This window comes from Apostichopus japonicus, chromosome 13 (assembly GCF_037975245.1).
Source record: "Apostichopus japonicus isolate 1M-3 chromosome 13, ASM3797524v1, whole genome shotgun sequence".
Lineage (NCBI taxonomy): Eukaryota > Metazoa > Echinodermata > Holothuroidea > Aspidochirotida > Stichopodidae > Apostichopus > Apostichopus japonicus.
Window position 1 is genome coordinate 11247721 of NC_092573.1, and position 67280 is coordinate 11315000.

Here is a 67280-nt window from a genome sequence, read left to right on the forward strand (position 1 = left end):
CAATTTTCTTGATGAACGAGAATGGTCATTTAGCACTGGAGAAGGAATATGAAAATCAAAACTAAAAACATAGTAGATATCACATCAGCTTGCGGCTTTCACAAGCCGATGAGGCTTCTTCCCGAGTTCGGGCTTGCAAGAGGATCTAAAATACATACATACATGAAGTTATGGATAAGTGCATCCAGGTATCTTGTCATCTGAAAAATTGTACCCAAGGACCAGCTTACAGAATCCTTTTTAGTGTATATTACTGACCACTGACCACTAAGGTTTGTATATATAGTGTATATTACTGACCACTGATTACTGACCACTGACCACTGATTATTAGTGTATATTACTGACCACAAACCACCAAGGTTTGTATATATAGGCCTATTTTACCTTTCACTATATTTGAATGAAATGTTGTATTATATATCCTTTTTTCAAGTGAGAAAGTAAAGAGAATACCAATAAGAAATTAGATTCCGTTATAGATAAATGCGACGGGACGTACTGTCGCCTTGATTTTATCTCTTTGTGGCATATAAAGACAAACGAATTTCCTCCAGGTCGGATGTATGTATGTATTTGTGCGTGTGGGGGTATGCATGTGTGTGTGCGGACGTGACATTTTCGAATCTCTGTAAACATACAAATCTATGGTGGTAAAGTGATGCTGTAAATACATCTATGGATAAGTTATTATCATAACATAGGTACCTCCTTAAAACAAGGAACCAATGTGATTAAATAACTTTATTGTATTAATTTACAACATCGCCTTTTCCCAGAAGTATTGCAGTAATAGTTTGTGACATTCTTTTCAAGCAATAATTTCAATGTAACAAATACTGAGCTATAGCAGTCATTGTTTAAATTTCGGTACCGTTTACTGACTTTGCTGTCCATCCGAATAACGTTTCAATATCTTACACACCTGTTTGGCCACTTTTATAAGATCTTGTTCAAGAATATGTTTTCAAAGGTTCTTGAAGAATTATGGCATCCAGTGGCTGGCCAAACCCCCAATCGGGTTTAGCGAGCAAAAAACATTATCTTAGGAGCAAACAAATATGCCATCGGTCACCAGAATATGTATTTGTAAGTTTTTTTGTGGGGGTGGGGGGGGGGGGGAAGCATATATACCAGTTTTATCATTTGTTTAAACTCTTCATTTGTTTGGAAGTGGTTCATCTGTTACTAGATTCTTGACAAGATCAATTTCCCCTCGGATGTGAATTTTGCTTCATTTTTATCACTGTTAACGGAATTGGGCATGCCCTTACTTGATAGTTTGTATTCATTTCGACTCTGTTTATGTTGGTAGTGTCAAAATATTTATAAGTACCTCCTGGTCCTTTTTATTGTGTTCTTTATGAAATCACATCAGATAAGCTTCGAAAAATTCATATCTGTGTACTTCGTTTGTCATTTGATTTAATATTCTTACCTTTTACTCCGTGAACTTCTACATGGGATACTAAATAATTCCATGCAAGGCTTTCTTCAAGTTGTTGTAGTAAGTATTTAAATATTGAGTGTTCTCATTGGTCAAAATGTAGTCACCATGTGGGTGGTTACTACCAGCTTTAACCAATCACAAGTCGAAAAATAGCAGGGTCACAGTTTCCTTGTGTGGTTTAGTTTCACGGAGACCACCTGCTCCGCTGGTGGTGAAGTTCTGTACCTCACAAACAGTTCCAATGGTTCAATCAACTCAATAAGTCGATATATTTTACTTTTGGATAGTTCTTGAGTGAATATATGAAAGAAACATGTCGGGGAAGCCAACTTTGTGCCTTTTAATTTTGTTTCTCGGTTGTCGAGCTTCAAATTCTTATTACAAAGGAGACACTGAATTTGTTGAAAAAGTAAGTTATTATTTTTCAATTTCTTTCTTTGCTTTGGCTTGCTCAGATAGTAAATGCCAAATTTGTTTCGATGTTGATTTTGTTAAGGGTTGTGTATGCTTCAGGTTTCTTTTCAAGAAATGTTTAAAACAAGTCAAATAATCTGGGCAACAGATTAAGGAAGTGTAAATCTAATAAAATATATTTCGTGAAAAGTTTGTTTATAATGTCCCACTCGTTTTAAGATATTTCATTTAACTTGTTCATATGCATTAAAAGGCTGAATTTCTCTTGAAATCCATAATATCCTTCCACTTTTTGAGTTATATCAAAGGAAATTGGAGTATAATATCTGGTTACTCGGTATGCGAGGTACTGTGGCTTCTGACTGCGGACCAGCAAAGAATTGGCTGCATAAGGATCGCAACAAACTAAGTACTGGACAGCTCAGTTGGTCAAGCCTGGGCAGTGGCTTGCACAATGGGAAGGGGCGGAGAGAACATGGCACCCCACTTACACCTAAAACAATACGTTCAGTTGCAGGATTGTTAAAACTGCACGACATTTATCAGCACAGCCTTTCGTGTAGACCTAATTAAACACCTCATTTATAGTCTAAATATGCATCAGAATTACTATCTGATATCTAAACCCCCTACATGGTAGCCGCATACATCCACCCCTAGGCAACATCCTTCATTCGTAACATTTTTGATCTGTCAAGGTTCGAGCCTACCAAAAAGGGCGGGAGAAATTGGTAATTTCATTTCATTTCATTTTTTTGTTGTTCTATCAAAACAAAAGTATGACGTATAACATAGAAGCAGATAAGAAACAAAACTTGTGAAAGGAAGTGTACTAAAAAAACCTATAGAGCTTGTCGGGTAGTGACACCCCCTGAAAAAAACAGAAAAATACAGAACCACCCCTTCCTCTCCCTTCCCTCACCTACCCCTCCCACCATCCAATAGCCTCCCTCCCCATTTTTGAAATCCGGTGCATGGCACTGAGTGCAGGGCATAAACCATTAGATTAATTGTTGAGATCCTATTTTAGCCAAACTTTCTTGGCACTTTCCAAGTTTCCTTGTAATTTTTACCAGTCAGTTTTCTGTTGTTCATTTACTAATATATATTTGGTGTAAAATTCTATGAAGAGGTCTTAAGTTTCATCCAATGCAATCTTACTTAGTGTAATCCTTGGAAGGTTTCGAAAATTGTTTAAAAAATGAGATAACCAAGTATAAAATGGCTGCTTGAAAATATTTCCTGGAGTTTCGATAATTCCATTTTACTAATGTATATTTCATGTTTACTTTAGATAATTTTGTTTGGGAACTTTTAATTGTGTTTTTAATATTCAATTCTAGCCTATCACATATTGTATTTGCGATACAGGTATATACATACACCTCAGGAATAGCAAATTAATTGTGGTTTTAAAACACATTGAGTATAGAATCTGCATGTAAATATTATACTTACATAGAAAATGTAATAATGTTTTAACATATAAGGCTGATTTCTGTTTGAAAACAATAACGTTCACATGTAGTTTTTTAAATTTTGGTTTCTTGTGTTAGGAAGATGATAACAGGAGAGTAAGAAGAAGTCTCGGAACAGAAGGCAGTCAATTACCTCCGCAAGCCAATGCAGGTAGGATTCCTATAAATAGACGTTATGTTATCGTAATTATCTCTGGGATTGTGACAAACCAAAGAGTTGACAGAATTAGATGTACTGCATGTGTTGTTAGTAGTTTCAGTATTCTATGAGAGCAAGATAATTCACTAACCTCAAAACTTTATAACATAATATATCAATAAATTAATACTAAAGCTGCAGAAGAACAGATGACCTACTGTGATCCGTTTTAAAAAGTTTATTAAGTAATTCTTTATCTTTAAATGGGGACACAAACTATTTTGTGAATAACAACTCCCCAAAGAACTAAGAAATACTTTGTTCCGTTTGGGAGATATGATAAAGTTCAAAGGGGAGCCTGGGGCTGCCATTTTGTAAACCTGTGATGTCATATTGCCAAAAGGATCGAAAGCATTTGAATTTCTGTTCTATTTCTTTTCATATTATCAAGGTAGATCATAATAATAATAATAATAATCATAATAATACTAATAATAATAATACTAATAATAATAATAATAATGATAATAATAATAATAATAATGATAAAAATTATAATAATAATAATAATAATCATCATCATCATCATAATCATAATAATAATCATAATCATAATCATAATTTTGACATTGAAACCAATGCCATCATAAGGTCATATTAAAAGTCTCAATATTTTAAGTCAACATTGATAAAACCCATGTCAAAGGCAGAAAGTAAACATTGTGATATATTTATAACACCTTTAAAATTTGAAGCACGTGTGGCTCGATCATGTGATATTTAGACTTGATCAAGTCTTCAGGTATGTGTGTAAAGAAATAAAAACTGAACCTGTGGAATCTCCCCCAAATGAAATGAGGTTGTCTTGCTGTTTTGGGAAGATGTCCATGACAGTTATATCTATCATGAAGTAGACCAATAATAATGGTTGGGGTTTTGTCTCATTTTGACGTTTCATCCTAATAATAGTAAGACATTCTAGCAGTAGATTATATGACAATCAAGATAGGTTAGATAGTAAATAGTATAAAAAACACATTCATTTTTCAGCCATATATACTTGCTTCTATCCGTGAATTTGTGCACATAGTGTGATATTTTATGTAGCCTTTATTCCTGTGTAATACCAAGATGGAAAGGACAGAAAAAATACAAAATCTATGAACATATGAATAACATATTTATAAAGCCTGTGTAGGTAATTACCTTGATCTTAGTGGTATCTTCTTAAGTGATATTAAATCTTCTTAAGTAATTTACCCCTCTCATACCTCCCCATATCTTCTCTACCCCCATGCCTCCTCCCCGTCTTGATAAATGTCAGGCTATCTAACATTTAGAGGTCAGTTATTGATGTAGGGAGTTGTTATGGAACAACTCCCTGATTGATGTAACTTTAACTTCTGTCTGTTTAACAATTCCTCCTCCTCCCTCCTTCCTTCTTTTTATTTTTATTTTATAAAATCAGGCTAACTAACGTTAATTTCTGTTTGCTCCAAAATTCGTCTTTACCATTAAATATGGACATGCGGCTGTTGCTTGGAAAACTCACATCATTTGCGGCACTGGGAATGGTTGCTGTACGTAGGCTTACGATATGTAGTCAAGCTGTCATTCAGACCTGATGTTAATTTATCTGTTGAATAGGTGATATCATGTAGGCAGGTGAACCCTTAGTAACAAGGGGCATGCGTAGAATGTTTTCTACATGTGGTTTTATCATGAGGGGTTTTGGGCAATGTATTTTAACCGCCATCTTTTGTACTGAATTTGGAATAAAACAGAGGGCGAATGAGTGACAACTGCAGCAGATTGGCAAGTAAAACAACGTACGATAATATTACATCTTGGCGAAAATCATCACATTGTCGACTTGCGGCATCACCTGAACTTGACAAAAATGACAGTTTTGATGCTCATGTTCACTATTGGATGATATATAATATATATTGTAGTATCTTACGTGTTGTCAAGTAACGAGCAACGTAAACAACTCAACAATTTGATCATTTTCGTCAAGTGTAACTAGCCAATTCGACAATATATAAAAAAAAAATCGTCGAGGTGTTGCGTTATGCTAAGACGCTAAGTCAGCAACTCACATGTCCATTTAGAACCACCGTACATTCCATAGGTTGTACTGGTTATTATTGTAGAGTTGATGTTATATGTTTTGCCTGATATGGCATCTTGCTTTCCTTCCAGGGTCGCCTTTCCTCATGAGCTCAAACATGCAAGCTTCTTATTTTCTGGGTCAATGTGTGATGTGTCCTCCTGGGGATCCAGGACCCAGGGGAACTCCTGGTCCTCAAGGGATGCCTGGTCGTGATGGCCGTGACCAGATCATACTCGGTCCCATTGCAGGTATTTGTCATTATTACGTTATGTATAGCCTTTCAAAGTAGTCTTGCGTCTTAATTTTTGCTTGTTTCAAATATCATCGCAAACTTGCTTGGGTGTTGCTTCCTTCTGAACAAGAAATATGTCTTTTGGTTACTCGCTGAACATTTTTCTTTAATATTGTTAATAAATGCCACTCAATATGGAGCATCGGGAAGCGTTGATTAAAGCGTTGATTGGTTAAAGATAGCATACTTTTATCTTCAAAGGGACACTTTTCTTGCTAAGCTTATAGTTTTAAATACACACTTTTTTGGGATACCATTTTTTCAGTGGTCATTAGTTTGTTAATTGTATTATTGCTTTAAGAGATGTTTAAAGTCTTGAGATAGGTACAAAGGTTTCCAATCATTAAACGTTTAAGTTAAAAGACCTACCATGTAATCATTGCAGATGTACCCAGCCTAGTCTACTTTGCATATAGGAATCGGGGAACTGTTAAGATTAATAATTATACAACACCTAATTGTATTCTGGTCATTTGATTGGTCAATTGCTCGTTGATTGCATGCAAAATCCGCTCTATTCCACTCTATGAAATAGAACCATGGGTTATACTTTTTTGGTAGTACTTTTTTCAATGGTAAGAGAGCAGAGAAACCTGTCTGTTCAAAAAAATCTGTTGCATGAGTGCATTTTACCCATCTTAATATACTATGTTGTATAAAACAAATAATGAATGGTTTCCATTCGTGCAATAGTGCAAATATTTCATTCGTTGAAAGATGTAATTTGTTCCATTCAACGAGGCGCAGCCGAGTTGAATGTAACATTCCATCTTTCAACTCATGAAATATTTGCACTATTGCACTCATAACCATTCATTCTTTGTATACTAGCTAACTGTACCATTTTGGATGTGAAAATTTACTTCGTTGCACTAGTTATAACTACTGCAACGAAGTAAATTTTCACATCCAAAATGGTATAGGTGAAATAGTCTGTTTGAATATGAAATATTGTCATGGAATGCGAACCAGCTAATATTGATGTGGTATGTTTCTAATGTTCCAATGTTTCTTAGGCAATACAGCAGTCTGCGTTATATGAGAATTAACAAGCCCATACTGCCTTGAAAGTAATCTTTCATCTTCCAATGAAGAAAATACATGGTACAGTTCTCCCCTAAAAAATAAAAACACTCTCTGGCCTTTCCTTCCCTTACAATTTGTTCACTACAACACATACGTATTTGATAGTACAACGCTTTTCACTTTACTCCCTATCACGAAGCATTAGTAAAATATATATTAAATAAATATCATTACTTTTCATAGATTTCAGGCGGATAGCTCAAGGGTTCACCAATGGAAATGTATGCAGAACTACGAATGACTATTGCCCCGTAGAATTCAAACATATATTTCGATAATGTTATTCATTAATTGTTTGTTTTACTAAAACTCGAGTAACATGAACACCACCATACCATTTGATAATAATATTGATTGATTTGTTATTATCTGTAGATCATGTTCTTCAGAGTCCTCCAGAAACACCTGTCCCTCCTGCCGAATCGAGTACATCCTCTGCGACTGGAGTTATTTACACTCGTTGGGGAGAAACATCTTGTCCCAGCACATCTCAACTGGTATATCAAGGTGAGCCTGGATATCTAGGCAATGCTATGTGACAAAATGTGATGTAATAATAAAACCTGTACTTTTGAAGGACGACATGACAATATCGACTGATTGGTTTATATAAAAGAAATGTTATAAACCAGTAATCCAAGAAGCAAGCTCTATCTGCGAAATGTTCATCCAACAGAGTTTATGTGATTATTTGGTCAAATGTGAAAATAGCGGAGGTAAGCGCTGAAATTGTTATTAAATTAGTTGTGTGATCGTGAGTAATTGACACAATCTGTATGATTGTGACTGATTGGACCAATCTGTATGGTTGTGACTGATTGGACCAATCTGTATGATTGTGACTGATTGGACCACTAAGTATGGTTGTATCTGAATGGAGAATTGTGAATGATTTTGACTGATTGGACCAATCTGTAGGATTGTGACTGATTGGACCAATCTGTATGATTGTGATTGCATGGACCATTTTGTATGATTGTGACGGATTGGACCAATCTGTATGATTGTGTCTGAATGGACAATTGTGTATGATTTTGACTGATTGGACCAATCTGTATGATTGTGACTGATTGGACCAATCTGTATGATTGTGACTGATTGGACCACTTAGTATGGTTGTATCTGAATGGACAATTGTGAATGATTTTGACTGATTGGACCAATCTGTAGGATTGTGACTGATTGGACCAATCTGTATGATTGTGATTGCATGGACCATTTTGTATGATTGTGACGGATTGGACCAATCTGTATGATTGTGTCTGAATGGACAATTGTGTATGATTTTGACTGATTGGACCAATCTGTATGATTGTGACTGATTGGACCAATCTGTATGATTGTAACTGATTGGACCATTCTGTATGATTGTGTTTCTGAATGTACAAGTTTGTATGGTTTGACTGATTGGACCAATCTGTAGGATGGTGACTGATTTCAACAATATGTCTGATTAAGATTGCATGGACCATTTTGTATGATTGTGACGGATTGGACCAATCTGTATGATTGTGTCTGTATGGAAATTTTGCATGATTTTGACTGGTTGGGCCAATCTGTATGATTTTGACTGATTTGAACAGTCCGTATGATTCTGATTAAATAGACCATTTTGTATGGTTGTGACGGATTGGACCAATCTCTATGATCATGATAATTGTACCAATCTGTATGATTGTTACTGATTGGACCAATCTGTACAGTTGTGTCTGTATGGAAATTTTGCATGATTTTGACTGGTTGGGCCAATCTGTATGATTTTGACTGATTTGAACAGTCCGTATGATTCTGATTAAATAGACCATTTTGTATGGTTGTGACGGATTGGACCAATCTCTATGATCATGATAATTGTACCAATCTGTATGATTCTTACTGATTGGACCAATCTGTATGATTGTTACTGATTGGACCAATCTGTACAGTTGTGTCTGATTGGAAATTTTGTATGATTTTGACTGATTGAACCATTCTGTATGATTTTGACTGATTTGAACAGTCTGTATGATTTTGATTGGATGGATCATTTCTTTTATGGCTTTGGCTGATTAGACCAATCATTTTGATTGTTCATGTATAACATATATTTTCTTTTTATAGGCCTATGTGTCTCAAGACAGATTCCAACTCTACTCAGTCATACTTAGGTTGTGTTAAAACTAAATGGTTCTGATAGTTGAACAAAATCCATATTTTTCTAGCTTCACCCAAAGTGATTGTATAGGTTTTACGGTTCTTGCACTCATATCCTAATTGGATTTGCTTACTTAAATGAATTCACTCATTTTCAATACTGATTGATGCCATTAATGTACAACTTAAAATAACGTATGGCGGTTCTTCAGCATTTGATTCTTTAGTCCTTGTGTATGAAGACTGGTGAGGACTGTCCATTATGCTAGATAGAGTAAATTTTACTCTCTTCTCTCTACAACTACAACCTATTGCAAACTTCTTCAATATATATTTGAAGGCTTTCTGAAACCATGTTTTTTTTAATGATTTTTTGGTATTTTTATAGGTGTAATGGGTAGTGGTAATAACTATAACCAAAAAGGATCTGGAGTGGACTTTCTTTGCTTACCCCTGGAACCAACTTTCGCTGACCCTCCAAGCCATGGTACTGGAGGTGCTAATATATATGGTGTTGAATATGAGCAAACCCTTCCAACATCTCCGAATATCCATCAAAGTGAAGCTCCTTGTGCTGTGTGTCTATCTCCAGGCAAGCATTCTGTTGTAACAATCCCTGGAACCAACACCTGCTTAGGAAGCCAAGGTAAGAATGATGTTATTACCTTTGCAATTGATGTTCCAGTCTCCATTGCACAGATATACAACATCGATACTTTCTGGGAACAATGTTTAGGCACTTGGGCAGATATATACATGGTGCTACGTAATTGCACATTGAAAAATTATGTTTCTGTGCAGTATGAAATTTAAACTTTTTCAACCAAAAGTAAGTGTTGAACAAAGTAAAACATGTCACAGAATCATGAATAAGCAGCTAGGCCTACTTTAGTGTCTCAAACAAATAAAAATAAAACACCTGTAAAATACCTATGAAGATAGCTTAGCTTCTGATACATTAGGGCTCTTCTATAACTAGGCATGTAATATACAGTAGCTAGGTGTGCGCGAGTCCTAGGCATATACAGTACCTCACTGCTACTTTGAACTGTACTCAGCCGATTAAAGCGACTTCGTAGCGACAATTCATAATCATGGACGTTAAATATGAATCTAAGAGACAGACGTCGGTCTGATTGCGGCTTTGATAAGCCAATCATGGCTTCTTCGCGAGTTCCTACTTGCAGGAGGATCTAAAATAGATATATAAATACACAAATCCTAGCAGCAATAACAACAAACTTGTCTCAAAACTCCTTAAATTGTTGTATACTTTGCGAATTATGACTGATTGCATGTAGGAAACGACTTAAGAAATAATTTAGGAGATGTTTGGCCAGCTAAATTATTGGTTTTCTGACACGAAACATTTTTAATTATGCTTATTGTTAGTATACTAAATGTACTCTACTGTGCAGGGGTTGCCTGCGCATAACCAAGCCGTCGTGATATCGACGTTTAATAAGTTTTTAATTGGTTGAGGAATTAATATATGAACATACCACATTATTGAATGCCTTTAAAACACCTTACGTACTTCGTAAGCTCGAACCGTTCCCTCTAATAAATTGTTATTTTAGAGTTTAAATTATGCTTTTGCTGATGTTTGTTAATGCTCCACGAATTTTGTGAACAATCTCCGCACATAAAAACTTCCCGTACGGTTAGCATCATGTTTGATCTCTAGAGTAAGGCAAATATGCCACCAAATCAGAAATAGTATTGTTCGATACAGGTGACAAACGCCTACAGTGGAATTACGACCTTCCTTACCGGATCGAACCTCTGGACATACAATCAGCGTCCATAGCCTATAGTGGTTAAGGTGTCCGCATATAAAGTGGGAGGCCCGGGTTCGAATCCCGGTGGTATATATATATATATATATATACATATATATATATACATATATATATATATATATATATATATATATATATATAGGTATGTATGTATTAATCCGTAATTTGATTTGTTATAGAGTGGACTTTGGAATACCAAGGATACATGATGTCATCTCATTATACTACCAACAAATCTCAGTTTGTTTGCATCGATCAAAATGCCGAGGGGATTCCCCGTACAAACCACAACAACAATGAACCATTACTCTATAATGTTGATGCTAAGTGCAGTGCTGGAGGAGGTGGTCTACCCTGTCCTCCTTATGTAGATGGTTATGATATTCTCTGTGCTGTTTGTACGTTATGAGTTATCAGAAAACACCATGAAAGGACAGTATCTTGAAAGATGCATTCTATTGTTACACGCTTAGGGTTACATATAGTACCCACCTTCAGCAACCCTTCACATTTTCTTTCCATGTGTTATAGTAATTAAAATAAGTTAAAGGAACATGAAAACTAAAAGAAACATGCACTCATGTCTGTAACGTTTATTTTGGTATCCTTATTGTTGCTTGAATCTATTGTTTATCTTTAAGTCATTTTGGTTTGTTTGGAAGGGGGAGGTGGGGGGGGGGGGTTGGCATTGCTTTCAAGTGGTATTGATATAGATTTGTGATTCAAGAAATGATGGTCATTGAAAGTATTGATCCGACCATTCCATTTTGTCCTGGGGTATGACACTTCATGCCAAATGCTCTCCTCACTCAAGTGTATTAATGAGGACCTGCGAGGTACTTTGTAAATATAGCTGTGTTCTCCAGGGGACGTGTAAAAATGTAGCACTTTAAAAAAAAATCTGTTTTATCTTGCTTGCTTTATCTGTACCCATATGATATTGATGAAGAATTCGTTTTGCAGATGTTTCCTATTTTAACTTTGAATAAGACTGAGTGATCAATTAGTTAAATGTTCATTATCATTGATTGGTATATGACCCAATTTAAACCTCCTGAGAGAAGCAGCTGTAATTTGTCTGTATTTATTACTTTGTCCGCAGATACTGCTGCAGTTTGTTATGATCATGATATCATGACATTCCTTTAAAGAAATATATCTTGTCTCATTTCTTTATCAAGTTGATCTTGTATGTAGTACGTATTTTAGATCCTCATGCAAGCAGGAACTCGCGAAGAAGCCATCATTGGCTTATCAAAGTCGCAAGCTGACCGAAGTCAGTCTCTTAGATTCATATTTAATCGTCCATGATTATGAATTGTCAATTGTCAACAACTCTTTAACTGGACGACATACATTAATCTTGGATTGACTCGAACTCGGGACCTTATGATTGAAAGGAGGCACCGGTGTTAACCACTGAGCTAACACTTCTATATTGTGATCCTGTGGTCCTGTCAAGGTAATTCTGTAAAAAAGTGATCCTGTAATAAATCTTGAAACCCTATCAAACTGGATTCTCAACAGTGGTTGATTGTATCTCATAGGTTCGTAACATAACAAAGTAAAAACTTGAGTGTCTCATTCAATATGGTAAGTAACCAACTATGGGAGATCAACTGTTGTTAACTATTGTTACTTCTTTGTGAGATACAAAGGAAAAGCATAGTTATCAACCTCTGTCGGTTTAAATTGACAGCTTCTATACTTGGTATAAGTATGTTGAAAATGTAAAGAATGAGTATTCTCATTGGTTGAAATTCTTGGTCTTGGACCATTGATAGTGGATTTCCACCAATCACAAACAAAGTATTTGAATTGCTGAATGATTATTGGCTATATCCGTGAGGGAAGTGCTTTGTTTGGTGAGGGGTCGGTGTTCTTCATGGTTGTAGTATTTTGAATGAAGAATAAAATTACAGTTTGCTCTTTTTCAATGCAACCATCGTAAATTTGGATAAAGTAGAGATACTGTATACTTCTTAGCAGTTGCCTTTGGTCCATGCATTTAATCGAGATCTCACCTTTCTCTTCATATGAAAGGTAATGACTTCCTTTACATGGGAATATCTCAGCAAAGTCACGTAACTCTGCAGAGAGACAGAAAGAATGGAATCATGAAGTTTTTACTCTTTATTACAGTAGAATTTGCAGAGATAACAGTTAAGTTTTAATGGACGTAATCATCTATTAAGAGCTGTAGATTTATCAAATTTCAATGAGCTTTTAGTACTACCTTGATATCTTAGGGAGGTTTGGAGCTGCTGAAAAAAACCCTTTGTTTTCTTTAATTAAAAACTTTAGTTAGAGGGCGAGCAACATTCAATTGAATTGAATAAGTCACAAGCATCTGACTAGGATTGCCCAAAATTGGTGATGACGTCAGAAGTTCTCACATTGTGGCTAGTTGGCAAATGGTAGGTTAAAATGGCGTCATGAAAAATGTATTTTCTTTTGTTTCCTTTGTTTTTGAAGACATATTATTCGATAATATAATAATATTTACATTGTATTTTATTGTCCTTTTTTTGTATTAACGTATGTGGTATATTCTTGTTGATTTTATTTACTAAACAATACTGATGCAAAAAAATGACTAAATATTACCTAATTTGCCAAATAAATTACCTAATTAAAGAAATTGATTGTCTTTATTGCAAAACACTAGTAAATAAACTATGGACAGCTCTGTTTGCTTACTTTTACCTGAAAAAAAAATAAAACTGAAATATATACTCCTTTTGTCTACTTTCATATACTTTATAATCTTTATTTTGAAAGGAAAATTCCTCTGGAGTGACTTGAAAAAGAATGACAGTGTGCGACAGAATACTACATATTTCTGGTCAGTTACTCTTAGTATAATTAGATCTTTGAATGCAGCCACTTAATATGGATGGCTTGATGAATATACTAAGCATTAGCGCCTTCATAAGTGAAGCCAACTGTTCAAGTCGTGTGGAAGCTTTTTATATTGTTGGTGATGACATATTAAACAGTATGTAGCAGAATGCAAAATAAGAAATATTTGAATAATTCAAACATGTTTCTATTCGTTTCATACATTTGCAATTTCTTCCTTCATTTCAACACACTTGGCAAGAAAACTCACCAATAGATTATCAACTTGGCTCTGTATATCAAAGAAGTGAGCGGTATGATAATTTATACATATCGCCGTCGATTTGGTAGTCTTAATTCAGCTTGAAGGAAATTTGGAAAGAAATACATTTTGAAAAGATTCTATAAGCGTTAAGTAAGCACATATTTACTTCTAAATTATGGATTGTAACAAAATATGACGAGAAAAACAGAGGACCGAGTGACTTAGACAATTTATAAGGAGTCTTAATTCTCATGTACATCTATACATCTTCATAGAATTTCGTCAGTTGTTTAGGTTTGAGAACTGCTCGATTGCTCTTGTCCATATGACAGTGTCATATTCATCGTGTGGAATAGGCCTATAAACACTTCACGTAGGGTCAAACATGTGTTACTATATCGAGAGAAAAAAGATATTTAACTTAACAAGCAGAGATAAGGCAATAGTTTGGAAATGTGGTGTCATCACGGCTGATATTCACCAAGAGCTTCACTTAATTCCTATCATTATAACATTGTTCACTTGTCCAAGTTGACATACATGTGACACGTTCGGAAAGTTGGCTTCACCGTCCATCGTCTCTTCAATCAGAATTTTTGACACTGTTCGACTTGAAGGAGAGAATACTATTTTCCTCAGTCTACAGATAAATGATTTGTACATTTTGTTAGAACAAAACAGGCCCCCTCTTCATAGCATGTTTCTCTGTCTTTACTCACTGTTTTGTCTACCTCTTTGAAAGCAACAAGACAGTTTGCCATTTCAGGAAATTGAAACGATACTTAAACTTGCCACTAATTTTACAAGCAATCACCAAGATATAATAGATCTCACTCTTTATATATAGATATATATTGTTTGGAGTGTTCGCATGTAAAGCAGGAGGCCCGGGTTCGAATCCCAGTGGAGGCTGAATGTTTTTACACTGTTCTGGAGTTTCCAACTCACTTCAATTTCAATTATATACATAACGTTTGTTACAAAATTGAGTGCAGAAGGTGTATTTCCAGCTATATCTAACAGACAATTCGGGTAAATTCTTTACCTGCTGGATGAGACGAAGCCAGCTGAATTATTTGTCGCTTTTCTATTCACAGTAGATTAGAGATTTATCTCTGATTGCATGCATGTACAGACTGCGTAAAATAATTACAAATTTAACTTGCACAAATGCTCCTTTGTTCTGTCTTTATACATACATATCTACACAAACAGAAATTGGCTTATTAGGCAGTGAATAAAAGGTATATTAGATCTCACTAATTAATACTCACCGAACTAACGGCATTATAAGGGAAAAGACTTGGTGAATACGGAGTCTTTTCAGAGGTTTCCATTTCTCTGGGAACTTATGATCCAGGTTGACCTTGAAGCCATAGGCTGGTACCCCATATTCCTCAGATCCATCGGAGAAATCGCTCGGTGCTGTGCTGTTGCCATCTAATGTTTGGTAAGATGCCATAGCCTCAAGAGGTCTGGCAGATTTGCAATTTTTGACTTCTCCTTTCTGTGAGCCTGTTATTGAAGTACATTTAAAGAATACAAGCATAGTTTGTCTAATTATAATTGTTCTATAAAGTTTAGGTTATCTTAATGTTTGGCAATTGGCATACTGCTGCACTAAACAAACTGCTTATTGTCTTGCCTCAACAATTCTTCAGAGTCAAATAGCTAGCTAGTTGAAATGGTATAAGCATATTTCTATTAAGCAAAATAATCAATACATACTCACAAACTGCAGATAATTAAAGCAATAAAATCAACACTATCCACCATTGTGCTGAAAAGCCCTTGCACATATGAATGCATATGGCTATGTAACTAGTACTACTAAAGAAGTGGTCGCAGTTGTAAAAGAGCAGCCTGAAACCGTACATGTGCTGAACAGTACTTAGTGATTACAGTTACCGTTAGCATTGTAAGTAGTGTCCATAACAAGGTGATACAGAAATAACATCAGCTCAATTGCAGCTCTTTGATTAATAAAATAATGTTCATATAAATTAGAAAGGAATATGAACATCATTAATCATGAACAGTAAAATGTTCGCAACTGAAAATGTGACAAATGGTAATTACAATAGAATCAGAGTTAGAATCTAGTAATGTTAACTTGGTAAATTTTGCACTTTGCTATAAACTTTCTGAATATAGTCTCCATAATTACAAAGTGCTTTATAAAACAGATATGTATATATATATATATATAAATATAACAAGCCTTAGCCTTCCCTGGTATGGCTAATTATGAATTTTGTTGAGTAGTTCCTATTACACTACCAAAACTACCACTAAATTTACTAGTGGGACAGGCAGTTAATTTAGGTGAAGGTCAAACTTTTCTGACCGCAGTAAGGCGCTTTAATTTAGACAACCCTAATGAAATTATATTTGTCTGAAGCCAAACTATGATAAGTTCCCTTATAGTCTGATCTGCTTTTAATCATAACACTAGCAGTGTGGCCATCCTTTGTCTCTTGGTCTTAGGCCAGGCCAAACTTAAGAATCTAGGCCTAGTCTAACTCTAACTTCTCATTTTTAATCTAAGCTAGCCTAGGCCCGCAACTAACTATTGAAATGCTTCTTCATATCGCCAATTACGCTAGCCTCAGTCTAGGTCTACTAAATTCATGTGAAATATTATTTTAAGAAATTCCCATTGCCGAGAGAGAGCAACACATACCAAAACGAACTCGTAGTTAGCGTTGGAACACAATAACCACAGATTAACTTATTACTGGAACTGGTTTTGTTTATACAACAGTATATTACTACTACTACTAGTCCTAAGCCTAGTGTTATGTTCTTCCGGTGTACACCGGTGAGTTTATTGTTTCCATCCGTAAGTCTACAATTGATTACAAATCCAATAGTTATGTGTGTGGTTAAGTTAGGCTGATCGTTCTCTCACCTGGTGTGATCGGTCTTCTGTCCACAAAGTAGCACCGACGAAGGAGTAAATTGAGCAGAAATCGCCGAATAAAGAATGACAATTATGTCACGATAATCGAAAGAAGATCCAAATCTAATTCTTCATTTTATTAATTTTTAAATGTGGACATCAGTGCTTTCCTCATGTAGTCTCAATTCAGGGAATTCTAATGACGTATGCTTGACTAATGTGTATCGAACAAAAACAGCATACACCTTGACCGGATGAGAATGCACATGTACCATAGACAATACCCCTTAAGAAGAAGAGCTTCAGAGTTGGTACTATTATTTGCTAGTGGATTATAGCGCCCTCACATTGACTGACTCAATGAATGTGTGTGCGTCAAATTTAAGATAGATAAATCTATTACAATACCATTTGCCGTTCTTTAGGAGATTTACCTCTCTTTCAATAAATAGTTTAGTTTTTTAATATACGGACCACATCATGCGCCTACTGACCGAAACGTAGGCACGAACATTTTCCAGATTATTAAGCTAGTCCAACCCTAGCACTGTCGTTTGGTATTCTAACCCTGTCGACCGAAAAACGTATTTTAATTATTACCTTCCTTCTGTTTGTATTTGGGGGTCTTATTATACAAACAGTGGCTTGCGCATGGTTTAGATAGGGGAAAGGGGTCAGATGGGGATTCAAATTTCCTCTACTGATTGCATGTAGGGTTATGAATGTTAATGGAAGGGCCAATGGCGAAAGAAGGGATTTTGAAAGGAGGGGCGAGGTAGTGGTGTCGCTGGAGCCGACACCCATAGTATGGAATCTGGGGGTCCTACCCAGAAAAAAAAGTTTATCGGTTAAGTTGTGCATTCTGAGCCATTTTTAAACTATAGATTTGGTCTATAAGTAGATCTAAATGCAACTGAGTGATAATCATACTATTCAAGTTATGTTTGAGGTTGAAAGTTGTTTTTTTTATATCCTATACAGCTGGGGCTCGTTCACTAATAGAACCTAAAAAGAGTTTCATTTTGAGGAGGTGACTTTATCAACGACGAACCTTTTCAAAAAAAAACAGGGAAAATAAAACAGAGAAAAATCATGGATGCATGCACTTACCTGCACTTTCTTCGGAAGTATATTATGTAAATGTAAGAACAAAATAGCAATTGCCTGGCGTTTGCAGCTTGCAAGACTTATAATAAGAGCCAACGTTCTGTAAGTACTGAAACATAAAATAATCTTGGTATTTATTATATCAACGAAATGTAAAAAGAAAACCTATCAAAGTAGAGAGTTTGAGCAATGCGTTACTAAAAAAAATATTGTATTTTGGTAGAAACGTTTTTTCAACAACTGGGGCAGATTCCTCATCCCCATGCATGCAGAAAGTCAGCCTTTTCTAGATCTTACGACGTTTGTTTTTGTTCCATTCTTTTTTCTTTCTTCCGGAATTACCTGCATTTTTATTTGACTTTGTAACCATCTGCTTGTTTCATTGGTGAATTAATGGTGAAGAATCTGAAACTATAATCTGTTAAATACGGCGTAGTCCATCAATGGTCGCATTACGGAACAATGGCTGTCAGGCAATAGTTTGCAATTGGAAAAAAAAAAAGTTTTAGTAGTCTTTTCAGACTTATGACATTTATCATCATCATCGGAATACTGAATTTTAAACTACCAAATTTTAAAAGAATTTATTTCTCAAAATATGATGTTTGTCAATAACTAAATATTCATGTCTTGGTTTCATTGCAAGACTACTACAAACTTCCGACACGGATAGTAGAAATATCATTGAAATTGAGGGCGCATGTTACTAATAGTATAAACAGAGCCGCATATATACGGCTCTGATAGTAAATAGCGTCATTTTATACTGATATCTGTGTAAAGGAACTCTAATAGTGTAGACTGTATGTTATTCGTGTAACGAGTTTGTCTGTATGAAAATTAATTCCTACTTTGACGTCATATAGTTTCCTTCTATGAAATGACACAGAGACTTTAAATTCGACTCGTATCTCCTTATCATCGCGGAACCGAGGGAGGGCCGGGAGAGTTGGGGTCTTTGCTAATATGCTCTGCCTGTCATTCAACATGCATATTTCAATGTTCTGTAACTTTGTTCCTTTAAGGTAGCATACGCACATTAAAAGCCCCATTGACTTACTAAATCACATAAGTAATGTGGCCTCTAAGTCTAGATAGAAGTTCTCATTAGCTAAGTGCGACCCATCACTGGATAGCTGACAAGTTGGCCTTTCATGGCACCATCTATTTTTTGTATCATGACCGCGCAGATATTTTGCTATCAGAGCCTGAAGTTTTCGTCACTTGTAAACAAACCTCTGCACTCAGTAGTAAACAATTTTCTTACGCTGCTCCTGGGAGGCCTAAAGGGGCCTAAAATTGCCTCAAATGAGCCAATTTTGGCACCACATTTACTTTTATTCATGCTCTTTAACATGCAAGCCACCAAAAAAAAAAAACAGATCCTGATTGATAACATATCGAAAATTATGTTCTCCTACTGATTTGGGGCACTTTTCCTGAAGGAGAACATTCAGGCGGATTGATATAGACGCTAATAGGACTACGCCACTTTGCAAGTTATGGTTCAACCAACTGCAGGGAGCTACAACCGTGGAAATTGACACTCAACCGTCCAATGATCAAGTTTTTGTTTCACGTTTTCCATAATCCGTCGACGTTTGATTTTTCCCCTCAAAATTTCAATAGAAAGTATATTAATTTTCTGAAACCTCGAAACCATTCAACAGTCTGTTTGGACCTTTCATATTACTCTTAAACATGCCTTTATACACTACCTAATATTTTTTTTTTTGGGGGGGGGGGAGTTGGTTGTTCCCTAGTGTATGTATATAATTTCACTAGCGTATCTATGTCGAATAAATTAAAGGGTCCTGGAGACCCCTTTACTATCACCATAGGCGTAGGAGGCGGGGAGGGGGCCGGGGGCTGGAGCTGCAGCCCCCAAACCAAATATTATTGTGAAAATTTGGGCAATATGATGAGAATTTTTCGGGCACCTACTGACAAAAATAATTTGCAATGTGTTTTTCAATGGTTAAACTTATATTATTATGATCATAATTATTGTAACGACTTCCCCAATAATTATAACCAATATGGAAGGGTAATAACAAGTAAAACAATTGTATGTTATTGGCATGTGATGTAGAAACCGATGCAAGCCTATATAATATGCCTATATGATGTTGAACGTGTGCGGAGCGCGCGAAAAAAAATTGTGATATTTTTCGGGCAAGTCGTTACAGCCCCCCAAATCAAATTGGGCTCTTACGCCTATGGCTATCACGTGACAGTTTAATTGCTTTTACGTGGCCAACAATAAGCAATGCTTTTCACTTGAATTTAGTCCGGTACAGTGTTTCAACTAAGTTGTAACCAACGAACTTGCGAGAACAGAAAGAATAACTGATGGCGCTAGTTTAAAACACAGCGCTATTTAATACAGAATAACTAACATATCTTGCATTTAGGAACATACTTTATTCTGATGAGAACAGCTGGAGGAGACTCTAAATTTAAACGAACAGTTCATTTTAAGCAAAGGTACGAGAAAATCTTTGCAGGGGCAAACTCGTAAAAATAGTGCAGGAGACTGTTTATGGACCTAAACGACTCATTTTAAGATTAAAAAGAAATTTGAGCAGTTGACACAAAATGTCAAAAGGCTACATCAAGGAATAAGTCGAAATGTCTTTATCATAATATTGGAGGGATACAGTGGAAGATTTTGGGTAAAGTAGTAGCTATTTTGAGATGAGAAACCAAGATGACGAGATAAAAAGTCGTCAATTTTGAGGAACGAATCAAAGAGTCGAGATGATTTGGAATCCTGTGCACGGCACTGTGTGGAACTGAAAATCACAATGTAAAGTACCGATAAAATAATTACGGAATAGCGTCCTCGTTTACCTACACGGACTCACTTCGAAATAAATCGTTTTGTGAAATACTCGAGATGAGAATATAGAAATTTGACATGCATATCCGTATAGAACCGGAAGTGTACAGTTCTGTAACATATACAGAGATGGACGAGCTATATGTTGTACAGGACAAGGACTAGTTGGACGCATAACGTATTGAAGAGTAGCCTAATAAGAAAACTTTTAAATAACTTAAAATGTAGTTATATTATTGACTGAGTGTATACGAAATAAGAACCTTTGACGTTTAATTTTTGCTCAAACCGCGGTCAGCAAATCAAAGCGTTTCTCTGTGTGTGGCTGAACTGGAGGTGTGATACTTAATGTTAGCGATGTGTCTACTTATGTTATCACTCGCTTATACAACGCAATGACTTCTATTTGGGTGCTTTAAAAAAATATGAGGCGTGCCGTACCAGGGCCTGCGAAAGAGGGTGCTTATCTCCGGGTGGCTGGTGGCAGGATGGGGGGGGGGACACAAACGTCGAGGTGCAATTTGACTTAACCTACATGGGAGAGGGCACCATCAAATCACCCCAAAACTTCCCAAAGACTGGATCCTATGTGGCTTCTGTACAACAAATTCCAGGAGAGGATACTTCGTAATTACTGTACTATTGTTTCCATGATTCAACAAAAGTGTACTTTTTAATTATAACAATGAAAACGTGGTACTTTTCATTAACCTAAAGGACACCAATAATTTTCATGCATAATGTGTTCGGTTTCCCACAAAGCTGAGGTGGTGAGGACGGGGGGGGGGTGGGGGGGGGGGGGTTGGGGTTGGGGTGGTGGTGAGTCACTCCCCTCATGTACCCTCGTCTCTGCCGCCTTTAATAAATAGTTATTGTATCAACAGTTAGGTCCGTGTTAGCTTCTTGCTTCTATAGGAGCGGGGAAGGACGGATGGAGGAAAGACTGGAGTTGAGCTCAACAATCCTTCACAGCATGTGTAGACAATAATACAGCCAGGACGAATCTCCAGGCATCCTTGCGACAGATCTAAAAGTTACGTCTTTATCATGACATTGACAGGGTGAGTAAAGTGTGTGTGTGTGGTGGGGGGGGGGGTTGAAAGGGAGGGGGGTGTTTTTTATGCCATTAATCCATTAAATGCATGGCGAGTAAGTTGAAATTCAATTAAACAAATGCTTAACGAAGTATGATGTAATACTTGTTTATTACTAGTTCTTTTGTTGATTCCCCCTAATTCAATTCGTCATTTGTTCCAAGTGACATTAACTTAGAGGGCGGGTAATCCAATTATTAAGCTGTATAACTATAGTTACGGCAAATACCAAGGTAACCAGACATTGTGGTAGACTTAACTATATATATATATATATAGTATGCAGCCTACTAATTTGATTACCCGCGCTCTAAGTTACATAGAAAATAATTGAATTACTGAAATCAACGGTAATCTTGGGAATTAATTAACCTTTCTGTGCGTAGGAGCTTAATTGATTGCGAACGATGAGCCTATCGACATTCACGAGGTAAAAAGTTCCGTTTAACTACCTAACACAAGATTGGTAGAAAAGAAACACATGTTATGCATGTTAAATTTTCGCATTTCTCTGGTAAAACAGCCTCGTTTCAGAAACAGTCTTCTTCGATGAAATAAAAAAGAAGAAAAACCTTGTTAGAGTGTTGAGGAGAAAGTGGCATAGAATGGAATAAAAATTAATGAGAAACCAAAAATGTTAACCAATTACTGGGTAACGAAATTTTGGTGAAACCGTTTTTGACTCAAATTGTATACGGTACCTCCAAACGAACGAGTATGGATAAAAGTATTTTTCATTCCTTAGTGTGTCGAGAGATTTCCTTGAATTATATTGAATACATTTTTGAAAGATTCTCTTGCATAATTGCCAAAGATCGTTTCACTTTATCATTAAAATAATATTTAACGTTTTTGAATATTTTAAGAATACTTTTAAAAAGACCCTTTTTTGGAAAAAAACCATGATGAATTAATTTGTTTCATAGTCGACGCAGTGATTTTTTTATCACATTATTTTTATTACATACTTATATCATAAACTTTATGTTTTGAAATCCCTAAAGTAGCTAAGACAATTAATTTATAACCGAATGTGAACCTAGTTTGTAAATAATCTTGTTTAGTTTGAAGAAAATTCCTCGATCGATGACAGAGTTTCCTTGACCTAACTGGAAATGGTTACATGTCATTTAACCTAATTCTAAGACAAGATTAAGTGTAGTAATTTAATAATCGAATACACCTCACATGCTTTAATCCGTAGTTTCTGATTCAAACGTTCAAAGAACTCACCATCAATAAGAATTCGACATATTTGCAATGAAATATTGATTACGTGAGGTGACAAGCTTTGGAAGAAATTGCCAAAAGAATATTCACACCGATTATTGATACTTTTTTGTGGGGTGGGGGGGGGGGGGATATGAATTTACTTTAAGTTCCCTATTTCTTTCTTAGACTAATCTTTTTTATTGTTATTTAGCCGTTATATTCTTTTGTAAGTTTTGAATTTCTCCTCGTTCCTTTTTTTGATGTACAATTATTCTTATTTTTACTACTAGCATGTAAGTACTTTTTATGGATATAATAAATTTGAAATCAAATCAAAGCAATGTGTGAAAGGGTAAATGTATTTCAACAGATGGGACAAAATAGCAGCGTGTTAACATTCCGTTTTTAAGTCAAGGACAAATGATGTTGAATACCATCAAATACATATTTAAACGAAATGCTTGAAATAATCTTGCATGGAGAATTCTTAAAGCAATGAACGACGAAAAAAGTTATTATACAAGAATATGTCATTTAGAGAAAATAGCGCTTTGAAATTCTGTCTATACGCTAATCTAGAATTTAGCTATCAATGTTTAACTGACAGTCGTATAAAGTAACATGAATACCAAGTAACTTTATATGGCTCCCAAACAACAAACGTTTCCCGATACAAGCCGGGAAAGTGGCTTTGGGATCTCAAGAGAAGTTTGTGTAAGTTCTTTGTTTAAATTCGTTTGTATATATAGGCCTATTTTACCTTTCACTATAATTAAATGAAATTTTGTATTATATATCCTTTTTTTCAAGTGAGAAAGTAAAGAGAATACCAAGAAGAAATTAGATTCCGTTATAGATAAATGTGACGGGACGTACTCTCTCCTTGATTTTATCCTTTTTGTGGCATATAAAGACAAACGAATTTCCTCCAGGTCGGATGTATGTATGTATTTGTGCGTGTGGGTGTATGCATGTGTGTGTGCGGACGTGACATTTTCGAATCTCTGTAAACATACAAATCTAATGGTGGTAAAGTGATGCTGTAAATACATCTATGGATAAGTTATTATCATAACATAGGTACCTCCTTAAAACAAGGAACCAATGTGATTAAATAACTTTATTGTATTAATTTACAACATCGCCTTTTCCCAGAAGTATTGCAGTAATAGTTTGTGACATTCTTTTCAAGCAATAATTTCAATGTAACAAATACTGAGCTATAGCAGTCATTGTTTAAATTTCGGTACCGTTTACTGACTTTGCTGTCCATCCGAATAACTTTTCAATATCTTACACACCTGTTTGGCCACTTTTATAAGATCTTGTTCAAGAATATGTTTTCAAAGGTTCTTGAAGAATTATGGCATCCAGTGGCTGGCCAAACCCCCAATCGGGTTTAGCGAGCAAAAAACATATAGGAGCAAACAAATATGCCATCGGTCACCAGAATATGTATTTGTAAGTTTTTTTGTGGGGTGGGGGGGGGGGAAGCATATATACCAGTTTTATCATTTGTTTAAACTCTTCATTTGTTTGGAAGTGGTTCATCTGTTACTAGATTCTTGACAAGATCAATTTCCCCTCGGATGTGAATTTTGCTTCATTTTTATCACTGTTAATGGAATTGGGCATCCCCTTACTTGATAGTTTGTATTCATTTCGACTCTGTTTATGTTGGTAGTGTCAAAATATTTATAAGTACCTCCTGGTCCTTTTTATTGTATTCTTTATGAAATCACATCAGATAAGCTTCGAAAATTTTATATTTGTGTATTTCGTTTGTCATTTGATTTAATATTCTTACCTTTTACTCCGTGAACTTCTACATGGGATACTAAATAATTCCATGCAAGGCTTTCTTCAAGTTGATGTATTAAGTATTAAAATATTGAGTGTTCTCATTGGTCAAAATGTAGTCACCATGTGGGTGGTTACTACCAGCTTTAACCAATCACAAGTCGAAAAATAGCAGGGTCACAGTTTCCTTGTGTGGTTTAGTTTCACGGAGACCACCTGCTCCACTGGTGGTGAAGTTCTGTACCTCACAAACAGTTCCAATGGTTCAGTCAACTCAATAAGTCGATATATTTTACTTTTGGATACTTCTTGAGTGAATATATGAAAGAAACATGTCGGGGAAGCCAACTTTGTGCCTTTTAATTTTGTTTCTCGGTTGTCGAGCTTCAAATTCTTATTACAAAGGAGACACTGAATTTGTTGAAAAAGTAAGTTATCAGTTTTCAATTTTTTCTTTGCTTTGGCTTCTCAGATTAAAAAGAAGATATTTTAGGCAGATTTGTTTTTTGGATGTTGATTTTGTTAAGGATTGTGTATGCTTCTGGTTTCTTTTCGAGAAATGATTATAGCAAGAAAAATAATTTGGACAACAGATTAAGGAAGTGTAAATCTAATAAAATATATTTCGTGAAAAGTTTGTTTATAATGTCCCACTCGTTTTAAGATAATCATTTAACTTGCTTATATGCATAAAAGGCTGAATTTCTCTTGAAGTCCCAAATACTCTGCCAATTTCATATCAAATGATATTGGAGTATGATATCTGATTACACGGTATGCGAGGTACTGTGGCTTCTGCCTGCGGGCCAGCAAAGAAACGGCTACATAAGGATCGCAACAAACTAAGTACTGGACAGCTCAGTTGGTCAAGCCTGGGCAGTGGCTTGCACAATGGGAAGGGGCGGAGAGAACATGGCACCCCACTTACACCTAACAAAATACGTTCAGTTGCAGGATTTTTAAAACTGCATGATATTTATCAGCACAGCCTGTCGTTTACACCTAATAATAAACCTCATGTTTAGTCTAAATATGCATCAGAATTACTATCTGATATCTAAACCCCCTACGTGGCAGCCGCATACATCCACCCCTAGGCATTCCTTCATTCGTGACATTTTTGATCTGTCAAGGTTCGAGCCTACCAAAAAGGGCTGGAGAAATTGGTAATTTCATTTCATTTCATTTTTTTTTGTTCTATCACAACATAAGTATGACATATAACATAGAAGGAGATAAGAAACAAAACTTGTGAAAGGAAGTGTACTAAAAAACCCTATAGGGCTTGTCGGGTAGTGACACTCCCTGAAAAAAATACAGAAAAATACAGAACCACCCCTTCCTCTCCCTTCCCTCACCTACCCCTCCCACCATCCAATAGCCTCCCTCCCCATTTTTGAAATCCGGTGCATAGCACTGAGTGCAGGAGATAACAGGCGCGGCGGAACGGGAAAATTATTGGGGGGAGGCTAATGTGTGGAGACTATCTAAGCGGAGCGCCACCATCAGTTGGCGCGGAGCGTACAAGAAAATTTTTGGGTTTTTCAAACCCACAGATGGCCGGAAACGGCACTTCCCGAGTGTTTTATGCTGCGAATACCTAGCCCTAAAATATGGGTCTCAGGCCTGCAATTTCTCAGACAGGTAAAATTCTGTAAAAATATTGTAATTTGTATATTCGATGGTGGTTTAAGAGAGAAGCTATTACTCGTAGTGTACTCGCAAAGACGTTTTTGAGTGTAGTAAATTACTACTTGCAATTAAATGCAATAATTAAATAAATGTCATAAGAAAAAACAGAAAGCATTTCTTAACGTCAACAAATGGGTAATTCCAAAACCATGTGCAGTGTCCAACAAATTTTTAACAACCAAGCACTGATATATCCTTCAGGGGATGTTGGAGAACTGGCTGAAATTAGGCAAGTCAATGGCCTAAGACGAAGTTGTGTTGCGCTTACCGGTACTCACACTCACTGCTTCCACTTTTCACGGGGCGTGGAGACGCGGTTGGGGTGACAGTGTGGTCTATAGCCAGGGGACGGATCGAGGGTCCCCCAGCATTTACTAAAATTATTACACCTATATAGTATACGTGTGCATCGGACAGATCGACAAGTATGCATTGAAAAATGGGCAGATGCACGTTTCGGAGCCTTGGTAAATATTGGGGGGCTTATCATGCATTTGCCCCCTCAACTTTTTCATTGGGGGGGCTCAGCCCCCCTCCCCAAGCCCCCCCCGGTTCCGCCCCCACTGGGGCATAAACCATTAGATTAATGGTTGAAATCCTATTTTAGCCAAAACGTTCTTGGCTTTTTCCCAGTTTCCTTGTTATTTTACTAGTCAGTTGTTCATTTACTAATATGTATTTGGTGTAAATTTCTATGAAGAGGTTTTAAGTTTCATCCATCCAATGCAGTCTTACTTTGTGTAATCCTTGGAAGGTTTCGAAAATTGTTCAAAAATGAGATAACCAAGTATAAAATGGCTTCTTTAAAATCTTTCCTGGAGTTTCGATAATTCCATTTTACTAATGTATATTTCATGTTTACTTTAAATAATTTTGTTTGGTAACTTTCAATTGTGTTTTTAATATTCAATTCTAGCCTTTCACATATTATATTTGCGATACAGGTATATACATACACCTCAAGAATAGCAAATTAATTGTGGTTTTAAAACACATTGAGTATAGAATCTGCATGTAAATATTAGACTTACATAGAAAATGTAATAATGTTTTAACTTATAAGGCTGATTTCTGTTTGAAAACAGTAACGTTCACATGTAGTTTTTTAAATTTTGGTTTCTTGTTTTAGGAAGATGATAACAGGAGAGTAAGAAGAAGTCTCGGAACAGAAGGCAGTCAATTACCTCCGCAAGCCAATGCAGGTAGGATTCCTATAAATAGACGTTATGTTATCGTAATTATCTCTGGAATTGTGACCAACCAAAGAGTTGACAGACTTAGATGTACTGCAGGTGTTGTTAGTAGTTTCAGTATTCTATGAGAGCAAGATAATTCACTAACCTCAAAACTTTATAACATAATATATCAATAAATGAAAACTAAAGCTGCAGAAGAGCAGATGACCTACTGTGATCCGTTTTAAAAAGTTTATTAAGCAATTCTTTATCTTTAAATGGGGACACAAACTATTTTGTGAAGAAGAACTCCCCAAAGAACTAAGAAATACTTTGTTCCGTTTGGGAGATATGATAAAGTTCAAAGGGGGAGCCTGGGTCTGCCATTTTGTAAACCTGTGATGTCATATTGCCAATAGGACCTGAAACATTTGAATTTCTGTTTTATTTTTGTTTATATTATCAAGGTATATACCAATAATAATAATAATAATAATAATAATAATAATAATAATAATAATAATAATAATAATAATAATAATAATAATAATAATAATAATAATAATAATAATAATAATAATAATAACAATAATAATAATAATAACAATGATAATAATATAAATAACAATAATAATAATAATAATAATAATAATAATAATAATAATAATAATAATAATAATAATAATAATAATAATAATAATAATAATAATAATAATAATATTAATCATAATCATAATCATAATCATAATTTTGTCATTGAAACCAATGCCATCATAAGGTCATATTAAAAGTCTCAATATTTTAAGTCAACATTTATAAAACCCATGTCAAAGGCAGAAAGTAAACCTTGTGATATATTTATAACACCTTTAAAATTTGAAGCACGTGTGGCTCGATCATGTGATATTTAGACTTGATCAAGTCTTCAGCTATGTGTGTAAAGAAATAAGAACCGAGCCTGTGGAATCTCCCAAAATGAAATAAGATTGTCTTGCTGTTTGGGGAAGTTATCTCTATCATAAAGTAGGCCAATATACAATGGTTGGGGTTTTGTCTCCTTTTAACGTTTCATCCTAATAATATTAAAGACATTCTAGCAGTAGATTATGTGACAATCAAGATAGGTTAGATAGTAAATAGTATAAAATCCACTTTCCTTTTTTCAGCCATATATACTTGCTTCTATCCGTGAATTTGTACACATACTTGATATTTTATGTAGCCTTTATTCCTGTGTAATACCAAGATGGAAAGGACAGATAAAATACAAAATATATTAACATATGTATACCATTTTTCAAGAGCCTGTGTAGGTAATTACCTTGATCTTAGTGGTATCTTCTTAAGTGATATTAAATCTTCTTAAGTAATTCACCCCTCTCATACCTCCCCAAATCTCCTCTACCCCCATACCTCCTCCCCGCTTTGATAAATGTCAGGCTATCTAACATTTAGAGGTCAGTTATTGATGCAGGTAGTTGTTATGGAACAACTCCCTGATTGATGTAACTTTAACTTCTGTCTGTTTAACAATTTTCTCCTCCCCCCTCCTTCCTCTTTGTAAAATCAGGCTAACTAACGTTTAGAGAAACATACATTGGTCAGTTATTCGTGCAAATTTACTTTCTGTTTGCTTAAAAAATTCGTCTTTACCATTAAATATGGACATGCGACTGTTGCTTGGAAAACTCACATCATTTGCGGCACTTGGAATGGTTGCTGTACATAGGCTTACGATATGTAGTCAAGCTGTCATTCAGACCTGATGTTAATTTATCTGTTGAATAGGTGATATCATGTAGGCAGGTGAACCCTTAGTAACAAGGGGCATGCGTAGAATGTTTTCTACATGTGGTTTATCATGAGGGGTTTTGGGCAATGTATTTTAACCGCCATTTTTTTTACTGAATTTTGATTAAAGCAAAGGGCGAATGAGTGACAACTGCAGCAGATTAGCAAGTAAACCAACGTACGATAATATTATACATCTTGGCGAAAATGATCAAATTGTCGACTTGCTGCATCATACGTAACTTGACAAAAATGACAAACATGTCAGTTTTGATGTTCATTTTCACTATTGGATGATATATCATATAGATCGTAGTTTCTTACGTGTTGTCAAGTAACGAGCAACGTAACAACTCAACAATTTGATTATTTTCGTCAAGATGCCACGTCATCGTAAATCGCCAACTCAACAATAAATAAAATAAAACAAAATCGTCGAGGTGTTGCGTTAACAATTCACATGTCTATTTAGAACCACCGTACATGCCATAGGTTGTACTGGTTATTATTGTAGAATTGATGTTATATGTTTTGCCTGAAATGGCATCTTGCTTTCCTTCCAGGGTCGCCTTTCCTCATGAGCTCAAACATGCAAGCTTCTTATTTTCTGGGTCAATGTGTGATGTGTCCTCCTGGGGATCCAGGACCCAGGGGAACTCCTGGTCCTCAAGGGATGCCTGGTCGTGATGGCCGTGACCAGATCATACTCGGTCCCATTGCAGGTATTTGCCATTATTACGTTATGTATAGCCTTTCAAAGTAGTCTTGCGTCTTAATTTTTGCTTGTTTCAAATATCATCGCAAACTTGCTTGGGTGTTGCTTCCTTCTGAACAAGAAATATGTCTTTTGGTTACTCGCTCAACATTTTTCTTTAATATTGTTAATAAATGCCACTCAATATGGAGCATCGGGAAGCGTTGATTAAAGCGTTGATTGGTTAAAGATAGCATACTTTTATCTTCAAAGGGACACTTTTCTTGCTAAGCTTATAGTTTTAAATACACACTTTTTTGGGATACCATTTTTTCAGTGGTCATTAGTTTGTTAATTGTATTATTGCTTTAAGAGATGTTTAAAGTCTTGAGATAGGCACAAAGGTTTCCAATCATTAAACGTTTAAGTTAAAAGACCTACCATGTAATCATTGCAGATGTACCCAGCCTAGTCTACTTTGCATATAGGAATCGGGGAACTGTTAAGATTAATAATTATACAACACCTAATTGTATTCTGGTCATTTGATTGGTCAATTGCTCGTAGATTGCATGCAAAATCCGCTCTATTCCACTCTATGAAATAGAACCATGGGTTATACTTTTTTGGTAGCACTTTTTTCAATGGTAAGAGAGCAGAGAAACCTGTTTGTTCAAAAAAAAATCTGTTGCATGAGTGCATTTTACCCATCTTAATATAATATGTTGTATAAAACAAATAATGAATGGTTTCCATTCGTGCAATAGTGCAAATATTTCATTCGTTGAAAGATGTAATTTGTTCCATTCAACGAGGCGCAGCCGAGTTGAATGGAACAAATTATCGTTCGATAATGTTATTCATTAATTGTTTGTTTTACTAAAACTCGAGTAACATGAACACCACCATATCATTTTACAATATTATTAATTGATTTGTTATTATTTGTAGATCATGTTCTTCAGAGTCCTCCAGAAACACCTGTCCCTCCTGCCGAATCGAGTACATCCTCTGCGACTGGAGTTATTTACACTCGTTGGGGAAAAACATCTTGTCCCAGCACATCTCAACTGGTATATCATGGTGAGCCTGCATATCTAGGCAATGATATGTGACAAAATGTGATGTAATAAAAAAAACCTGTACTTTTGAAGGACGACATGACAATATCGACTGATTGGTTTATATAAAAGAAATGTTGTAAACCAGTAATCCAAGAAGCAAGCTCTATCTGCGAAATGTTCATCCAACAGAGTTTATGTGATTATTTGGTCAAATGTGAAAGTAGCGGAGGTAAGCGCTGAAATTGTTATTAAATTAGTTGTGTGATCGTGAAGTGATTGACACCATCTGTATGGTTGTGACTAATTGGACCAATCTGTATGGTTGTGACTGATTGGACCAATCTGTATGATTGTGACTGATTGGACCACTTAGTATGGTTGTATCTGAATGGACAATTGTGAATGATTTTGACTGATTGGACCATTTTGTATGATTGTGACGGAATGGACCAATCTCTATGATTGTAACTGATTGGACCAATCTGTATGATGGTGACTGATTGGACCAATCTGTATGATTGTGATTGCATGGACCATTTTGTATGATTGTGACGGATTGGACCAATCTCTATGATTGTGACTGATTGGACCAATCTGTATGATTGTGACTGATTGGACCAATCTGTACAGTTGTGTCTGAATGGAAATTTTGTATGATTGTGACGGATTGAACCATTCTGTATGATTTTGACTGATTTGAACAGTCTGTATGATTTTGCATAATTGGACCAATCTGTACGACTATGACTGATTTGGACAATCTGTATGATTTTGATTGGATGGACCATTTCTTTTATGGCTTTGGCTGATTAGACCAATCTCTTTGATTGTTCATGTATAACACATACTTTCTTTTCATAGGCCTATGTGTCTCAAGACAGATTCCAACTCTACTCAGTCATACTTAGGTTGTGTTAAAATTAAATCGTTCTGATAGTTGAACAAAATCCATATTTTTCTAGCTTCACCCAAAGTGATTGTATAGATTTTACGGTTCTTGCACTCAAATCCTAATTGGATTTGCTTACTTAAATGAGTTCACTAATTTTCAATACTGATTGATGCCATTAATTGTACAACTTAAAAGAACGGATGGCGGTTCTTCAGCATTGATTCTTTAGTTCTTGTGTATGAAGACTGCATGGTGAGGACTGTCCATAATGTTAGACCTAGTAAATTTACTCTCTTCTCTCTACAACTACAACCTATTGCAAACTTCTTCAATACATTTTCAAAGCTTTCTGAAACCATGTTTTTTATGATTTTTTTGTATTTTTAAAGGTGTAATGGGTAGTGGTAATAACTATAACCAAAAAGGATCTGGTGTGGACTTTCTTTGCTTACCCCTGGAACCAACTTTCGCTGACCCTCCAAACCATGGTAATGGTGCTAATATATATGGTGTTGAATATGAGAGTACCCTTCCAACCTCTCCGAATATCCAACAAAGTGAAGCTCCTTGTGCTGTGTGTCTGTCTCCAGGCAAGCATTCTGTTGTAACAATCCCTGGAACCAACACCTGCTTAGGAAGTCAAGGTAAGGATGATGTTATTAACTTTGCAATTGATGTTCAAGACTCCATTGCATAGATCTACAACATCAATACTTTCTACGGGAAAAGTTTAGGCACTTGGGCAGATATATACATGGTGCTACGTAATTGCACATTGAAAAATTATGTTTCTGTGCAGTATGAAATTTAAAATTTTTCAACCAAAAGTAAGTGTTGAACAAAGTAAAACATGTCGAAGAATCATAAATAAGCATCTAGGCCTATTGTAGTGTCTCAAACAGATCAAAATAAAACATCTGCAAAATACCTATGAAGATAGCTTAGCTTCGTACTTCGTAAGCTCGAACCGTTCCCTCTAATAAATTGTTATTTTAGAGTTTAAATTATGCTTTTGCTGATGTTTGTAAATGCTCCACGAATTTTGTGAACAATATCCGCACATGAAAACTTCCCGTACGGTCAGCATCATGTTTGATCTCTAGAGTAAGGCAAATATGTCACCAAATCAGAAATAGTATTGTTCGATACAGGTGACAAACGCCTACAGTGGAATTACGACCTTCCTTACCGCTTCGAACCTCTGGACATACAATCAGCGTCCATAGTCTAGTGGTTAAGGTGTACGCATATAAAGCGGGGGCCCGGGTTCGAATCCCGGTGGTGTATATTTATAAGTATGTATTTATCCGAAATTTGCTTTGTTACAGAGTGGACTTTGGAATACCAAGGCTACATGATGTCATCTCATTATACTTACTACAAATCTCAGTTTGTTTGCATCGATCAAAATGCCGAGGGGATTCCCCGTACAAACCACAACAACAATGAACCATTACTCTATATTGCTGATGCAAAGTGCAGTGCTGGGGGAGGTGGTCTACCCTGTCCTCCTTATGTAGATGGTTATGATATTCTCTGTGCTGTTTGTACGTTATGAGTTATCAGAAAACACCATGAATGGACAGTATCTTTAAAGATGCCTTTTATTGTTACACTCTTAGGGTTACATAGTACCCTCCTTCGGCAACCCTTAACATTTTCCTTCATGTGTTATAATACTTAAAATAAGTAATGGGACATGAAATTATAAATGAAACATGCACTCATGTCTGTAACGTTTATTTGGTATCCTTATTGTTGCTTGAATCTATTGTTTTTCTTCAAGTCATTTTGGTTTGCTTGGAAGGGGGAGGGCGGAGGGGGGGGGGTTGGCATTGCTTTCAAGTGGTATTGATATAGATTTGTGATTCAAGAAATGATGGTCATTGAAAGTATTGATCCGACCATTCCATTTTGTCCAGGGGTATGACACTTCATGCCAAATGCTCTCCTCACTCAAGTGTATTAATGAGGACCTGCGAGGTAATTTGTAAATATAGCTGCAGTGTTCTCCAGGGGACGTTTAAAAATGTGGCACTTTAAAAAAAAATCTGTTTTATCTTGCTTGCTTTATCTGTACCCATATGATATTGATGAAGAATTCATTTTGCAGATGTTCCCTATTTTAACTTTGCATAAGACTGAGTGATCAATTAGTTAAATGTTCATTATCATTGATTGGTATATGACCCAATTTAAACCCCCTGAGAGAGGCAGCTGTAATTTGTCTGTATTTATTACTTTGTCCGCAGATACTGCTGCAGTTTGTTATGATCATGATATCATGACATTCCTTTAAAGAAATAAATCTTGTCTCATTTCTTTATCAAGTTGATCTTGTATGTAGTACGTATTTTAGATCCTCCTGCAAGCAGGAACTCACGAAGAAGCCATCATTGGCTTATCAAAGCCGCAAGCTGACCGAAGTCAGTCTCTTAGATTCATATTTAATCGTCCATGATAATGAATTGTCAATTGTCAACAACTCTGTAACTGGACGACATACATTAATCTTGGATTGACTCGAACTCGGGACCTTATGATTGAAAGGAGGCACCGGTGTTAACCACTGAGCTAACACTTCTATATTGTGATCCTGTGGTCCTGTCAAGGTAATTCTGTAAAAAAAGTGATCCTGTAATAAATCTTGAAACCCTATCAAACTGGATTCTCAACAGTGGTTGATTGTATCTCATAGGTTCGTAACATAACAAAGTAAAAACTTGAGTGTCTCATTCAATATGGTAAGTAACCAACTATGGGAGATCAACTGTTGTTAACTATTGTTACTTCTTTGTGAGATACAAAGGAAAAGCATAGTTATCAACCTCTGTCGGTTTAAATTGACAGCTTCTATACTTGGTATAAGTATGTTGAAAATGTAAAGAATGAGTATTCTCATTGGTTGAAATTCTTGGTCTTGACCATAGATACTGGATTTCCATCAATCACAAACAAAGTACTTGAATTACTGAATGATTAGTGGCTATATCCGTGATGGTGTCTACAGCATTTTGTCAGGTAGAAGTGACTCTACATATATGTATCGTCAGATACTTCAAAGAAATTCAATACAAGCCAAGAATAGTACCTGCTTCCCTCGATGCTGATTTAAATATGTTCTTCGTGGATGTAAACAAGTTTTTGCTGAAATAAAATGCTCGATAATACAACATTATTATTGTCTGTGGTAATTCTTGGCTACAGAGGATTTTCGACTGGCGGTGAGAGGCATGACAATGGAGTCATTGTTGGGGTAAGTTCATCATCTGTGTGCAGTTGATGTGGATGCGTTTATGTTTTAATGTAATAAACGAAGGAGGTTGCTGAATAACATAGGTTCGGGATTAACTTGTAAAATCAGATAAATACTATTTTCATAAAGGTCGCTTAGGGGAACTGGTATTCTCTTAAATTTGAAACATTCCCTAGATCAGCTGATAACCTAAAGAAACATTGGGGGATGCTGATAGAGTGGTGTCGATAGGGAAAGACGAGGCGTCCGAAGAGACTGTGGTGCCAGACAAGGAGGAAAGTGCTTTGTTTGGTGAGGGGTTGGTGACGTAATCATCTATTAAAAGCTGTAGATTTATCAAATTTCAATTAACTTTTAGTAAAACTTTTATATCTTAGGGAGGTTTGGAGCTGCTGAAAAAAAACCCTTTGTTTTCTTTAATTAAAAACTTTAGTTAGATGGCGAACAATATTGAATTGAATTGAATATGTACAAGCATCTGACTACGATTGCCCAAAATTGGTGATGACGTCAGAAGTTCTCACATTGTGGCTAGTTGGCAAATGGTAGGTTAAAATGGCCTCATGAAAAATGTATTTTCTTTGTTTCCTTTGTTTTTGAAGACATATTATTCGATAATATAATAATATTTGCATTGTATTTTATTTTCCTTGTTTTTGTATTAACGTATGTGGTATATTCTTGTTGATTTTTTTACTAAACAAATATTGATGCAAAAAAAAGACTAAATATTACCTAATTTGCCTAATAAATTACCTAATTAAGTAAATTAATTATCTTTATTGCAAAACACTAGAATGTGAACTGTGGACAGCTCTGTTTAATTACTTTTACCTGAAAAAATAAAACTGAAATATATACTCCTTTTGTCTACTTTCATATACTTTATTATCTTTATTTTGAAAGGAAATTCTCTCAGAAGTGACTTGAGAGAGAACGACAATGTGCGACAGAATACTACATATTTCTGGTCAGTTACTCTTAGTCTAATTAAATCTTTGAATGCAGCCACTTAGTATAAATAACTTGATGAATATACTGAGCATTAGCGCCTTCATAAGTTAAACCAACTGTTCAAGTCGTGTGGAAGCATTTTATATCGTGGGTGATGACACATTAAACAGTATGTAGCAGAATGCAAATAAGAAATATTGGAATAATTCAAAGATTTTTCTTTGTTTCATACATTTGCAATTTCTTCCTTCATTTCAACACACTTGGCAAGAAAACTCACCAATAGATTATCAACTTGGCTCTGTATATCAAAGAAGTGAGCGGTATGATAATTTATACATATCGCCGTCGATTTGGTAGTCTTAATTCAGCTTGAAGGAAATTTGGAAAGAAATACATTTTGAAAAGATTCTATAAGCGTCCAATGAGCGCATATTTACTTCTAAATTATGGATTGTAACTAAATATGACAAGTGAAACGGTAATACGAGTGACTTAGACAATTTATAAGGAGTATTAATTCTCATGAACGTCTATACATCTTGATAGAATTTCGTCAGTTGTGTAAGTTTGAGATCTGCTGGATTGCTCTTGTCGATATGACAGTGTCATATTCATCGTGTGGAATAGGCCTATAAACACTTCACGTAGGGTCAAACATGCGTTACTATATCGAGAGAGAAAAAAGATACATAACTTAACAAGCAGAGATAGGGCAATAGTTTGGAAATGGTTCACGTACCAATTATAACTCAATGGACCAAGAGTTAATATCTATATGTAAATCAGTTTAATTTACTTCCTGTTGTATAACATCTACAAATATCACCAGCAACAAAACTCGCAGCTTTTTTTGCTTCGTCATTTCTTCTTATAATTACAATTCCTCCGTAAAACGTTCCTGGTAGACAAGCGATTGCACATTCAATGACATCGAAAGTCCTATTTGTATGTACTTATTGTATTCTAACAATAGTAATGGATTATTTACCACTAATTGACTCCTTGCCAAGACAGAACAAAATATTGTAAGCTCTAGCAAAAAATCGTTCGAAACAGACACTTTCTGTTAATAGCAACTTCGTAATTGGTAGCTGTGTGAATCTTCTGCTGTCATTATATAATCCTTTTCCATTTGGATATCGGTAATAATTGATGCAAATATTACATATTACATATTATATATATATATATATATATGTATAATATTTATATATATGTATATATATATATATATATATATATATATATATATATATGCAAATGTGTACAAGTGGTATGGCAGATATACAGATGTACATTACATTACATTAATAACGCTACACATCAGATAGATGGAGGGATGGATGGACGGACGGATGGATTGGACGGATGGATTGGACAGACGGACGGATGGATGGAATGATGGATGAATGGATGGATAGATGGATGGATGGATGGATGGATGGATGGATGGAATGATGGATGAATGGATGGATAGATGGATGGATGGATGAATTGGTTTACTGGTTAAGTAAGTGTTACTTCACATTTGCTTTTAGCATACGAATAAAAAGAAACAAAGGATATGGGGGTGGTTTGTATAGGAGTGAATAGGGTTGTTGTTTACCCTACACCCAACTCGTTATAGATCGAAGATACGAACATTTACGATATGTGACCATAATTTACCTATCTTTTGTGTAACTTTGCTTAGAAAGGAGACTGATTGACTTTCGGCGAGCTCGTGAATGCTATTTAAATAGTAATTTTGTTGCGTCATGAATAGTCTAAACAAGCATTTCATGTATAGGTGATGTGAACATTCCCTCTTAGGAACAGCAATAGTTGAACGGGTTTAGGCAAGCACGTTATACCTACAATAAAAGTCTTCCCTTTAAGCTTTCTGCAATACATGATAATAATATCATTAACAACCAAGTATAATGTATATAAGCAAATTTGAAAACCTAAATTTTCTAGTTAAATCCATCAAACTAACATATGGATTAATTCATTAGTTTCTCTAAATTGGAGGGACACAAACTGGCAGATGAAATGGGAAATATCAGACTCTCTTAAAGATAAATGAACAATTTATCCATCCAGCTAAGATAAACTAATTCACTCTCAAAGCCAGTAAACTAACATCGAGATTGTGACCATTACGTCATTATTAGTATCACGAGTATACCCCTGGGAAGGGATCGATACTAAACATGATCTTAGACAAAAGACCGAGAAGCGATCCGTAGTAGACGTGTTCAGCCAATACTCATAACTAGTACAGTAATAAGGGGTTAATCAACGGTCTAGCGTGCGTTACTCACAGGATTAATGCACGATCGGGGGATAATGCAGGCGATGCACGAGGGCGGAGCCCGAGTGCATCCAGCGATAGCATTAACACCCGGAGTGCCTTAATCATGTGAGTAACGCACGCTAGACCGTTGATTAACCCCGTTCATTCATACACTACCATTTGTGTGGGGGAAAAAACATAAAACAAAACATTTTTGGTTACATATAACCAAAGATTTATTAAAGTGATGCCCCGTAATTTTACCGTGCGTTACTCACAGGATTAACCACGGTCAGCTCACCTGAATGGACCAATAGGATTTAGGAATCTTTACTAAGTATGAATGAACTACTGTTCATGTTCCACAACCGTGCACCAGTAACTACTGCGCTGTGTTCGTAACACGGTAACATGTGTTACAGGAATTACTGCAAGTTTTTTCTTACTGCAAATTAAAACATTTAAAAATTTAATTTTTTTTTTTTTTTAATTTTAAAAAACTATTTTTTTTTTAATTACTGCAAATGTTCACCTGTCGGACTCTTAGTTCAACGTGTAACAGCTTTCCAGTAATTACTATGCCAACTGTACCACATGTTACCGTGTTTGCGAACACAGCGCAGTAGTTGATGCACGGTTGAGGAACATGAACAGTAGTTACTGTACTAGCTATGAGTATCGGATGACGTGATAATAGTAGTAGCACACCTCCGTGTTATGTGCCCATCTACTCATGTACTTTTCTATCAATTACATTCAATGAGTACATTTTCATTTTCTCAAATAAAAATGTTTTCTATCATGAGGTTTTCATTATTTGCATTTAACTAAAATCAGACAACAACCAAAAACGAAGCACAAAAGAATAATAATATTCGGGAAGTACTTTTCCAAACCTTAAGAGCATTAATTGGGCTTTTTCTTTTCAATAGTTTTCTAGTCAGTTATTTTGTTATTTTTTTTATAAAAGTATAACAATAATCCAAGGTTACAAACGAACCACAAAATAATAATCAATGGGCATCTACTTAAGACAGTTTTGTCATAGAAACCAGGAAAATGTTTTTCTGATTCACTGATTTTCAGATACATAGTTTCTAAAATAAAAGGAAAGATCAATTTCTAATTCATATGCTAATGTTCCATTCACGTATTGCGTTAATTGTATGTAGTTACATTTATAGATACTGTAGTTACGGTGTGTGAGAGTCAAATCGTTTCCACGTTGTTGTTTGTTTTAAATTCAATTTTAATTTACAATATCTTAACGAAAACGGCTTAATTTGCTACCGTGAAACAAGGAAATATTTAATATTATACTCTTTCAAATACAACATTTCATGACTGCCAATCCCCCCCCCCCTCAATCCCCACCCCTTCCTCCTTCTCGTACTTAAAGTAATTACCTTCATCGCATGCGCAAAGTTAATGGAATTATTATTTAATACGAGTATAGTCGGACTCAAGACCTATAGTATCGGAAATAAACAACGGTGTGATTTCAATCGACTGTTCTTAAAAGTTAACTTTGTGCTCTTAGATATAATCACATCAAAGCTCCAATTCAGACTTCTATGTTATTTCTGTTTTGATTTGTGTAGCACGGAAACTCTCATAAGCAGTATTCATTTATTTATTTGTACAAAGTTACTTTCTTTTGATCATGCAGAAATATAGACGAGTATCTTATTTTCATCATTTTCTATCTAATTCTGAGTTATTCTCTCTCCTGTCCTGGTAAAGCCCACAGTGTTTTAAAGTTCTCTATTCTCTATCAGTGAGATGTTATTTTAAAGCATTACATATAGTTGCTCTTCTACAACCAGATAATGCATGTCAAACTATTTCATTTCATTTTTGTCGAATAATATTAAAACTATTTAAATTTCCACGAGGTTGTTCCATTTCCTATAATGAAAACTATTGGTGTGGATTTCAATTTAACTAGCCGTTATTATCGTTCCCTATTACGCAAGAAATACTTGACAAAATGTCAAGCTGTGTAACAGCGCCCTCACTTTTGGTGTCTACTGACGATAATATCCTCTGGTGTATATTTTCTATTCGACTCAAACGACTTATATTACCGCAGCGTCGCTAACGTCTACTTATTATTGAGCGTTCGGTATTGAACACGAAGATAAGATATCATCATATGAACTCTTTTAAGACTCATGGTTAATAAGGACGCGTGTCTCTTATTTTCAAACTAATCGAGTCAAACAGCTGAGAACAATATTTCAGTCTACGATATATATATATACAAGAGTAAATAAGTTCGGAAACGTTGCTGCTGTGTAACAGACAGAATTAGGGAAATTTCCTCATCATTTCCCGAAATGGCATTCGACAGTATAGGGGAGATTCTGGAGATCATTGTGGGTTTTGCTGGACTTTTTGGAAATTCTTTGGTACTTTTCGTATTTTTTCGGACCAGATCCTTGCGGAGTCTCATTAACTTGCTCATCATGAACCAGTCATTAATTGACGTCACAACTTCTATTGTTTTTCTTGCGCTGCATTTGAGCCCGCCAATTCTGCTCGATTCCGAATCGAAGTGGCATCGAATATTTTGCAGCGTTTGGTTGTCCGAGTACCCTCTCTGGGCTCTGTTAATCAGTTCAGCGATAAACCTCTGCTGTATAACACTCGATCGATTCTTTGCCGTCATGTTTCCCATCAGTTACAAGAAGACGGCCGGTAGGAAAGGTATCATTCTTGCCGCCACGGTCGTTTTTACTTGGACCGCTGGTTTTATATTCGACTCTTATTGGGCCTTTATCCAAGTCATCACACCGGAGGGATTTTGTTATCCCTCGTGGAGGTCCAAAGTCCTTCAAGGTGTCGTCGGTTTCTTCATCTTCACCATCACTTACCTCGCTCCTCTTGGCATCATGGCTTTTAGTTACATGTGCATCCTGTGGAAATTGAAGAAGCAGGCTAGTCTGACATCGGGAACGGTAGAGGTTAGCACGTTACAAAACGACCCAGCAGGACAACGACGACCACAACTTACGCAAGCCTTACAAGATGATACACAAACCAAGAAAACATCGAAGAAGATATCGAAAGCTAAGAGCAGCGTCTTAAAGACCATGCTGTCTGTATCGTTAGTCTACGCCATCTGTTGGGCACCGATAGCCATTAGTTACCTTCTGTACAACTTCGGTGGATATCTCGACTTCACCAGTAGGTTTTACGTGGTCACAAAATTGTTCGTTGATTCTAACATGGCAGTGAATCCATTCATTTATACTTTTCAATACAGACAATTCCAAGAGGCACTTGCAAGAACTTTTGGCATCCGACTTGGCTGGGGTACACGAGTAACTCCAGCTACAACGAGAGGGTAGACTATTACATCTGGGGTTTTATCACCTTTTAAATCCGTCATAAACTGTTACGGTTTCTAAATGAAGATATAAACTTATGATGTATAATTGAAACTTGATATCAAGTCTTATAGAAACTGGGAAGATTCAAAATGGCGACTACTTTTGTTTACAATCCTCATTTGTTTCTTTATCATACTTGTTATTACCAGGCCTTGAAGTCGTATGCACTTATTGAACGTGGTCAATTAGTTGGCCACTTTTAGGCGGGTGTTATATCTAATCATTTCATTTATGTAAGATATGGTATAAAGCAACACCAAGTGACTTTCCATTTCCTGATATACATTCATCAACAAATTCCAGGGACACAATTTATATTAATCATGGGTTATGTGTCGATATCTAAACAGCGCATGTTTACATGGTTAACCAGCAAACAAACAAAATCGTGACAGAGTTGGGAAGTTGTCGCTGTTTCATCGAGGACAAGCCAAAGACGGAAGAAAGTTTACGTGAGATCATTAGACGGTATTCTATCAGTTTGTTCACAATTTCGAATTACGTTAAAGAGACGCAACAAGGTTTAAAGATCGCAGTTGTCCAAAGGCTGATATGCTTTGCTACGTTATTCAAGTGAGCATATGTATATATTTATATATATATATATATATATATATATATATATATATATATATATATATATATATATATATATATATATATATATATATATATGTTAGTGCTGTCCTCGCTTCGATGGATCTGTTATCGCAGAATCATCCTTGCTCGTCCATATAAAACATATCAAATTGTGGAAATGTAAACAACGAAAATGAAAGGTGGAAATTACATTATCTAAATATCAAATCTGCGTTTCATGGGCATTGGAAGGAGATACAAAGTTCAATTTTTTTTTTATTATGTAATAGTTTTAAGAAATGTTATGTTTTTAATGGTATTAATTTAGATATTATATCGAAGGGCTTGATCTGAATCGACGAAGGACATCAAACCTTCCTAAAAATATAAAGAAAACAGTAACATATCAGAGTGAACATCAACAAAATATTGATCGAAACATTTACATAACGTGTCTGTTAGTAATTTATTTTTGCAGGGAGTTGAGAGGATTGCATGATTTGATGAAAGATACGAACTCGCATAAACGAAGGCCAATAGTGGTAACTATGCGTCTTTTTTGTTTTCGTATATCGTTTATTCCCCGATGACGTCACTGCCATCCGCGTACCACATGTAAAGTTCATGCAGCTTTTACTATTTAAGTTACCTTGTTTACAACCTTGACCTTCTACTGTATCAGATCAGGTGTTCTATTGCCGTATTGGAGAGAAAAAAACAAACATTTATGGTTGAAGCTTTAATTGGCATCTTCAATAAACTTATTAAATACTAACGCTCTCCTTGGGTAGTCTGGTAAAGGGATTTATTCTAATAACGCGATCTCATACTTTAGCATATACTTTCTCACGTAATTTAAATATCAGAGTTGACAAACAAACTAGACAGCAAAACTGCAGTGCTGTTTCGATGATGCTACATGAATAATCTTATATGAATGTGACACACTAGGTTGTAGCGTATAGCCAGGATGAACAACATACTTCAATTTAAATAGTACAGCAAAACGAATTGAGATATGACAAACAATATTCTGATTGGCAGCTGATGACCTAGATGGAAACTTTTCTTGTATGCAACATACAGATTGATCTCTACCAAATACAACAGGCTTCTTCTACTCAATATGGTACACTTACAAAGCCGTACATTAAGTAGGCGCTGGACGAATTTTACCCCCTGGTTCCATAAGATTTTTGCGTCTGGTTTGCCTCGAAAACATCTAACTAGGCGACAGTTAATTTTCGTAAACGGCGCCTGGTCATTTGCCCAACGTTACTACATCCAAACCTGAAGTTTTTATTTGGCAATTGCGAAATACGACGGGAAACTTCAAAAGCTAATCTAAAGATCTAATACCAATTATGCACAATTATATCGTCCATTTCAATACATTGAGCATGTACAAACAGTACAACGTTTAATTAAACACCTTTGTGCAAAGGCATGTATGCAGCGGCGTAAGTTAGCGACACACTTAAGTCAATGGAGATTTGATCGAGACTTCTTGATTCATATCTGCCCAAGCTAAGTTTCAATTACCAACAGCCTCTCCTATTCAAATGATGCATAAAGCACATGTTATCTAATAGTCTGGTCGGTGGGAGATACGGTAGATTATAAAATATGAGTTTCCAAAATTTGAACCTTGGTGACTCCAAATGACAATTGGCCTCCACAAAAAACAATATACTTCTTGTACTTAACGTGTCACAACTACATACTAAACATGAAATTGGTCCAAGATTCGCTTCTTGAGATATCGTGTTTAAAGGTTTTCAAAATTTGACCCTGGTCTACCCAAATGACCTTTGACCTCCTCTAAAAAAACAATACGCCTTTTTTACTCAACGTTTTACTCCTACACACCAAATATGAGATTGGTCCAAGCTTCCCTTCTTGAGATATCGTGTTTACAAGTAAGGCGTCCCAATACACATACACACACACCCATCCACCTGCATGACTACAAAGGTTACGATTATCATCGAAACCAAAAAGTATTTTAAGAGGGCACGCATCTGGATTAGTCGTCAAGGTGACAGTAATCTTCTCAATGCCTTACGAGGGTGAGGTCAGAGGGGCTGCAGATCCAGGACCTAGGATCAATTATGGGCCCTGGGAAATACGGAGGACCCCGGGAAAATATAGAATAAAGAATAATGGAGTCTCATTTTCGAAATATACTTAATCGAAAATGAAGATTGCAAAAGAATTACTGTTTCTGGATCCCGACCTGGTTCACGATGGCTCCCAAATCCTCGTCTGCTCTTTTTGAGGTAACCTTTCCATCGAATTAGATTTTGATTTCAAGTACGTTGCCATGACATTGTAATTTGCAACTGTTTCTTCCACATCTCAAATCAACCATAAACAATTATATTGTTACTATATTCTAGCTATTCGACCGAAACTGCTCATTATAAGTGGTTTTAGTGCATATTTCTTTCCGCAAGAAGATGAGTGACTATTACACAAAAATGATTATTTGAGGCATTAATAAGCCCTAATAACGTGATTACAATGAGAAGTGATGCTTGCCCTTGCTTATCATATGTATACGTCTATTGGGATATATTGTGAAGATTAATTGCTCAGTGTTGATATTTTCGCCAAAGTGCAGACTTTTCTTTCGATGTAGTAAACGTCTTTTAATTTATGTTTTTGACTTTGTTTGACGTAGTGTCTGTCGTGAACCTTGATGATGTTCCAAACACAGTCATTTTGGTTTCAACTCTTTGCCTTTTAAAGGAATATGTGTCGTGTACGGTGCTATATAGTAGTGTTAATGTGGAGATATGTTCACGTGGATGTCTATATTAATATTGTTTATGTCACGTTGTTTGATTCTATTATTTAAGGCTATTCTTACGTATGTTACATAAAATGGGATCTTGCCTGCAAGAGACTAAAACATTACACCATTAAGAACAGGGCCATATATGTTTAGTATGGTCAAATAACTTTTGATAGCAGTAGCGCAAAAAAAGAAAGAAAAGGCTAAATGTATAGTACCGTCTGACCATGGTCACTTACTGACAAAAACATCCGATTTGGGATTGTTGAAAGTGAAACCCTTTAATAATAATAATACACAGTTCTTATAAAGCGCAAATACACACTTAAGTCTCAGTGCGCTGATAATTATTAACCCCTGGTCATTGGTAACTTGTCACACCCACACACCAAAGTGTGCACAATTCAATCAATCTCTCCTGGGGCACCACAGTGCACCACAACCACGTGTCCCCCGGGGGACTTCCCATAGGGTGCAGCCACACACCGGCGCACGCAACTATAGTTACAAGTTACCTCGCAGGTCCCCATTTATACACCTGGGTGAAGAGAGGCAATGGAGATAAAGCGCCTTGCCCAAGAACACAACGCAATGATCTGGCCAGGGCTCGAACCTGTAATCCTTAGATAACAAGTCCACTGCCTTAACCACTTGACCACAACGCCCTCCACAAAAATACACAAAGTTGAAGTGATAGCGATGTTTCCATAGCTAGTTTGGCTTTGACGATATTCAGGTTTAATATACACCAAGTGTTTGGTGTGCTCCTTTATGGCTAACTTGCCGATGATGCGGGGTCCCCAATACATACCAAATGTTAATGTTAATCCAATGTTTCAATCAATTTAAATAACTACATGTAAACAAATCAGCACCCCTTGTATTACATTCAGTACCATTTCTTTACAAATTTGTTGTGTTTTGTAAACACATTATTTGAAGCCACAATGCTTTGATTTCCTGTTAAGTATTGTTTGTGCTGCATCATGTGAATTTGTATCTATCACTGTTGTGAAATAAATATTAAACTTTCATACAAGATGACGAGTACCGCAAAGCATTTTTGCAAAGATTTCTTGCAACAAACTATAAGTTCTTATTGAGCATTTGTTAGTTTTAAAAGCATTACGCTATGCTATCAGTAGATAGCTTCCATCCTAACGTGTTGTTACTTGGAAGCGTTGTATAGCCTAGTGTTAACAATCTGAATATACGGTAGGCTAGCAAATCGGTCATTATTGTTTTCCAAAAAAAAAGTTTAGTTGGGAAGACTCCCATTATTCTATCTAACTTCAACAATCGAGTCTAGGAAGCAAACAGGCCGATGACAGATATCAGTTTCATAAACAAGGTGAAAAAGTCGAATCATTTGTAACTGTGTGCAAAATATCTTGTCTTTTTCGTTGGCAATTGATAATCCAAACTTGGCTCCATTTCTAATGTTTCTCACTAGATAAGAGCCTTTCTAAAAAAAACCCGTCACCAATGGTATTAGTGTCATTCGATCCTACGGATAATACATCAAATTGCCATATCTTCGGCATCTGTATATCAATCACAGACTGAACCCTAATTTAATCCTCAGGAAGATAGTATATTTCCTGTTTATAATACCCTTTATGGCCCTTTGAAGATGAATATGAACTGAAACGTCTTAACTCTAACTTTTTGGTATAATTCCTTATTTTGGTGAATGACATTGCAAGATACTTTATTTTCTTTTTAGTCATCTTGGCATACAAAGAACTTTAGTTACTCTTTACATATTATTTTGCTGTTTATTAATATTTATTAAGAAACTTGAAAGATTGTGTTCTGCCACGTGATGAATACTTTATACATCTATTTTTAGAATAGAATTAATCACCCATGTCTATGTAAAACTATCCTTTATTTGCTAGTAAATGAAGAAAGAAAGAATGATGATATCACATACGTTTTCAATTTTGTTTAATCTACTGACGTAGCAGCTTGTTCTACTATTTATCAAACAACGATCACATTCATATCAGACATAATTAATATTCGACGTCATTAGCAAATGTAAAGTTAGGCTGTATTTTAATTTTAGATGGCAACAGTCTGTGATTTCTACGAGATAAGATGCTAAATGACACTCTTTGATGAGTTTAGCATAGCTACTTTGCATAATGTAAGATTGTATAAAGTTTATAGCATAACTACTTTGCATAATGTAAAATTGTGTAAAGCGATGTCATAAGATAGAAATTCGAGAGAAACTCCTACGACATACAGACGCAGTCTTCTTTGCTGGCGTTGATCTTACTTTCAGCCTTCTCAGCCCTAAACAACATTAGCGAGATTGATCTACTCTTGTAGCCGTATGTTTCCCCAACATTGGTCGAGTGGACTGCACAATGAATGTATTCGATTTAGGGCGTAATTCAGCCCTATTTAACATTATGCAACTTTCCGACTACTTCACTTCATTTAATTAGAGTATGAAACACGTGAGCCAATAAAGAACATAATTGTCTCCTTCATGTTTAACCTTTTTTATTATTTGCAAACATTTGAAGCTCAAACGCCTGATTTCATCGTTTTTGGTGCAATTCTGGTGGCTTCAAAATATCAGCCTATACGTGCACGGTTCTGGTAGTAACGTACCTTACTGAGTTTTCCAATAACAGACTGGGATACCACCAGATCTCAAACTTAACTTCAACTACTGCATTAAAAAAAAACAGTTGAGTTTAGGTCTATATATTTAGTTTTCTGTTTACAAATTATATTCCAATACAACCAGGAATGGACCGGACTGCCACATATATTTAATATCAAACTATATTACCTTGTTTTCTATCTGTTACCCTTCAGTGGTTTGAGCCTGGCGATCTTTCTTTCTTTCTCTCTATTTCTCCAACCCCCTCTACCTCCACCCCCCCCCATATTTCCCCTCGCCCTCTCTCTCTCTCTTTCTTTACCTCCCAACGGCTCCGTCGAGGCCCGAACATGGCGTGCGTGTGGCTGTGTATCCGACAAAATCCGACAAGAGTCAACTTTCATTTTAAAACAGAACAACAACAAAAAACAAAACAAAACAAAACAAAAAATATTTCCAATCGTGTGTGAATATTAAGTAATTAGAAATTGTATCCGGAAAGGAAATATCGTTCAAAAAAATAATTAGTTACTTTTTCATTAGCCTTCACTATCTAACTCCGACTATATAGTTCTAAAACAAAACCACCAGCTATGCATCTACAACATTTTTTTTTTCCTTCTTTGCCTTATCTGACAGTTATGAAACTTGATTGAAAAGGTTTCTCTGGCTATTTCAAATGATATAAATAATGATACAGATGACGTTAAGTTTGTTTATGATGGGTAAAGAAATCTCTTCGTTTGCTTAAGAAAATTAAGAACCATCATATTTATGAAGAGAAGGAAATAATGAGAATCTTTAGTTACTTGATTGTTTTTTACATTGTGGCCTAATGAACAGATTGGATCATAAAACTGTGGTAAAAGAATAATAAATGCAACCATAACGAAAAATAAAAACATTAAAATTGATTAATGATGCAATCTATGCACTAAGTCACATTTAGAAACAAATACTTTGGTTAAAAATATACTGAAAGTGCAATTATATCGTTATGGTCCATTTGAAATATGGTCGGAAAAGAGGGGAAATCCTGCAAGAAGGGGCTGTACGTAATGCATATATATATATATATATATATATATATATATATACATATACATATACATATACATATATATATATGTATATATATATATAAATATATATATATATACATATATATATATACATATATATTTATATATATATATATTGATATATATATATAACGCTAAATGATACCTTGGGTCGACATTTACATTTACATACGACTTACACACTAAATTCAATCTAACCCTAACCCTTTTTTCTAACCCTATCCCTGAACCGACCCGAACCAAACCTTGTAAATGAACGTTTTAGAGGACGGAGAACATTATAAAGCTATTTCCGACAATAAAAAAGTTTCTTAAAATGGTAGTAAAAACATTAGGTGGACACTGAAATGTCGACCTAAGGTACACTGTCGACATAAGGTCGCTTTTTTACCATAAACTGTCGACCTAAGGTATCATCTAGGCGTTTATACATATACATATATATATATATATATATATATATGCATATATATATATATATGTATATATTTATATATATATATATATATGTGTGTGTGGGTGTGTGTGTGTGTGTATATAAAGTTTGTTACATTATTGAGTGAAGTTGGTTTATTTCTTGCTATATCTAACAGACAATTCGGCTGCATTTCTTTTACCTGCTGAGACGCGCGACGCCAGCTGAATTATTTGTCGCTTTTCTTTTCACAGTTGGTTAGAGATTACCTCTTTTGGCATGCATGCACATCTTTTCTCATTTATGTACAGCCTTTGTAAATTAATAACAAGTTCAACTTGCATAAATGAACCTTTGTTCTGTCTTTATACATACATATTTACACAAACAGAACTTAGTGGCTTACGGCAGTGAATAAAAGTTAACAAGATGACAATGTAAAGTCAATTTACAGATTTCGTAAGGGCTGTTGTACAAGTGTATTAAAGAAGTGCAATGCTATTTAAATTGTGGGTCTGGCTTCAGATACTCGTGCATTCGACATATGTGCAATTCTAAGCAACCTTAAATGCATTTAAGAAGTCCATACCACGACTTGAGATTGAATTATGACACAAGAGGTATTGCTTAGGGTTTGCTTAATTGTATATAAATTTCTCTTTCGTCCGCGATGCTTCATAAAGTGTCGTCGTGCGGTGGGAATCTTTGCTTTAATTATCTGAGGTGGTATTGACGCAATAGTCACAAAACAAAAGGCTAGGGGATAAGGAAGCGGCAATATAGCTATATAGTAATCTGGTTACTTACTTTCCCGTTTATGGAAGATTATTGTCACTGTCCGAATAACATATATTTCTTTTACTTTAAATTTAAAACAAAAGAAGGATAACAGACACATATTAATTAAATGCTTAGTGGTCTACACTTCTACGGATTAACTATATCCATATGTTCTCCTGGTGATCCCTGAGGGGAATGAAAGTTAGAGCCAATGGTGTGTCAATGAATTAAATGGATACATTTGGATACAGGCTCATCGTTACATAACTGCGGCATCTTGACCCGTTTAACTGACAGCTGAGAAAAGGCAGATCATTTTGAACGTCCGAGCAGTCTAAATTTTGATGTGTTTACGAAAATGTTCTTGTAAAATGTTGGTGAAATGTTGTAAGTTTCGGTTGTCAAAGGAACATGTAAATGAATGAATGACCTCTGTGAAGAAATACATTTTCAACTTGTCAAGGTAGTCAAAAATAATTAACTGAGCTGTATCATACAAATCAAAGGGTGGTGAATATATCTAAACTATTGGTAAACCATATCTATCATGCACGAGCAATTATAATGACTGTCCCGTGTATACTGAAAATGTAGGAAATGCTTATTTCAAAAGATTGAAGTAAAAAGAAATATATGTCACCGAAATATATTTAACATATCGCAGACTTAAGAAGGTTGAGTAAGATGAGACAATCATATCGTCACATAAAAAGTAGCATAATTATATTTTTTCAAGTTGAAAAATCAGATCAGTGCTAATGAGAGAGCCACAGTAACGACTCTCGTCATTTTAAGATCGTTTAAGAGTGCATGACTTCTAGATTTCTCCTGTCTCGAGTCGAGTGATCGACCCGAGTCATACTTTGCATTTATGAAGTTTAATGTCTGGAGTCATTACTGGTAACAACACTGGGAAAACCCCTGAAAATAATTTTGATTTCATTTTCACTCTGTCGATAAATTTACGGTCTTATCATTTGCTAAAACTGTATACACTTCCACCAAAGGGTTATATCACAGAATAGCACACTACATCACTTTCATTGCATAGGGTTCAGAGGCAACGAGAGTCGACGAGACTAACATGTGCAAATGCTTCCGTTCGTTCTCCCCAACCCCTCCCCTCCCTACCCCACCCCTCCCCTATTAGAAATGGCCTCCCACTCCTGTGGGTTTATTCAACTCTATAAACCAATTCGCCGAGGACTTAAGCTAAAACACAGCGCGTGATGTTAGGTCAGTTCATCTCACAACTTTCGCTTCTTTATTTTGGTGAGAAACATCTTCGCGTATCTGTTGCAAAGATATATGGTTATCATAATCGTAAAATATCATAATAATAGAAGCATAACAAAAGCTGATTCAAGTAAGTATAGATTAACAGTCTTCCACAATATACAAGGAAATCAGTTGTTAAAGACAGTGAAAAAAAAAGAAATAAACCTTGTATTACTAAATCATGTAATTTTCAATCAGTGTCTACACCCTTCGTCCACGAATGATGCCACGAAATACGCAGAGGTAAAGCAGAGTGTCATATATTCAAGAAAAAAACTACTTCTAGCCTATAACCTAGGTCCGATTGTTAGTTTGAATATTAAATCATATCTCTAGCGTATAGATATCGCTTTAACAAAAAGAAAAACAATCGCATGACAAAAGATGATATTGCAAATTACATCCGCCTGCGGAACTCGTATACCTAGGTCAACTTGTTTATATTTCGTTTGCCCGCGAGGCAATTCAATTATAGAAGTCTTGAGCATGAGAAACTCATCGTTCATAATTCTATTTACGAATTGAATACTCTTAGCATTTAAAATAGATCTCTGTTTTTGCATTCAATTTTCAATGTAGGATGATTGTTACAATATGTCAAAGACTATAAGTCAATAAACAACGACAAACGGATGAACTGGGGAATTATAAATAAATGTGAAAAGAGCAAGGAATGTTTTGGCTATTACGGGAGTCGAACCAGTGACTTCTGGATTGCAAAATTCTGTGCTCTTCCAAACTGAGACATCCATCTCTTAACTGGTCGCAATCCGATAGCCATTTCTGTCAAGGGGGGGGGGGGAGGGGGAGGGAAAGGGAAAGGGAAAGACAGAGAGTTGTCAGAAACAGCATTACCTTGCATAGCGTGTGAGTATGGATTATACTACAATATCGCAGAAAGGGTCAGCGAAAGGAACCAAGTGTCGCCGTACTTTACCTCTAACGTTTATAAATTATTGAATTGTTCCTGGTGGAATGTCGTTGGACTACAGTAAAATATATTAAGTTTTCGAGTACTTAATTTCGTCTTTACTTTCAAATGGTCAAGAAGGGTATACCCAAAACCTTTGGTACTCTCCAATGCAAACTATTGTACCTTGCACATCGTCCACTATGTTGGCGGCCATGTTCCCCGCAACATGACACGGGGTTTAAATATCTCAAGTTGATATATACAAACCATTCATTTAAGTCTCAAACTGTAGGAAAAGTTTATCAAATTTATCATTCACTGGAAACCTTTTGGAAATTTGTCAGTAATTGAATAGCTTTAACAAATGACATATTTTCTTATTTCTGAGCAGATCTACACTATAGGTAAAATCAAGAAATTACATTTGATGGTAGATTTGTATAGAACAGAAAATCCATTATCATATTGTAATGTAGTATGTAGTTATATCGCCATCATATTACTTTAAACATGTGCTTCCATGCCTCTTTGTCTTAAGGGTAACTTCTTACTTTCTGTTCCCGAGTTATTCCCCCCTCACCCACATCATAGTCGTACAAGCCCCATTGTCTTAATTCCATGAAATATTCATGCTTAACCACAGATGACAACCTGTTGCATCTCATGTGTATTACAAATAAGGTTAGTCATAGTCATCTCCTATGTGTCTTAGTAATTATAAGTGAAAGAGTCTGTGACCAAGAGGTTATGTCCCCTTCACAGGAAGTTTTAATGACTTAAATACTGTAGTTTTTTAGTATGAGAAAGGAGTAGCATTCCAGACTTCAGAGAGTGCAGTTCAGATACAATAACCTGGATCTGTATACTTCAGCAAAAAAATCATCACAGAATATATGAAGCTTATATTTTACAATTTAAATCTATGTCTGGAGTTTCTCTTTATCTGCTGTTAATTCTCCTTATGTAATAATGGAGCCCTGAACTAATTGAGCAGGAGCACCACGACGTAACAATATGCAAAAATGAGGGTGAAAATGGGTTTGTGAAAAATGTGCACGTTTTTGTATGTACATGTCGTTCTGTTATGGAAGAAACCAGACCTTAAACTGAAATCAATGTCCACTTCCATGTTTCTCTCTAACAATAAAACTTTGATGATGTCCTCTTTTAGCATTTTTTCTTGTGCTGATTCATCTGAAATATGAATGCTCTACATTGAATGGGATATTTTTAGTTCCACGGCACTTTAGGTAAAGTTGGAACTCTATCTATGCAATCCAGGTTGAAAACAATAATGGGAACTCCGTAACCAAACAAAACATCCTTTAAGCAGATGAAGGACATAGAAGGTACCGCACCACAATTAGAGTAGTGTTCAACCGCTCAAAAGGTTAACCATTGTCAGAGAAAAGAGGTAAAGTACCTAAGGTAAAGCTTGTTCATTCATACTTAGTAAAGATTCCTAAATCCTATTGGTCCATTCAGGTCAGCTGACCGTGGTTAATCCTGTGAGTAACGCACGGTAAAATTACGGGGCATCACTTTAATAAATCTTTGGTTATATGTAACCAAAAATGTTTTGTTTTATGATTTTCCCCCACACAAATGGTAGTGTATGAATGAACGGGGTAAATCAACGGTCTAGCGTGCGTTACTCACATGATTAATGCACTCCGGGTGTTAATGCTATCGCTGGATGCACTCGGGCTCCGCCCTCGTGCATCGCTTGCATTATCCCCCGATCGTGCATTAATCCTGTGAGTAACGCACGCTAGACCGTTGATTAACCCCTTATTTAAGCATATTATCAATTACTGTCATCGTTTGTTCTGCCTTTATATGAAAGAGCATAATTTGAAGTACAGATGGTGTGTAAATAGGGAGGATCGAAGGTGATATAAACCATTTTAGAAAATCTTTCGGTTAAATGTTGATATTACTCCGAGCGAGCAGATGGAAGGGTCGGGGTTCAGTATGCTAAACTTGCTCCTCTTCTAGCTCAAAATCTAAACGGTCATGATATGAAAGTTTGCAAATGCCATGATAGGCCAAGATCTCAGCTATCATGTGGTGGGTAGGATATACCAGTTGAAAACTTCTCTCTATGCTTTGGCAGGTCTTGAAAGTGACGAGTTTAGTGTGTAAGTCAATGGAACAATTGATTGTGGTGCGAGACCTAGAAGAGCCAATGTTGAAAGTATTAAACCACTAGCATGTGGGGCCCATGCCACCAACCACCCTTATTTACTGTGTTGAAATTAACTTTAATTATCGGCTATACTATAAGAAGGGACAAAATACCTTAAGGTTGAAAATCCTTAATATCTATCGCTTCGGTAACTATGGTGATAAAAACAAAAGATTATACGTAAACCAGTAACTGTACGGAAATGATGAATAGTTTGTTACAATACATATGTCAACATAACCTTTACAGTCTTCTAAATTCGTAACTTTTTTCACATGTGGTGATGAATGAACAGGATGAAAAATACTCGCAATGAAAGATATTAATGGAATGAAATTACCCCAAAGTATTGAATAGTTCTCCCCAGCGAATTCATCGAACTCTCACTCGTTGGAAATTGGCTGACAGTTCCCTCGTTGGAGAGCGAGAAATGTTGGAGTTATTTTCTTTGAGTTACTATAATATATTTGTGTGTGGGTGGGTGGGTATGCACGTGTGTTGGTGTGGTTTAGGGGCATATGCGCTCATAGCTTTTCTTCTTGAATTTCGCTTTTCTTCTTGAATTTTCTTTTTAGTTTCTGTATATCAATTACCTGTCTACTGTGTGGTTTACTCTGTTTGAATTTACATTTATTTTATTTATATATTTACATATTCATTTCATCTGTCGATATTGACGTTCTCGCTCTTGTTATGTGATTTATCTCTTTGTTATGATTGATTGATTAATATATATGTGCATTGAAATTGAACAGAATGGATCAGACATAGTACGACTTCTCAAAAGGGTTACATAAGTTGTGCATGTGGGAGGGAGGAGGATGGGGCGGGGGGGGGGGTAGGATCTTTAACCAGATAATTAAATATTTCAGTGAGATTCGATGCTTCAATGAAGGAGGCAGCAACACACCAGTTTAAGTTTTCAGTGACCATTTGGTGTTTTATAGCATTTTTGGAGAATAATGAATAATGAATGAATAAAATGAATAATGAAAATAACATTAAATACGATTACGGTAAATTAAAAACAAAAAATTGAGATTTAAGACCAAAAGCAAGCCTATCCAAATCTTTCTTCATCTTCCAACAGTTTTTCTTGTGGTTCAAAAGTATAACGCATATCTTCTCAGAACGAATTATTACATTCTTGCTCTCATATTCTCTGCCTTCCACTTATTCTGTTTCTCTTTCGTCTTTACGTCAATCTTCCCGTTTACATTTCTGTGTTTTTAATGCAATATTAGATGGAAAGATGTCTAGGCGACAAAATACTGAGAAACTCAACAGAAAAGATTTGATTCATTAAATATATATATATATATATATATATATATATATATATATATAATTGAAATCGTAATGAGTTGGAAAATCCAGAACAGTGAAAAAACTTCCAGCCTCCACCGGGACTCGAGCCCGGGCCTCCCGCTTTATATGCGGACACCCTAACCAACTAGGCTACGGACGCTGATTGTATGTCCAGAGGTTCGAAACCTGTAAGGAAGGTCGTTATTCCACTGTAGGAGTTTGCCATCTGTATCGAACAATACTAGTTCTGTTTTGATGACTTATTTGCCTTACTCTAGAGATCAAACATGATTCTAACGAACTCGAGAAATAATTTGTGATTCCTAAGCCGGATCTCGAAAGAGATACTTTGAAGAGACTTTTGTTAATGAAATGGAGGTAAACGACAAAGGCAAATGAATATATAAATAATTGAGATCGTTGTGAGTTGGAAAATCGAGAACAGTAAAAAACTTCCAGCCACCAACGAGATTCGAACCCGGGCCTCCCGCTTTATATGCGGACACCCTAACCACTAGGTATATATAGTTAATAAATAAAGAACAACACACCAGGAAAAAATCCAATTCACGACCGGTTTCGTCCTTTTGGGTCTTATCAGGCGAAGGTAGGACTCGAACCCGGATCTTGTGTCACAGACCGAAGTCCGTACCACTCGACCACAGTGATTCTACTGGTGTGTGAATGCGTATAAACTGGCTTTGTATGATTGTTATTGAGAGCGTATTACCCAAGTGTTATCATTGTACAGAGTGCACCCCTGGTGCTTTGAATCCGACAGTTTACACAGAATAACCACTCTTTATAGGCAGGCTAAGCCGTAAATAAGAAATGAATGTGTATCAAGTGGTATGACAGATATATAGTAAATTGTCAGATTCTTAGCACCAGGGGTGCACTCTGGAAAATCGGATTATTTTAATCCGATTCCGTCGTAATTTCAAAGGAATTGTTTTGGTTTTTTCTGGGACGGCAGATCGTTTAAGATGTTTACACCGAATCCTTTTTGATTTGATCGCCGATCTATGTTGGACCTGTTTCTATCTTTAGTGAAAAAACCTCGATCTATCAAAATATGAATTTGTTTTGTTCTTAATATTTTGGGGGTATCTTTTCATACAAAGATTTTTCGTTAGTATGACGGAAGCCAAGCAGCATTAATCCTTGATTGTGTTTTAAGCATATTATGATAAACATATCTTACCGACATGAAAACTTAATGATAGACATTAGCAAAACACGGGTTTCTATAGCGACACATCTTATAACCTTCGATCAAAGCATCTTCCATAACAGCTATCAACATTTACATCACGATTACATGAGATATTGACTATATTGACTATATATATATATATATATATATAAATGAAAATCTTAATGAGTTGGAAAATCAAGAACAGTGAAAAAACTTCCAGCCTCCACCGGGATTCGAACCCTGGCCTCCCGCTTATCATATATATATATATATATATATATATATATATATATATATATATATATATATATATATATATATATATATATATATATATAATATATATATATAAATATATATATATATATATATATATATATATATATATATATATATATATATATATATATATATATATATATATATATATGTGCAGTTTGGCAAATATACTTTATCGATAAGACATCGTCAATAATGCATGAGGTGATTGATAACTTTGAGATCGTTCAGGGTATTTTTTTTTTCCGCTGTATTTTCCTTTGATTTTTTGTTTGGTTTGAACGTCAGAAATTAACAAGATGCACTCTAAAAACCAAAGTGCTGAAAACAGCACATAGAGTGCTATTTTACAGCACTTTCCAAGAGCCCTGAGAGGGACAGCACCCTAAGTGCTATAAATAACACTCTCAATGGTGCTAACTATACCAGCACCTGAAAAGTGCTGCAACAGTCCCGCACTTTAAGTGCTACCACCAGCACTGGAAAGAGCAAAGTAGGCACCTGTAAGTGCAAGTCCTTAGGTCAGTATTAGGGTGTACAGAGCACCACTTACTGTAGACTCAGAATCTGTATCACTTGCAAAATATGGAATGTAAAGGGTAGGTCAAAACACAGCATCTCCTGACTGAAATAAAAGGGAACACATTTCTTTTCTTTCTTTCTTTTATTGCTTCCTGTACTTGAGAAATAAAAAATCATGAGTTAGACTTAAACCATATAGTGTAGACAGATTAGCTTAAGTATGTCAGCTAAGCCCTTTGTTTACTATAAAAATTTAAGGCTGTTGACCAGAAGTGCTAGAGTATATCCATGCATAGTGTTCTAGCCTAACTTTATGTTTACATTTAGCCATGGATGTTACTAAGTTAAAACATGATATTAATTTACTGTATTAGTACTGAGTGATATTGACAGTAGATGGGACTATGCACCCCTAAAATCCAGTAAAATCCAGTAAAATCCAGATTCCAACTGGATAAGATCTCAGATTGGACAAAATTAAATAAATAAACAAACCAGTTTTTACCACCCAATGAGGTTGAGTTTCCATGGTCCCTTATATTGAACAACATCTTCAAACCTATTCACTCCACTCTTTTCATGAAGTCAAATGAAAATAACACCAACTTGATCCCCAAATGGGTCAAAAATAAACTGAAACACTGAATATCCTCTAACAGTCTGAATGAATGTTTTAAAACAAGATAAAAGTAACAGTGACAACACCCAATCAAGACTAAGTTAGGTAAACCTACGCTCCCAAGGGCGAGCAAGTGCCTGACATATTGTGAGTCATTAATTATTAATGAGTAATTCATGTGAGTGGCTGTGGCTGAGATCTGGTGCAAGCAGTATCCCTCCCATGTTTATAAGCAACTTAAATTATCAACTGTACAACCTGAATAACTGATCAAAACTTGATTTATCCATCACAACCAGGTTCATCTGGAGATGATTTTAGAGATATATGTGGGTCTAAGTTTTGTAGTGGTCAGTTTTGTATTTGCTTACCCTGTGTTGTAGGCCTTATAATTCTGTTAATGTCAAAAATCCAACTACACTTTAGATAATAGCTACATACTAAGCTCTAAAGGATTACAAGAATTGAAACACTGATCCCAAAGATAAAACATGTTTTTCTACTACAAAATGGCCATTGCAACTTACTTAAGAAACGTTATGAGAAATCATGAAAGAGATTAATGCTTGTAATTAAAACGAATAAATTTTCAGACATGCTTGCAAAAAACTTTCCTTTATGCTTTTAAGCTAAACTGTGAACAGTCTCTACTCCACATTTTGCAAAGCAATCCTTATCTCCTTAACACGATTACTTATCTTTTGACCTGATGGAGGTATGCCATACACCACAGTTTGGATAAAGGTGTAGAAATCTGTGAGCTGCACCGCATATGCTACAATAAAAACATAATGAACTTTCATTAGAATATCTGTAGCTGCTACAATTCCACATGCTTGCCTGGAAACAGGTAGGGCAACTCCATCCAGAACTACAAAAAACTGCTGCAAGTCAGTCACATTGCTTCCAATGGCCAAGAGGTGTGGCTGTTTTCTGCTGAGTTGGCTTTTCTTTGCATATTCTTCCACATTTGTTCCGATCTAAGAAGAAAGAAAATTAATTCATGCATTAATTTCCAAAATAGTGCCGATTTCTCAAGTAACCTCTGAAAACTTCAACTAGTCCAGCTGACAATTACTTCACATCCTGCTTGCATCACTAACCGTACTATTATATATCTTGCCTGAACTGCTGCCTGGCTTGTGCCATATTTTAACCAAATATAAAATCCATATTAATAACTAACCAGCTACAAAAATATGCAAATATAACTTGATATATAATACAGGATTATCTGGCTCAGGTACAGAATAGTCTACATTAACCCACATCTGGATCAGATAGTTTTATGTGGTTGACTCTTATCTCCTGAAGGAAAGACACATTTAATAAGAGCACCTACCTGGACCGCCCAGCACAGATTGAGCCAAGGGGCTGAGGCCTAGAGGACAGAATGTCAGTACCAATATCCCCTAGGCTCAAATGGTTAAAGATTGATCACTCTGCATGAATTTTGGCAGATCTTTCCCACTCAACGCACAAAACAACTTACTGGTTGCCAGGCGATGAAGTAGTGGACATTGTCATCTCGACTGCATTTTCTACTTTTCCTTGTGTTGAAAGACGGCAATAGGTGAACCTATGCAAAGAGACCGTACCTGGATGCATGTTCTAAAGAAGAAAATGAAAAGTTTCTTAATAATGAAAAACATAAAAACAGATTACATATCTCAACAAAACAGATGTATATGTCAACAAAATAGTGTGACGTGTCAGTTAGTAATTGTTTGTTCCTACTACTTGCTCTAGAAATTGCAATATACAAATTACACATAGGCACTGCATGCCAAAAAAAAAAAAAAATTCTGATATACTTTTATGTCCACTGAACCCAGTTACATAGGCCTATGTCAATTTCACAGTCATAGGTCTTTTCAAAGTCACTAAAATAAATATGGTGGAAGACTGAAGGATTTCTGGGATTCTTCTATAATTGAAATTGGTTAGGCCAGGAAATTAATACTTTTGCTTATTGAATGCACTGTTGGATGGAGGAAACTAAGGCATCAAGTGGTACAGTAACTTGTATCGATGAATGAACCAAGCAAGTGGCTATACAGGTACAACCCTACACCACCAGACTTACAACATTGGTTCTAGAATGTTTCTAGAATAATAACACACCCCTCCACCCACAGCGCTTTAACAGTACGTAGCTCAAGAAACAAATTTCCTTCAGTTTACCCTTACTCCACAGCTGGAATTAAAGAAAAAGTGAACAGGATTGCCAGCTTAATCAATTTTAGTGAATGGGCCTAAGAACTGGCTACAAATTTAGACCCAATAGTTATAACCTTTGATCTGAAATCTGGATACAAGTTTAAATCCACTGATTTCAACAATTTGCGAGCAATCTGATAATGATCTGGCTATTTTTGATTCACACGCTGCAGCCTGAATTAACACTTAAATGATCTTTGACCTCAATTTTTGGATACATTCGTGATGGGTCCCCTCCCATGGATCAGTTTAGCCTAGTTAGCTTCAGTACTTGAAAATTCACATAAGACTGCAGGAGATAATACCACTTAATGAACTATCGTTAGACAGGTAGATGCCCACCAATCACATAAGCTCCCACCAGCTTCTATGGTGTCAGAACTTAAGTCTTCTTAATCTAGATTGGAATGTAATTCAGTTTTAGTTAAATCACTTTCATTCATTTCTTCCATGTATGTTTAAAGAAAGTTGGGTACCAGACAAACTGTTAACAGCATTGCCACTTTTCTGTACATGATTTCACCTATAGCAGTCTTTTAAAGAGCTAACATACCAAATATTCACTACAGAAAACTTGACTGAACTTGCACAATGAGAGTCACATGACTACAAAATGTTAGCACTTTTTTGAAACATACCCTCAGACTTTTCTGTTTCTTCAAATTCAAACTGAAGGTCCCGCAGAGCTGAGTTGGTGAGTACATGCTCCAAATGAAGCGGGAATGTACCCTCCCATTTCATCAAAAAGTTATTGGCGACCTGATCTCCATACATCTGCTCAAAGTCTTGCAAAATCTACAAGTAAAAGAATAGAACAAGAAAACATGCAATGAATCCCAAAACATGTCAGGTTTCTTTCATTTTTCTGCAAAAGCTTGAGTCTATAAACAGTATAAAAAAAAAGCATGTTTAAAGTTTCACCGAAATTTGTTTCAAATTAATTGGAAAATTAAGCCTACCTATAGTCTTTCACTTTTCATGACAGAACATCTTAAATGAAGCATATTTACATTGGAAGTCATCATTTCAAAAGAAAAAGATACTTATAGTAGGCCTTCCTTGATAGGTGCAAACAAGGCAAACATTAGGGTACACAACATTAAGCGATGTATGAAATATGGGAAACACTATGAAGGTCAAATAAGAATAGGATGTATACAATTACTCTGATCATTATTTTATGTTTACATTTACTTTAATTTTTCTTTTAACCTGAATAATGTATGACTGTGAAGTATGGTTTGTACTTGTACTTTGTAGGCTACTTCATTTTGTAGTCGGCAATCACACACAGACCTTACACTGCAAAGTAACATTAACAACACAACGTTAGGCCTGTTACCACAATAATGTTAGACCTAGGCTAGGCTACCACAAATTCAAGCGTAATATGGAGTGACAGGCCGTCCAAAACGTTCTCTTGTGGTCGTCTAGCGGCCATCGGCTCATATTCTTTAGGCATTGGCATATAAACCAATACCAATACTTATTGCATTGGGCCTGCCTCTCTTATACGTTAAGACTCTGTGATGGCCACTTGTGCAAACGCAGTGGACTGTAGTACCAGTAGTACACCTCAATCGAATCGCCATTTGCGGCCATAAAGTTAGGCCTTATAAATGTTACAATAAGGAGGTAGGCTAGGCCTATATACGCCCAATCATAAACTTGGCATAGCCTAATGTTATATCAGAGCCCATTGGGCATTTACATACGTGAATAGACCTATGAAATAAGTGGTAGGCTACCATCACTAAGACGTCGACAGAGGTATTATTTCAAGGAAATTCCCGACGTCATCAGCAAAGACAGGTTATTGAAAACATGAATGATCACTCAAATTTCATGAAAGGTCGCCATATCAGCTTTCAAATATTCCTTACTCTGGAGAATATTCACAGATTTCAATTCAGAAACTTACGTCTGCCGGTGGAACGTTCGTCAGCTGTCACGTCTAGCGATGCGATATGCAACTATTTGGTTATAACCAATAGCGTTGTTGCATGTTACTGACGTCACCGCCTTCAGCCAATCAAAAGTTAATACGAAACTTTCAGCACTTAACAAGTGCAGTGCGTCACAACTGCGGCGATAGCACTTTGGTATGGTGCAAGTTATTTAACACTTGAAGGTTGAGATACTAGCTCTTAAAGTGCTAATTGATGACTAGCACCGTGTTGGAGCTACTAAATTAGCACTTCAGTTTTTAGAGTGTGTTAAGTTTCACTCCTTCTGAAAACGGAATTGAGACACATAAAGTATACATGATTGCAACAGATATGTATTTTTTTTAGCGCGTGGGTCAACAAAATCCCAAAACTTAGACATATGTCGCTATTTGAAATACGACCTGGCAATATTTTCTTTCTGGGTTACTTTTCATCAGATAAATTTTTCCTTTTTGCAAGCCAGGAAAAGGGAGATAAGGTGCAGAAGAGTTTCGTATATATATCACTGCGGCAAAACCATTTTAGTAAAATGTTTCTAAAGTACCTATATACTTTGAAATGGAGCCTTATTGCCCCCTCCCCCTCCTTTTTGTTTTACTTTTCTCTTCCGTTCATTTCAGTGACGAGACAATGCTATTGTTAATGCTAGATACTGAGTTGACTTATTTTATTTAAATGTTCCCCCTTTTCATTATCTGCTTAATATTAAGTTATATATCCAAGACTCCATTGTGTTGTTTCATATTTTGTAATTTTATGTTACGTGTCTCTAACACCTCTATATAGAACGAGATTAATAAAGTGTACATTTAACATTTTGCAGTAGACTTATTAACATTGAAGAAGCAAGGTTGTATGCGTAATTTATCATTTTGTTGCAAAATGTTGAATTGCCGAGATTTATTATTATGAGTGATTCGTTTATCATTTTTCTACAAATTGTTAAAAAATTATGACTTTCTGACGTGGGCATAATTTATCTTTTTATTTTTTGGGATAGGGGTGGGGGCTGGGGATCGCTTTTTGAAATGGCGAGATATGATCAATTTGCAATATTTAATATTTATTTGGTATCTATCAAATCTTGACGCTTATATATATATATATATATATATATGTATATATATATATATATATAGATATAGATATATATATATATATATATATATATATATCTGACAGATGATTAGGCCTATGTATAATATATATATATATATATATATATATATATATATAAAGGTAAAGGACACTCTTAAAACTAAACGTCCGCCATTATATCATCCTTTCCAATTGTTTTATTCTGTTTTTTATGTTTTTAAACATTACTATTACTATACTACAAATTATATTGTCATAGAAATGAGTGCAAGTTTTCGAAACTGAAATATAGCTAGCAATTGTGTATATTAAATGTAATAATTCAGGGGCGTATCCAGGATTTTCCAATAGGGGGGGCGCCAGGCATGAATGATCGCCGTCCTGGGGGATGGGTCTAAGGGGAGGGGTGTACAATTTTTGCTTTCAAAGAAGGGCTGAAATGCAAAATGGTGTCATATGCATGGGTGGCGATCCGTACTTTCGAGTGGGGGGGGGGGAGGGATATGACCTTGTTGACTATCTAAGCGTAGCGCCACCATGGGTTGGCGCGAAGCGTACAAGAAAATTTTGGGATTAACAAACCCTCTAGATGGCCGGAAACGGCACTTCCCGAGGTTTCCAAGCGGCATATACCCAACTTTAAAATAGAGATGTCATGTCCGAAATATCTCATAATCAGGATCCAAAATACTTCTTTTTTTTTTAATTTCGGGTGTTATTTTGGGAAAATTGCCCCTGTCAATCTTGTTTCAGGCGCAACGTTAGAATGTTCGAGAGCTCTGTTATATTATTCGATGAAGAAAATGGCCTCATGCAGGCTATTATAGGCCTATACACATGCAATACACAATTGCACATAGTTACATTCCTAGGTACCGATTGCTAGGGCATCCAGGTGAAACGTGTATTAAGCATTACCCTGGTTACATGAGATTCTCAGCTGTTCGAGGGAACATGTACGTGTGTAGGCCTACTATAGGGCCTATATGAATACTATGAGGGTGCATATATGTACTATATCAATACCGTGGGCGCAATAATACATTTTGTTGTTATAGGGCCAATGAAGCCTACAGTCAACTATTTTTGCTTTATAAAGACGCTTTATTTGAAAAGATCGCACTGCGTTTATGGTAGGCGAGAAATGAACCTAAAAAAGAGCCGTACATTAACGAAGATGCATAAATGTAGGCATGAAAATATTCTTATCCATGGCATTTGGTGGGGAGGGGGGATATGGTGCATTACATCCCCTCCACCCATTTTCATGGGGGGATATATCCCCCCTCCACCCAGGATCGCCGCCCATGGCCATATGTGATCCATTTTTCGACCTTAATAATAAGCAACATTTCCAGTAAATATGGACACAAAATGCACAATTTAGTATGGCTGGCATGTCATTTAGTGTTTATAGTGATAATACAAACACAATTACCATCTATGTTTCTAAAACCATTATGCCGCCGAACTTCGCCAGAACCTTTTTTTGGCAAACAAAAAATAAAGCATACGGGAGGGGGGGGGGGGGGGTTGAGCGATCACCGACATCTCACATAAAGGTCGTCATCAATTTTTTTTTTTTTTTTTTTTTTTTGGTGACGGCCAATAGGGGGGGCGCGCGCCTGTTGCGCCCCCCCCCTGGATACGCCCCTGTAATTTACTAAAAATATGAAGGTAAAATGCAAGAAGTTTTCCCCGTATATAATGATTGAAAGAAGGGACGCGATATCTTAACATATATATACTTGATCAAGTGGTATAATCCCCATGCCTTCATGCCTTATTTGATAACGACTATGGATTGTAACATATACTCAACTACTCACTCTTTACTATTAAAAAAAAAAACTTTTTTTAGATTGGAAAATTATTCACAATTTTAGATTGATTATGAAAAGTCCTTGACATATATTCCACTCATATCAAACTCTGAAAATATATTAATTAAGAAACACCCTCCCATAAAAAATAAAAAAGGACGATAATTTAATTACAAAAACATCCCAGATTTGTAAAATCTTTTTAAAGTCGATTCTGTGTTTTATAAATTTTTATATTCTTATTACAAAACATTGTCTATTTTTTGGGTATTATTACATTAATTTTTTATAATTATTAACATTTCTTGGCTTTCTATGAATCACATACACTTATAAAGTCGGCGAAACCTTCGTTATGTATCATATAAAGAAAGGGATTAAAATAATATTAAAATAAGCGAAATGAACGCCTTAAAATGAGTACTCCAAGTATAGGTCATTGCTTTAATTGAAGGATACAACTTTTTAATACTCTTTGCTATTCCTTTTAAAACACTATCTCACTTTATCAAGCATCATGATTTCACCTTTGCAGTTGACAAATGCAGTCATTTTATAACAGCTACCTAGTGGCTACCGTACTGTAAAGGTGTTTTCCTTTTGCTTTGAAATTGAACTAATATGTTACATTTTAAACACACACAAAAATGACGGTGTTATAATGTGGAAACCCAAACTGTTACATAACCGGGCACCAGATTTTGAAATAATTACGAAAGCTCATATCCCATAGCAAAACGTTTTGTTATCTTCTTCGATCCTTTAGTTTCATTTGAAATAACAAAGACGAAGTCAAAGATTTTATTGACTGTTTGATGTTTTTCTATACCGTTAATTAATACCCTCTCTAAAACCCTCCCCTCTCCAATCTGTTCTTACAGTGTTCCCTTCCAATTCCTTATTTCGTGAACCCTTCGTAAACCGCCATGTATTTAATTGAGGAGTTTATTCTGTATTGCTTAGACCATTCAAGCTCTCACGTTTAATTATATCACACTGTCATTAAAATGCTACTTGAAATCATGGAACTTGTTGTCTATACGAGAAATTTTGAACGGTCGAAGTAAGATCGAAAGAAGTGTTCCTTTAGACAAAGACAACTATATTTCTAAGTTGCCTAGAATGGTAAAACTATATAGGAATTACTCGCTATCATATGAAAAGTATATTTCAAGTGAAAATTGTGATATTTCAATCGATTCTGGATTTTATATTCGAAGAGTTAAGGTCTTATAGGATTAAAGGGATATTCCGGTCGCTAAATTTGATTGCTGACCAAACTGCTTAGTATACCCCTTTTTACATCCGTATATAGGTGAACGTTACATTCTTGTAGCGTATATTGTATATGGTGAACATGTGAATTTGTTTGTTTTTAATTTGGTGATATTATTGTTGATGCATTTGGCAAAAGTAGAGCCAATGATGCCAACGCAGCAATT

General features: G+C 35.7%; 3 protein-coding genes and 1 long non-coding RNA gene across 5 annotated transcripts; 3 read left to right on the forward strand and 1 right to left on the reverse strand.

Moving 5' to 3' along the window:
* The first annotated feature begins 1653 nt into the window (after positions 1-1653).
* On the forward strand, positions 1654-11539 carry LOC139978915 (uncharacterized). The gene is made up of 6 exons (XM_071989481.1): positions 1654-1859; positions 3421-3493; positions 5687-5845; positions 7351-7482; positions 9497-9754; positions 11090-11539. Exons 1-6 carry the CDS (start codon positions 1764-1766, stop codon positions 11317-11319), a joined length of 948 nt encoding a protein of 315 aa, XP_071845582.1. The 5' UTR covers positions 1654-1763; the 3' UTR covers positions 11320-11539.
* A 2853-nt stretch (positions 11540-14392) lies between these two features.
* On the reverse strand, positions 14393-17155 carry LOC139978916 (uncharacterized). 2 transcript variants are annotated; one of them, XR_011797048.1, is made up of 3 exons: positions 16928-17155; positions 15291-15531; positions 14393-14409 (listed from the first exon to the last, which is right to left on the reverse strand). It is a non-coding gene; the product is annotated as an uncharacterized lncRNA (long non-coding RNA). The 2 variants fall into 2 exon arrangements; XR_011797049.1 differs by lacking the exon at positions 14393-14409 and adding an exon at positions 14640-14656.
* Positions 17156-25190: 8035 nt separating this feature from the next.
* On the forward strand, positions 25191-34084 carry LOC139979064 (uncharacterized). Its single transcript, XM_071989713.1, has 6 exons — positions 25191-25401; positions 27795-27867; positions 30195-30353; positions 31277-31408; positions 32671-32925; positions 33610-34084. Exons 1-6 carry the CDS (start codon positions 25306-25308, stop codon positions 33837-33839), a joined length of 945 nt encoding a protein of 314 aa, XP_071845814.1. The 5' UTR covers positions 25191-25305; the 3' UTR covers positions 33840-34084.
* Positions 34085-40901: 6817 nt separating this feature from the next.
* On the forward strand, positions 40902-42598 carry LOC139979090 (orexin receptor type 2-like). The gene has a single exon (XM_071989753.1). It carries the CDS (start codon positions 41112-41114, stop codon positions 42123-42125), a length of 1014 nt encoding a protein of 337 aa, XP_071845854.1. The 5' UTR covers positions 40902-41111; the 3' UTR covers positions 42126-42598.
* Positions 42599-67280: the final 24682 nt, after the last annotated feature.

Bases quoted from the DNA above. Each gene is read 5' to 3' on its own strand.
- LOC139979064 (XM_071989713.1), top strand. From the start codon at position 25,306: ATGTCGGGGAAGCCAACTTTGTGCCTTTTAATTTTGTTTCTCGGTTGT. The intron at 25,402-27,794 runs GTAAGTTATCAG...TTCTTGTTTTAG, and splicing joins ACACTGAATTTGTTGAAAAA to GAAGATGATAACAGGAGAGT. The intron at 32,926-33,609 runs GTAAGGATGATG...GCTTTGTTACAG, and splicing joins CACCTGCTTAGGAAGTCAAG to AGTGGACTTTGGAATACCAA.
- LOC139979090 (XM_071989753.1), top strand. From the start codon at position 41,112: ATGGCATTCGACAGTATAGGGGAGATTCTGGAGATCATTGTGGGTTTT.
- LOC139978915 (XM_071989481.1), top strand. From the start codon at position 1,764: ATGTCGGGGAAGCCAACTTTGTGCCTTTTAATTTTGTTTCTCGGTTGT. The intron at 1,860-3,420 runs GTAAGTTATTAT...TTCTTGTGTTAG, and splicing joins ACACTGAATTTGTTGAAAAA to GAAGATGATAACAGGAGAGT. The intron at 3,494-5,686 runs GTAGGATTCCTA...CTTTCCTTCCAG, and splicing joins ACCTCCGCAAGCCAATGCAG to GGTCGCCTTTCCTCATGAGC.